At 48.5% G+C, this 70016-nt stretch overlaps 2 protein-coding genes across 7 annotated transcripts; one reads left to right on the top strand and one right to left on the bottom strand.

The window, feature by feature from the left end:
• Positions 1 to 9875: 9875 nt before the first annotated feature.
• Positions 9876 to 33675, top strand: Nsmce1 (NSE1 homolog, SMC5-SMC6 complex component). 5 transcript variants are annotated; one of them, NM_001360659.2, is made up of 8 exons: positions 9876 to 9906; positions 14835 to 14981; positions 29090 to 29211; positions 29367 to 29444; positions 30060 to 30167; positions 32174 to 32290; positions 32920 to 33040; positions 33476 to 33675. In NM_001360659.2, the coding sequence occupies exons 2-8, from the start codon at positions 14846 to 14848 to the stop codon at positions 33553 to 33555; spliced, it is 762 nt and encodes a 253-aa protein (NP_001347588.2). In that variant the 5' UTR covers positions 9876 to 9906; positions 14835 to 14845; the 3' UTR covers positions 33556 to 33675. The 5 variants fall into 5 exon arrangements, with proteins under 5 accessions (NP_001347588.2, NP_080606.3, NP_001363940.1 ...); NM_026330.4 differs by having other exon boundaries at positions 30060 to 30206; NM_001377011.1 differs by having other exon boundaries at positions 9876 to 9910; positions 30060 to 30206.
• Positions 33676 to 37667: 3992 nt separating this feature from the next.
• Positions 37668 to 56699, bottom strand: Kdm8 (lysine (K)-specific demethylase 8). Of its 2 annotated transcripts, NM_029842.5 has the most exons (8): positions 56527 to 56699; positions 48591 to 49091; positions 46062 to 46228; positions 44754 to 44886; positions 44311 to 44355; positions 41295 to 41444; positions 40312 to 40404; positions 39050 to 40232 (listed from the first exon to the last, which is right to left on the bottom strand). In NM_029842.5, the coding sequence occupies exons 2-8, from the start codon at positions 49080 to 49082 to the stop codon at positions 40068 to 40070; spliced, it is 1245 nt and encodes a 414-aa protein (NP_084118.1). In that variant the 5' UTR covers positions 49083 to 49091; positions 56527 to 56699; the 3' UTR covers positions 39050 to 40067. The 2 variants fall into 2 exon arrangements, with proteins under 2 accessions (XP_017167873.1, NP_084118.1); XM_017312384.2 differs by lacking the exon at positions 48591 to 49091 and having other exon boundaries at positions 37668 to 40232; positions 56527 to 56694.
• Positions 56700 to 70016: the final 13317 nt, after the last annotated feature.

Below are 70016 nucleotides of genomic sequence, written 5' to 3'. Positions count from 1 at the left end.
TGGCAGCAAGCTCTTTTTTCTGTTGGCTCTCTTGAAGACTATAAAAGCTCTCTGCAGGGATAAGCATGCGCTTGCTGTAGGGTGCTTGTTGAGTATGTACAAAGTCTAGAGTTTGACCTCCAACACTCCAGTTGCTGTCTTCATGTGGAGCTCTTGATGAATTCTAGAAGGAGTGCCAAAAGCGAATGAAAATGAAAACTTCAGTGAGTCAACTTGATACTTTCTTTTCAGCTGTGGTTTCCTTATCCATTTGCAAGTGAGTTCTAAGTAAATGAGAATGAAAAACCCGGCTTAACTTCCATCTTTGGGAAGATGACCGCCACAGGTGCAATGTGTTTGAAGCATGTCATCGTGACATGGCAGTGAAGCCCTGGTTTACAAGGATAGCGGTATGTGTCTTTGTGCTGTCAACCATATTATAATCGTTCATACCTCTGCTATGGGGAGCCTACCAGAGATGACCTCTCAGAAGCAGTTTATATTGCATTCTCCCTCCCAGCAATTGCAAGCAAACTGAAAGTCTTTATCCCAGTCAGCTGGGACTACACTCAAGTATTTGGGTTCTAAGCGTAGCACAGAGTGTCCAGAGCACAGGGGTTTTGAAGGCAGAAACCCAAGTCCTGGCATCTGTGGTGGGAACTTCTCATAAGCGATTTGACAGAGGCTGAGGCAAGTGGTTGGCTGGAGGGGTTTCTGCACATGCGAGCAGTTTAACAGAAGCTAAGATAAGTTAGCTGGGGCAACTTGACCTTGGCTTCCTAGAATAGGATTGGGTAATTTTCTATGGGATTCTCCATCAAGGAGATCAAATTCTAGATAAACCCAAAATCTCTGTACTTGCTTGCCCTGTCACACCTCAAAAAAAAAAAAAAAAATGCTGTTAGGTCCCAAAGAGTAAAGACCTTTGAAATATTCAAACAGTGTTGCTCACCTGCTCCTAACCTTTGACAAACACCATGCATTCAGTCCTCATGCCCCGTCCCACCCCAACCCTGGATGCTTTCCAACATATTACTGGAGAGAAAAGAACGAGGAATTATTTGGAAATTTGGAATGAATTGTCTGCTGTTCCCAGAGGAGTGAATCAACTTCAAGTCAGACAAAAGGGCCCCTGGAGGCTGCTGTAGACTGAGGAGTGTTGGGGAGGAGCCCACTCCTCCTCACTTCTGTTCATTCTAAAAGCAATGAGATCATCTCCCATGAGAGACTAAGCACAAGAAGAGAGTGAGCATAAGGCACGGCGTGAAGGCGTTAACACAGGACCCGGGTGGATCACACTGTCTCAGTGCGCCTCTTGCAGATATCGTAATATAGGGTGGAGACTCCAGCCTCCGGGCTAGGTAGTCTCCCAGCCCCCAGGTAGCCGTCTGTCTGACTATGCATGGAAGGGCAACTGTAGATAAGAGAAGCCGTGTTAGAGCCTCCTTGGGGGGTGATCTGAGGCTTTGATTAGCTTGCTCTGAATTCAGCTTTTCATCAGTGTTGGCTGAGATGTTGGAAAAATCATTATCACCTGGCATCTTCCCTGGAAATAATTTCTCTAGTAACTTCATTACCTTTCAGAAATAGTCAAGAATGCCAGGGCAGGCCAGACTGAGGGCGAGAAGAGCAAACAGGTGGGACGCGTTCTTACACCCAGGCAGCCTTTCTGTTTGATCACACAGGCTATATGGCTTTTAAAGGATGTAATTAGCCAGACATCTATAGTCCCAGGTGCTTCAGAGGGTTCTATTCCATTAATTTATTGTATGTGTATGTGTGGGTGTGTGCATGTACCCAGGGGCCCAGATGTGGATGTCAGAGGACAATTTGCAGGAGTTGGCTCTCTTCTTCCACCATATGGGTTCCAGGAGCTGAGTTCAGATTGTTAGGCACCTTTACCTGCTGGGCCATCTTGCCAAATAATTTTTTATTTTGAGATAGAGTCTCACTAAGGTGCCTGGGCTGGCTTAGAATGCACTCTGTAGTCCTGATTTTTTTTTTTTTCTGACAGTCTCAATATGCCTGGCTAGGGTTTTTTTTTCCAAGGCTATAAGCCAGCACCATTGGACAGTAGTGAAGAAGCCACTGTAGCAGACCTACTGGAGGGAACTCCACCACTGGCCACTCAGGCCCTCCTAAATTAGGTACCAAACAGACTTCAGTCATACACAATGCCACAGCCAAAGGATCCTCTGGAGCAGTCAGCTTAACATCTTAGAGGGGGGTGATGCCTCCCACCCTCAACTTTTCCTAAGGTTCTGGTCTAAAGTCAGCCAAGAGTCAGACCTGGAGTGACAGGCATTAGAGGGAGTGTAAATGATTCATCTCTGTTTACCAAGAGCCCAGATGTAAGTGCATTCTTCAACCCCATAATCCTACTTCTGGGAACCTGAGCAAGCTGGGATGTCTTCAGCAGTTAACATGCAGACAATGCATCTTAGTCTTCACTGTGTCAGGGAAGTTCCACTTGTCAGCAAAGTGCTTGAAGAGAATGCTGGTAGCACATGCTAATTCCAGGAATGCTAGGTTGCCTAAAGACCATGACATCAGCAAGTATTCAGTGCCAGAAAAAAACACCATAGTGCAGCATATATAAAAAGGGGGCAGAGATTAGTGCTGGGATTAGGGGCCTGTGCCTGTAATTCCAGCTACTCAGAAGTCTAAAGCAAAATCAAGGCCTAGTAAGATCTGGGGACACATGCCTATAATACTAGTACTTGGAACATCGGCAGGTAGATTTCTGAATTTGAGGCCAGTCTGGACTACAGAGCAAGTTCCAGGACAGCAGGACTAAACAGAGAGAGCCTGTCTCCAAACCAAACCTTACCAACTAATCAACCAACCAACCAAAACAACAGCAACAAATCAACTAACATCTTTAGGACTAGAGCCCTGGATTGTAGAGATATCACACACACACACACACACACACACACACACACACACACCTCGTCTTTTTCTTCCATCTCACCAATTTTTCATAGATAGTAACCCTGATGCATGCATTCTTTTCTCTTGAGGTTTTATGTTTCCATTTGTGTGTTTGTGTGTGTGTGTGTGTGTGTGTGTGTGTGTGCATATTTTACTGACTACATGTGTATGCAAAGGTCAAGGATAGTTTGCCGGAGTCATTTCTCTCCTTCCACCATGTGGGTCCCGGGGATGAAAATCAGGTCTCACCACTCCTTCTTTCTTCCTTCTTCATTCTATGCTTTTAGGAATCACATATATAGGAACTGATGAGTATGGGTTAGCTCATTCCTTTTAAGGTCACACATGATACAAGTATATTTTTCGTTTTCATTTCCTTGACAGTGGAAGTGTAGACTGTTCCCATCTTTCCTTTGTTGTGTCAACCTTCTTGGCACGCAAGTGGGATTCTCCAGTGGCTTTCAGACAAGCTCAATTCCTGAATGAGCTCTTGCAACATCAGAGACACCAACTGTCCCCCACAGTAGCTAGGATGCTTCTACCCCAGCACATAACCATAAGTGCTGGTCTCTTCTTAACTCTTGGCAACAGTTCATCACTTTTGTGGGTGAAATTTTATATTTTTTTCTTGTTTTTATTTTCAGTGAGTATTAAGGTTAAATTTTTCTCTTTTCCTATTCCTTTTTTTTTAAAATATTTATTTATGTATTTTATGTGTATGGGTGTTTTGTCTGCATATACATTTGCATATCAGAAGAGGGCATTGGATCCCATAGGAATACAGTTATAGATGTCATGAGCCACTATGAGGATGCTAAGAATTGAATTCAGGACTTCTGGAAGAACAGCCAGTTCTTTCAACCATGGAGGTCTCCAGACCTCTCCATATCTTTTGTTATATCAGTGTATTAGTCAGGGTTATCTAAAGGAACAAAACTGATAGAATGAACATATATGAATATTCATGTATACAGGATATATATTCACATATATGGGAATATTCATATATATGGGATATTTATTAGAGTTCTTTACAGGCTGTGGTCCAGCTAGTCCAATGATGGCTGTCTCCCTACAGAAAATCCAATAGTTGTCCAGCCCATGATGCTGGATCTCTTGTTTGGTCTTCAGTATACATTGAAATCCTGTAATTTAATTTGTTCTAATGCCGGTAAATTGTGATCAAGGGCAAACAGGCAAAGAGCAAAGTGTCTTTCTTCCATGTCCTTTATATAGACTGCCACAGAAGGTGTGGCCCAGATTAAAGTTGGATCTTCCCAACTCAAAAAAAAAATCTGGATTAAAGGTGGGTCTTCCTACTTCAAATAATTTAATTAAAAAAAAGCCCCTCATAGGTGTATCCAGCTACTCGGGGTTTAGTTAATTCCAGATACAGTCAAGTTGGCAACAGGAATAGCCATCACAACCAGTAAGTTGACCTTGTGCATCTGTTTGTGATAGAGCTGTGCTGTAGCTGGAGAGACGCTCAGGGGTTAAGAGCACATTCAAGCTCTTGCAGAAGGACCTACATTTGCTACCCAGAATCCACCTTGGATGGTTTACAGCCAACTGCAACTCCAGTTCCAGGACACACATACTCAGACACACATATACAAAAAAATGAAGAACAAATCTTTTCACAAATAGTTATACTTGGTGTTTTCTCTAATTTTGTTCTTGTTCTTTTGGTGCCAAGGTCATTGCCCTCATAGAACGTATCATACAGCTTCTCTATCTTCATATTCTTGTGAAACTTGCTTAATATGATCCCTACCTCTCCCCCCATCTACTTTCTTTCCCTCCCATATCCTCTCCCCTTCCCTACTCTCTCCTCTTCTCCCTGCCCACTTCAGTTCTCCTCTGCTCCTTCCTTCTGGCTGAGTTCTTGGACCTTGGCCTGTGCATTCTGGGGGCTGGAGCAAAGCCATCCTTATTATTTCAACTCATTGATACTTACTGCTCTGCCTTTCTTCTTCAGCCAAGTTTCAGAATTTGCATCCTTATCAAGAAAATATCTCTTTAACTTAACCTAACTTTCCAAACACTTTCACCACAAGTTGTTTACACTGAGTCAAGTTTGATGGTGCAAACCTATACCCCTGGAGATGGAGGGCAGAAAGATCCCCAGCAGCCTGTGTGATTGTGGCAAGTCCTGGGCCAGGCTCAGCTAAGCACTGAAAGTCTGCCCTCCCCCCCCGCCCCCCATCAAATTACCCATCAGCTTCTTAGGCTTCCTCCGAGTGTCACTGTGTTTGCTGTGTCCCCTTTGCCATTTATAATATTGTTTGTGCCATTTTCTTGAAGTTTATTTCACGGGTCTGTAACAGAGCACCAGCTTTTGGTTTCCATAACTTCATTTTGTACCCATTTCTGCTTTTCTATTATTATGCCCTTCCTTCTGCTTTCTCTGTTTAGCTGACATTTTCCTGCCGATTAACTGTGTAACTTAGCCCATGATAATGTCCGTTGGCTTGAATTCCTGGTCTGCTGGAACCCAGGCTGCCCGGCCACCCCAGCTCTGACCCTCATTTCCCTTCTAATTTCTGTGTCTTGGGTCCGCAGACTGCTCTGCCAGTGTCACACACTCCCTCCTGAGTGTTCAGTAATTTCCATACTGCTTTTCTTGTTAACCTGCATGTATTTCCCAGTTACCAGATAGGCTATTTTTCTGTTTTTTAAAGACAGTACGACAAAAACACTTTTCCAGAAGGGCCACAAAGATGGACACAGCAAGCACCTGCGTGCACATTGCCTCATGCATCACTTAGCTTCAGAAAGGAAACTCAAATGAATACTTAGAATTTTAAATTTTATTTTTTTGCAAATAGGTGCGTACAGTAAAAGAGAAAAAAGAAAAAAAAATCGCCTGACTTCCTGGCCCCTTCCTCGGAAGCAGCTGCCCTGACTGACTTTAGGTGCAGTTTGCACAAGGGCTTCTGGCCTGGCCTATTGTTGACTTCCAGTCTCACTGTGCTGTGGCTCGCAGAGTGTGATCTGAAGATTCTCTGGAAGTGGTCAAAGCTCTGAGGCCCGGTACACAGTCAGCTTCTGTACCTATTCCAGGAATATCTGAGAAGAGCAGATGCCATCAAAGCCCTTTCTCAACACTCCAAACTTAAAATCACCTCCTCTCTGACCCCTTCCATTGTCTTCTGGCAAATGACCCACCTGCTCAGTGTGACCTTCCTCTTCAGCTCAGGCCTTGACCACCTACCTCAGCCTCTTCTCTCCTCCTACTTCAACCTCCTCTGGTGTCTCACCAGCACTTTTTTATTTTTATATGTGAGTGAAGTTTTCTGACTTTCCTTGGGAGCATTTGAGCTGAAATGTTGTCGTGAGTGGATAGTCAGTGCTTGGCATATCAAAGTGGTAAACACAGAGCCAAAAGGAGACTTCATGTCTTCACTACTGGAGTGACATGTGTCCTGTGGGGAACCTGTTCTCCCTAGTGGACCCTAGTCATTTCTCATGTTTGTTCCTATTGCAAGGTGTTGGATGTGGGCTGAAGAGAGCCACTGAGGCAAACTGTTGAGAGTATGTAGCTTATTAGAAGAGTTATTAATGCCATGGACAGACAGACATACAGCATGGAAGGGCTCTGAAGTGAGGCGTTAAGAGCCCACACAGCAGCAGCAGTAATTCTTTTCTGAGGACGGGCGTGGTTTTACAGTACAAGCCTGCAGCTTTGATCTCTGATTCCAACTCCAATGCTCTCTTTAAGGTAAATTCATGTCCCTGGGTGAGAAATCCTGGCAGCTGGAAGTGTGTTACACTCAAAAGGCCATGTCTCAGGAGGTGCCTGTGCTAGGTAGGGGAAGGACTGCTGCCAGGTGACTGGATTTCAACACTGCCTTCTCAGGCCCACTGAGCCAGTTCATCTCACTGAACCCTCCGACTGACTTAGCCTCTTCATTCTCTATTGCCAGAACTTTCCTGTGGCCTGGGTTGAAGAGAAATATCCCCTGTCCTCTGCTTTCTGTCATAGCCACAGAGCATCACTTCAAGGCAGCGCCCTGCAGGGGCTTTACAGGGAGTGAGCTGCACAGGCCCCAAAGGGCACTTTAAGGTGACTCCAGATTAGCTTTGCCTCTGGGCTCAGCTAGCCTTTGCTTCTGCGGTCATGGTGCCAAACCTTGCCTCTCTTCTGCACTTATCCCGATGTTCCCGATGTGTGTTCTAAATCTTCTAGCTCTGTCCTCTCACCCTCCTCCCTGGCATTTCCTCAGCATCACTAGACAGCATCAGACTCCTTTATAGAGAAAATAGAAAGCATCATGGCAGAGGAAATAGAAGACATTGAGGCCCCAATGTCTCTATTCCAGCTGGCTACTGAGTTTTCAAGGCTTCCCTTTCTACACCGCACTTCCTAAGAGAACGCTCAGCTGCCCCTGCTTCGATGCCTCACTCCTTTTGGAGTCTGTTCTAGATTCCTGGCTGCCCTATGGAAATGGCTGTCCTGTACATTGTTGTCTTTGGGGCCTCTACTTCTTTCCTTGGGCCTTGGCCCCTGGGATTGCTGCTGTTCCCGGGTTCTATCTTTGCTCCTCACTTTTTCCATCTTAGACAAGAGGAAAACACATTGTCATGACAACAGAGGTGAGGCTCTCCCCAACTCCAAACAGACTCTGCCAAGGCAAAATGCTGGATATGCCAGTCTTCTGTGAGGTACCCTTACTTTGATAACATTTATTTGTGTGTGTCTGTGTGCACATGAGGACAACTTTTGGGAGTCAGTATTTCTACCATATGGGTCTAGTTGAAAAATGAGTATTTTGGTGTCACAAAACAAATATACCACCAGACGAAAGTTAGCAGCAAGGCAGTGCTTTTCTGTTAAAACGTGTGCCATGCTTGGTCAACAGATCACACGTAGCCAAACCGTCCTGTCTCATCTTCAGTTCAAGGCTGTTCCTCAAGGCTGAGGTTCAACCCCACAATCTATTCCTGATTGGCTAAGCCAAAAAGCAGTCTGAGAAGGGGCAGAGAGTTGAGGGAGAATGTAGACTCTCTTACAGGTTTAAGCAGTTCAGGGAAATCAGGTAGCAGATTACACCTGGTTCAACAAGTGTATTGGATGAACAAGGAACAAAAAGGCTTTTCAGGAGCTGGGAGCATTAGGGAAAGTGGGCTTTCAGCTTCTAAACCTGTCTGTAAGGAAAGAAACGACTGCGTCTCTCAGTTCAGGCTTGCGTGGCAAGTGTCTTCACCCACTGAGACATCCCCTTGACTTTGAATACTGACAATGGTTTGAAAGGCTTTTTAAGACTTCAGGGCAAACCAACTGTTCGAGCTTCCCATGAGGGCTGTTTTCAGAGTTTATACAAAGTTTTTTGTCATTGATAGTTCAGTTACCAAGAATTTATTATTCACCCCACCCCCAGTGGCTCACAGTTCATCTTCATAACCCTGTCCTCAGTTTGATACTATGGTTCTTTATAAATGGCCAGGATAAGGCTAGGGCTGGCGGAGTGCTTTGTCCTAGAGATGAGAGAGTTTGGGTTCAAGAACCAGGATTTGACCTTGGCCTTCCACCTCCAGAGATGAAGCTTTTAATGACCTCTGTATTGTTAGTCTCCCTACTCAGTTGAAGAGCTCTCCAGAAGATAAGAAGCTGTCCAAGACTCCAGGGGTGGTGAGAGGCCATGTATGTTTTCAGAGATTGGACTGTGCACTTCGTACGGTTGTATAATTAGTCACTTTTCCTGGGCGAGGCTGCATTTCCAGCTCTGAGACGTGCATCTGGAATTCTCGGAAAGGAAAAGCCTTGAGCAGGCAGAAGTGATTTCTTTGAAGTTACCCTTGTGGCAATTTCATCAGGCCTCACAATTCTTAGATGAGAGTGGCTAAGGCAGTACCACACCACACTTCTCGGCGGCCGTCCTAGTTTTCCCTGCACATTAGTAAAAAGTTTCTGCCCCAGGTAGTAAATGTCTCCGCTGACGTAATAAGCCAGATCATGCTGAATTAAAAATATAAAAGCAGGTTTACCGGGAGCAACTCTCGGGCAGTTTCAACGGTCTCAGAGAACGAGGCCAAAGAAGTCGCCATGAGACCCGGAGAAAAAGAGCCTAGCAAAAGAGAAACAGAAGGCAGAGCGACAGAGAAGAGAGTCCTAGGATGGCTGGGGTGGAGGCCTTTTCTCCACAACACGCACCTGGGTGAAGACTTAAGCAGCCGCTAGGTCCCTGAGAGCAGGCCAGAGGGGTCACCTGCATAGGAACAATTAGTTCTTTTAAATCTCTTATTCAGGACTGGTGTGTGTGTGTGATCGTCTCTTATGCTTTTTCCTCTGTGTGTGTGTGTGATCGTCTCTTATGCTTTTTCCTCTGTGTGTGTGTGCTGCATAGGAACAATTAGTTCTTTTAAATCTCGTATTCAGGACTGGTGTGTGTGTGTGTGTGAGATCGTCTCTTATGCTTTTTCCTCTGTGTGTGTGTGCCAGAGGTCTACGCAAGATGTGGTTCCTCGGAAGGCCTCCACTTTGTTTTTTGATACAAGGTCTCTCTTTGCCTGGGCAGCAAGCACTTTACAGATTACGCTCGCGGACCCCAGAACCGGCTGTTTTAACTCCACTTAGTAGCTCCATGAAAGGTCACCGCTCAACCAGTAGCGGCAGAGCCAAGTTTCTAGCTCAGGCCACAGGAAAACAAAAGCCATTCTTCGTCTCCAGTCTAAAGCCTGCAGTAGTTTTACTACGACACAGGCCGTGGGCCGTGGATCGTCCCGCCGTGGGTTCTCCTCCAGCGAGCGAGAGGCGGGGGCGGCGGAAGCCGTTCCGGGAAGTACGAAAACCGCGCGGGAAACCGCGTAGCTCAGAAGGCGGCTCACAGGTGCCAAGGCGCCATAGCAACAGAGCGGGCGGGGAAAACGGAAGTACTCCGCTGGTGAGCGGGAGAATGCGCGTAGCCCACCAGTAGGAGCTCCAGTCTGGCGATCTCTCCGCCCTGGAGGCGGGCTCCGATATGGCTTCCGGCGTGATCTCGCTGGTTTGCGGTACGTATGAAGGCTTTGGGGTGCTGCGGGGACCAGAGCGGGCATCTGTGGGCAACGGGATCGACCATGGGGTCGGCGCGGGCTTTGGCGCTGACGAGATATTGAAGCCCGCAAAAGGCAGGGGTTGGAACAGCTCTATAACAACATAAGTTGTTTATTTGTTAATTTAAATTTTAAAAAATTGTCTTTTCGAGACATGCTCTCACCATGTAGCCTAGGCTGACCTGGAACTCCTGTAGCTCCTGACTCCCGATCGCCTGATGGGTCAGGCGGAGAAAGTGTGCCTTGTCACTGACACTGTTTGGTGACAGCCACTTGTACCCTTCTGTTCAAAACGACCACACCCTCCCCTTGCGTGCCCCGCCTCCCCACTCCCCCCCCCCCTTTTTGTTTTGTTTGTGGAGCCAGCATTTGAAAGCCTGAGGCTAAATGTGTTCAGAATCATCCGTTTGTCCGATTTTGGAAAAGTATAGGATTCCTGTGCTCTGTGTTTTGTTGCATTTCGTACTGATAACCATAAATAACACCTCTAACCCAGACCAAGACTGGAGAAGTCTAGAGAAGGAACCTAGATCATGGTTTGTTCTGTCTGTCTGCCTATCATCTACCTACCTATCTAAGCAATCTATCTAATCATCTGTGGTTATGTTTTCTAGACAGGTTTTCTCTTTATTGCCGTGGTTGTCCTGGAATTCACTCTGTAAATTAGGTTGGCCTTGAACTCAGATCTGCCTGCCTCTATCTCCCATGTGATGAGATTAAAGGTGTACACCACCACTGCCCAGCAACCACGGTTGGGACTGGCAGTGCCTTAAAAGAAACTGCTTTTGCAGTACTGTCCGTCACTATCGCCATCACTTGTGTACCTTTGTAGCCCCAGCTCCCTCCTGGGGAACACTGTTCCTCATGAGGTTCTGGTGCGTTTCAAACCAGGCTGTGCCATCAGCGGATTAACACTGCCTAGCACAGGCCACCCATGCTGTACCCAAGCATTGCTTATTCTGTAAACGCCTTGGTTTTAAAGTCCTTTGAGTGGGCTGCACCTATCTATGGTTAATCCTCTCTGCAGAGTCCCTCATTGCAGATAGTTGCCATCCTAGCCACAAACAAGCATGGCTCCTGTGATCGGTTCCACACCCATTTTCTGACCCCTTTCCCCACATCACACCATTTGAACTTTTTCTGTACCACTCTTCTCTAATTAATATTTAAGTTGTCTTTAAGTATTTTTGTTTTGTAACATACTTATGAAGATAAAATGAACACCTCAGGTGTAGCACCACCAGATTAAGAAACGTATTATTCCATACCCCCAGCCCCCCATTGAATCTCCTCTACAAAGTTTCCCACTACTCTGAATTCTGTTTTCCTTGCTGTTGATAGGCCTCACTGAGTTGCTATGGCCCTGCCATGATCGCTGTGTACAGTTCTTTCTGTGTTTGGCATCCTTGTGAATGTGTGATTTGCTTTTTGCATATGGTGTGGTTTTGTGTGTTTGTGGTTTGTTTTGTGACAGTTTCTCTTTCCCTGGCTGACCTGGAACTGGCAATGGAGACCAGGCTACCCTTGAACTCAGATCTACTTGCCTCTGCCTCAGGGTGCTGGGATGAAAGGCAGCCACAGTGCCCAGCTTGCATGCAGTGTGTTCTGAGCAGTACCCATGTGGATGTGAGCAGCCTTGCTTTCTTTGTCACTGTCCTGGATTCCACGGTGTGATTTGAATCCCTTTATATGACTGTTACTTGGTTGATAAGGCATTTATAGTATTGCCAGACTTCCATTACATGATGTTTCTATGGACACATCTCCTGGGGCCAGTGTGGACACTTTTGTAAGGAATGTACATAATATGTTTCTGGGGTCATGCAAGTTTGCTGGAATCTGTTTCCCCCAGAAGAGGATGAAAGTCACAGGCCAGGGAGTCCACCACTGTTACCTGCTGAAGATTCTTCACTTTCTCTCCGCTCCTCTCCCCTTCCCTTCTTCTGTGTTCTCTCTCCCAGATTTATTTTATGCATGGATATGTGTGTCTGAGTATGGGTATGTGTGTGAAGCCCTCGGAGACCTTGGATCCCCCGAGCTGAACTTAACAGGTAGTTCTTAACATGCTCTTAACCCCTGAGCAAGAGTCTTTCTATAGCCCACACTGGCCTGCAACTCACTCTGTACAGAGTCCAGACTGACTTCAGACTCATTCTTTCTCCTGCCAAAGCCTTTTGAGTCCTGGGAATGCTGGTATGTGTTATTGTGACCATGTCAGTGTGTCTTTGATTCTCTTGTGTGATCACATGTAGACCAGCTTTTAATGTGTTTTGTTTAGCCATCACCTCTCATGCTGCTTCCACATCCGCTCTTCTCTTTATTTTTCTCTTCTTCTTGATCCACAGGGGTTCTTTGTGCGTTCTGAAGAAGGCTCTGTGGTTAGTGTATTTTAAACACCTTCCAGCATGTTGCCTCCTCCCCTTCCTTCCCCTCCTTTGGTATTTTTGGTGAGGTTCTATAATGAAGTCAGCCAGTACTGTGTTCTTTTATGCTTTGTCCTTTGTGGCTTTTGTGTCTTCTAAGGACATCCTTTCCTACTCTAGATCTTGGTTACATGTAACGTGATCACGTTATCAACATGTTTTCTGTGTGTACTGACTCAATACTTGCTTTCCCCCCTTTCTTCTGACTTCCGCTGCATTGATTGACGGATGCCAATCCTGGAACCGATGGATGACTTATGGCTCGTCCTTTCTTTCCTTCTCCCCTGCTTCAACCCTTCCTCGGGCTGGGTTCATGAGGCCCTGCACACCAGACCCGGCTAGAAGGGATTCTTTATAACTGCATTCCTTAAATTTGAGCAAATGGGCTTGCCTTACTCACCTCTTGGATATTGGCTTCTGACTTCATTGTCTCATAGTCAGTCCAGCCTGTAGCCTGGCTCTGGCTGCCTTGAGTCCTGTTCTGCAGCCAGCAGGGCAGACCTGACCCTCCCCTTCAGCTTTTGCTGTCCTGCTGATCACCTCTCCCTGTGTTCTTAGTGTCCTATGCACTTAGCATTTCCCGTGTTTTCATCTCGTGATCCAGAGGGCTGCAAGCTTCCCCACCCCACAGTGGATTTATGTGTGCTGCAACCCTGATAAACTAACATGAATGTTTGTGAGACCTCCTCATAAAGGCCTAAACATTTGAAGAAGTTGTGTGTGCGCGCTTGTGTGACCGTTTGCCACTTTGTGATGATCTTTATTTCTGCTAATCCTTTTTTTAAAAAAAACCATAAAGTACATTTTGACTCATTAATAAAACCACACTAGCTCAGTTTGCAGGATAGATTGTTTTTTAATCCTTAAATTGGGTTTCTTCTTTCTTTTCTCTTCCCCTCTCCTTTTCTCCCTCCCTTATCCCAGGGTTGAACCTAGGGCCTGGTGCATTCTAGGTAAGCTCTCTGCTACTGAGCTCTTTCTCTTCATTATTATCATTAATCTAATTGTGGAGCCAGAATTCATGTTGCCTGTCACGCAGAGGCAGAAATTGAATCCTTAAGCCATGCTTATTCATTGAGCTGGCAATCTTGGAAGACAGAACTAAAATTTAAAAAAAGAAACATCTGAGACAGGCATGGTAGGTAGTTCATGCCTTTCATCTCAGCATGCTCAGGAAACAGAGGCAGGCAGAGACAGGAGTATTTATTTCTATGAGTTTGAGGCTAGTCTAGTCTTCATGGTGAGTTTTAAGCCAACCCGGACTATATAGTGTGACTCTTTCTCAAAAAAACAAAAACAAAAAACAAAAAACAAACAAACAAACAAAAACACCCAAAGATCTGCTTTCCTCTTCTCATCTTCAGAAAGCTAATTTTTAGGGATTGGGAAACAGAGGCTGTCAGTCACTCCAAAGCATACTCTTGGACCTCTGGTCACGTGGTCAGCCTAGCCTCCAAGATCCCGGATGCTTTTCTGGATATCCTCTGCAGAGTTTTTCTTGTGTTTGGAGAGAAGGGGACCAGAGTGTGATCTCAGTTGTGTGGCTGCGTGGCCTGCACCATCCACCCAGCCCCGCCCTAGCCCCGCCCAAGCCCCGCCTGCCTGGCAGGAGCAGGTGTGTGTTTATCAGCTCTGATCTTTGTGGTTTGCAGAAAGATAAGTTTTTATTACATTTATTTTTGTGTCTCTGTGTGGGTGTGGCTCACCTACATCAGAGCATTCATGTAGAGGTCCGAGGAGAACTTGCAAGAATCGGTTCTCTTCCACCATGTCGGCCGTGGAGATTGAATTCAAGATTGAACTTTGTGGCACTTGTCTTTACCTGCTAGGCCATGCTGGACCCAAAAGATAGCTTTCTGTGAGAGAGCAGGGGACTGTAGAAATGGCCCATAGTCCTGATACATGTTTTATTGGCAGCTGGGGAGAGGGGAAGCTAGAGTCTGTTAAGGTCGTCTTGCCAGAGGGTACCTTACTTTTGTAGAAAGAACACAAGGCCTTGGCTTAGTTTCTCCAGGGCTGTTGAGCTGGTAAGTGGTCCAGACTCAGGGCACAGGGTACAGACTGAGAATTACCCTGTGGTGATTGGCACAGCTTTGCTGCTTTCCTCGGCACTATAATGTCACCTGTGTTAACTCACTGACTTACAGGAGTTCTTGGGAGAACATTTCTGTCACCATTCCCACTTTTTAGGTTAGAAACTGAATAAGATGGAGACTTGAGTGGTCCGGGTCACCACTTTGCAAGTAGTTAGTTAGGAGGGCTGAGAACCTGTGCTTATGGCTCCAGAACCTCCAGAACCAGTGGGATGGACTCGAGCCGACCCAGTTCTTTTTACTTCTGGAGTCATCAGCACAAGCTGAACTTTGGCAGCCACATGCAGTGCGTGTTTCTGAACATGATGGAGTACAGACCCCCACCATTGCTCTTGTGTGCACGGAGGTGACGGTGCCACCTGTTTTTCAGCTCCCTCCAACATGCAGGGCAGCACGAGGAGAGCAGGAGCCATGACGGATGTGCACCGGCGCTTCCTCCAGCTGCTCATGACCCACGGTGTGCTGGAGGAGTGGGAGGTTCGGCGTCTGCAGAACCACTGCTACCAGGTCCATGACCGTAAGTGCTGTGTCCCTGCTCCCACAGCCCCTGCTGATGATGATCAGAGAGTAGCGATGCTGGGATAGCAACAAGAGAAGAATGATCTGGTAGCCCTGACCGGACCATTCAAGACTCTGATCTCGTCTTTCTCTACCTCCCCAAAGTGACTGCCATTTAGTCTGAGAAGCAGAAGCCCGGATTCTGAATGTGTGAAGTTACAGTTCACAGCAGGGCTCCAGCGTGCACTTCTGTACTGGTGTCCATGTCTTCAGAGTCGGAAGCGTGACTGTAACTCACGGGATCCTGAGAGTTGAGGAGTGACTAGGCTAGCGCAGGAAGAGTGCTTGGGTGCCTGTTGTTAGAAAGAGGGCTGTTTAGCACATGGGCAGGGCACAGCCTTAGATCCAGCCAGCCTGGTACGAGTGCCGGCTGTGTGCCCTGTGGCCTCCAGTCATTGGAAGGGCAGTAGAAGCAATGGGGTCAGTAAGGAAAGCTCCTTAGACTCACAGGAAGCCGACTGTGTCCAGCGTCCGAATGGGAGAGTTTGTAAATGAGAAGAAAAGTTGACCCTACTCTACGATGTTACTGTTAGGTTCTGGGAAAGTGCAAAATTACTTTCCTTTCTTAGGAAAGTACCAGAGGGGACTGGAAGGTTGTGCTGTGAGCTGCAGTGCTGCTGGCTTTTGCATGGGAGGGTGTAGAAGAGGATGGCCAGTGGGAATCAGACACTTCATCTTGTGCTGTGTTCCTTTCTAAAGAAGAAAGCTGGACTGAGCACATTGTAGTATTAGTCTTTTCTTTCTTTTTCTTTTCTTTTCCCTCTGTGTAGCCCTGACTGTCCTAGGACTCTCTGTAGACCAGGCTGGCCTCAAACCTAGAGATGTATGTGCCTCTGCCTCCGGAGTGCCAGGATTAAAGGTGTACATCCACTGCCTGGCTGTGTTAGTATATTCTTGACTACAGGTGTTCGCTTTTGTTCTGCAGTTCTGTTTCCCTTTCTGTATTTCTAATTTTAACAACGAGAACAATAACATGGCATTTAAAAAAGTGAACCAAGGCAGGAGTGAGGAGAGGGGTATGGGTCGAGAACTTGGAGGAGTGGAGAAGAGGGAAGCGTTCAGTTAGAGCTCTATAGAGGTAAGGGAGGGCCCATAGATATAGGGGTACACGGACTGAGGGGGGTGGGAAGAACATAGAAACGGGGTTCCTCCAAGACATGCAGTGGGGAGAGAATGTAAGAAGGCAACCTGGAGCCTGTTCTCCAGAGCAGAGGGCATGAGACACTCTAGCACATCCCGGGAGGGAACTAATTCGCAGAAGCAATCAGAGGCTGAAGGCCTTGAGCAGGGCGGCCTACTGAAGCTTGCCAGTGCTTGCTGGCGCTGTTTCCAGATGAGAAGAGCCCAGCGCACAGTGCAGACCTCTGGGAGGATTTGAAGCAGGGAACTGTGATCAGTGTCTGCTTGGGGATTGTCCTCTAGGAAGCCTGTGAGCTGTCTTTGCCTGAACAGCAGTGGAAGAGGAACTTGGTTGAGAGACTCTTTTTTTGTTTTTGATTTTTGTTTTTTGTTTTGTTTTGTTTTTTGAGACAGGGTTTCTCTGTATAGCCCTGGCTGTCCTGGAACTCACGCTGTAGACTGGGCTGGCCTTGAACTCAGAAATCCGCCTGCCTCTGCCTCCCGAGATTAAAGGCATGCACCACCACGCCCAGTGGTTGAGAGACTCTTTACTGAGCAGGAGGGCCACACCTATCCTCCCTGCTTCAAGCCCCATAGAACTTCATGTCTACCACTCAGCATCCTTCAGAGATGGCCTGGTGGCTGTGAGATTGTCTCTTATGCTTTTTCCTGTGTGTGTGTGAGAGAGAAAGAGATGTGTGTGTGAGAGAGAGAGAGCGAGAAGGGGGAGGGGGGAATATGAATGCAGGTGTACATGTGAGAGTCAGAGGACACCCCTGGATGTTGCACCTCTCCTTCCTTCCACCTTGTTTAAGATGGGGTCTCCTGCCTAAGGTTCCTGGAGTTCTCTTGTCTCTGCCCCACTTCCCCATATGTGTAATCCAGTGGGATTACAGATGTGTACTCCCTTCCCTGGCTCTACTTGGTTGCTGGGGATTTGAACCCAGTCTTCATGGCTTGCACAGCTAACATTTTCCCAGCCAAGACCATCTCTTAGCTATAGGGCAGGTTTTGTTCTTCCCTCTTCCTTTTGGTTTCTTGTTGACAGCACAGTTTTGTGGTGCTGTCCTGGAGCCGTATGATGCCTTACTGCTCAGAATGAAAGAAGTTTGGCCTTTCTTTAATCTCTAAGTTGCTATGACCTAATCTAGGAAAGTCCTGTAGAATTTGTCTAGGAAGTGATTTATAGCAGTAGCTCCTTGTCTGCTGGGATATGTTGTGAGACTCCCCGTGCATACCTGAAACTAGGGCTAGTACTAAACCCCGAGTGTCCTGCGCTTTCTCCTGTCCATGCATGCCCACAGTGAAGTCTAGTGTGTGAAGGAAGCACAACGGGAGACTCGGAGACTGGGCAGGAGACTTAGCAGCCATTGGTCAAGTGAGTGTGCACTTGTCTTCATGCCGCCATACTGCCTGCCCTGTTCTAACGTGACGGCCACTGACTGTGTGCACCCTGTCTGTCTGTCTATCTGTCTGTCTGTCTCTCCCCCCGCCCCCCTTCTTCTTTCTGGGTTGTTTGAGACTGGGTTTCTTTACGCAGTCCTGGAGCTCACTGTGTCGACAAGGCTGGCCTTGACCTCACAGGGCTTCACCTGCTTCTGCCTCCAGAGTGGTGGGATTAAGTTTTGCACCACCACACCTGGCCATGTGCACTATTTTTTGTGCTTGCATGTGCTAAGGTAAGCAGGGTTATCAAGGCTGTCGTGTCCTATCTGCCATCCAAGAATTCTTGTTACTAGAGAGATTTTAAAACAACAAATGATGGAGCTAAATGATACAAAAATCAGAAATGCTTACAAGACCCAGTCTTATTTCTCTTATATTCCGAAGTACTGCCCAGAATAATCCCTTGCACAGTGGGACCAACACTGTAGGAGACGTGTTGTACAAAGTAGCAACTGATCTGCAGGCCATGCCCTGCCTGCCACGGGTGTAGTCATGCTCATTAGAAGCACTGTTTGTCCTGGTGTATCCTTGGGGCCCCTGGGGAATGTTTATTCCCCATTGTCCTTGACCCAGAGGAGTTAGATTTTGACCTGAACTCCTGGTGCAGAGCCGCCTGGCTCCTCAGAGAGAATCTGGAGACTTGTGTATTTTGCTAAATACCTTGGATTCTCTGCAGGGCTTATATCCCTGTGCATGTACCTTGTTCAGTGTTACTGCCTGAGACTGCTCTGTGCTAGGGACTGGTGGCCTTGAGTCATGAGTCACATCATGTCTGTAGAATTCCCTTGCTGGTCACAGATACAGGCAGTTTAGAAAACAGAGGTTAGGAGCTAAGTGGAGGATTTCCACATTGGGTCTAGGTGGAGTAATGGGGACATTTCCTTCTCCAAACAGTCCAGAGAGGGACAGAATGTCAGCACAGGCCAGTGAACTCCTGAGAGACTGACTGGGATCCCCACCACACACTAGACATGTTGCCTTTTCCATTCTCCAGGGCAGGTGTCCAGCAGTTCACTTAAGTTTGACCCTGTCTTTATGAGAGAAGCATCAGATTCCACAAGCCAAAGGGTGACAGTCCCACACACTGTCCCAATTCAGGTGCTAGCTGTGAGTCTCAGGTCACATGCACTTTTGACTGTAAGTCAAGGGCTTCTGTGACCCCATCTTCCTCTTAGCTAATTCGCTGGACTGACTCAGCGCTCAGGAAAGTACTTTGTATACATTTGTTAGGAAGTGGGGTCTCTGACCTTTTGACGTTGTGATATGACAACTTCATCATCTGTGGCTGTCCTGAGATGCATGTTGGCTGTGGGCTGGACATGTCTGCCACAATTGTGTAACTCATACATAGGCAGATAGAGAAAATGTGAAGGGTGGGATTTGGGAGGTGAGATGGTGTGGTACTTTTGAGCTTTTTAAGTATACCACCCTCCTAGAACTTGGAGTGTTTTTCTGGGGTCCCAGTTTTGTTCAGGGGGTTTATGTCAGCATCCTGTCTGTGATTAACTCAGGCCTTAGTCCTTCCTTTCCCTAGTGTTTGGGGGATTCTGATGCTGACACTGTCTTTCTGGTGACCAGCTCCTACCTTGAAACTACCTAGAGCTTCCCCATTAGAACAAAAGGTGCCCTCACCCTGGAAATTCCAGGGCTTTTAGGAACCAGGGGCAGTAAACTAACCAGTGTTGGGTTAGGTTACTATTTGGGTGGTTCTTGTATGATAGGCAGCAGTGGGGTGAGACTTCAGCTGTCCTAGCTCAGCTGGGCAGGGTTTCAGCCATGGCAGACTGACCAGGTTGAGCTGGAGGCACATCTAGAAGACTTCAGAGGTACCCAGTATATCAGGAGAGTCTATGTCACCAGAGAAATAAGCACTTGAAGGCCAGAGGGTCAGGCAGCTTCTGGGGAGACTGGGAAGAGCTGCCCCTTCTAAGCTTAACCCTCTGCCATAATTTTAAATAAGAAACATAAGTTGACAGCGGGCTGTTGAGATAACTCAGTGGATAAAGGTGTTTTCCACTAAGACTGACGACCTGAGTTCAGTTCCCAGGACTTACATAGTGGAAGGAGAGAACCAACTCTGACTGCTGCAAAAATAAACGAATGTGAACGGAAAATAAAATTTAAAATACAGATGAAGCGCTCCTAAACCAAATGCTGCACAGCCTGGAATCTGCTGAGCACCGGCCTGACACAGTGGAAGGTCCCACACTCAGTCTCTCACATACAACATTCTTTAAGCTGTTACGTAAAATTATCTTTAGCCTGTCATTAAGTGTATAGGAATCCTGAGTAAATTTCATATTTAGACTAGGGTCTCGTCCCAAGATGTCGTGTTATATAAAGTCAGGTATTCCAGAGTCTGAGAAAGTTCCACATTCTCGTCTGTTATACCGATTCTGCCCTGACTGAGCGAACTGTGATGAGAAGGGAGTGCCTATGCCCTTAGTTTATGAGGCCTGCATCACTGTGATGTCAAAGGCGTTGTGAGGACAGAGATCACAGACCATGGTTTACCTCGGGCATTCTCAAGCTGATATGCTGATTCTAACCCAAAGATGATACAGGGGGATCAAGTGGGCTTATTTGAAGAGTGTTGGGTTAGTTTAGCATTTGTCTTATTTTGGTTTTATTGCCATGAAGAGACACCATGACCTCGACAACTCTTATAAAGGAAAACATTTAATTTGTGTCTGGCTTACAGACTCAGAGGTATAGTCCATTATTGTCCTGGGAAACACAGCAACATGCAGGGAGACATGGTGCTAGGGAAGGATCTCAAAGTTCTACATCTTGATCCAAAAGCAGCAGCAGGAGATTGTGTCTCAAACGGGGTGTAGCTTGACTATATAAGACCTCAAAGCCTGTCTTCCTCCAACAAGGCCACACCTCCCTATGGCCATGCATTCAAACACATGAATGTATGGGGGCCATTCCTATTCATACCACCATAGCATTTGAAGTCAGCCAGTGAGGTCATGCAGCTCAGTTGATAGTGTGCTTATCTAGTACACATGAAGCCTGGATTCTCGCCCTGGACCACATGAGCTGGGTGCGGTGTGCACGCTTGTAATCTCAGCATTTAGGAGGTGGATGCTGGAAGATCAGAAGTTCATTCTTGGCTACAGAGACAGTTCATGGCCAGCCTGGGATACATGATAGAGGCAAAGAAAGTTAACTCATAAAATTATGTAATTCAGCCCATTAACAAATTGGGTTCCAGGCCAACACCACACACTCATATAAGGTTACTTTAACACTTTAAATATTTAAAAATGTCGTAGCTGTGGAATTCAGTGTGCATTTTTACATAGAGTGTATCAGTTTGGAGTAGCCACAGCTGAAGTGCACAGTAGCTGCATGAGGTAGCTGTAGAGAGTTCCTCAGCTTCTCGCGTATGGAGCCTCCTCCTCCTTAGATCCAGGCCACTTTCAGGAGTGTGTGGAGGCCTGCAAAACTGGTGTTGGGTCTTCCCCACTCAGATGAGGTCAGATGAGGTGTCAGGAGGAGATGATGTCGGATAGGCTTTTCCTCACTAATGTGACCAGTGTGTGTCTTATGCTTTAGACACATTTTCTTTTTATAAAGATTTGTTTATTTATTTTATGCATATGAGTACACTATTGCTCTTTTCAGACACACCGGAAGAGGGCATCAGATCCCATTACAGATGGTTATGAGCCACCATGTGGTTGCTGGGAATTGAACTCAGGACCCCTGGAAGAGCAGTCAGTGCTCTTAACCACTGAGCCATCTCTCCAGCCCCCTAGAAACATTTTCTAGTATGTGTGTATTGATGAGTGTAGGTTGTCCTGGAGGGTGTGCTTGTGGAGGTAGAGGGCAACATCTGTGAGGTCTGTTGTGTCCTTCTACCTTTCTCTGAGTTCCGGGGATTGAACTCGAGTCCTCCCGCTTCCATGGAGAGTGATTCACCAACTGAGCATCTCCAAATGGGAGCCATCTGGAGGCAAGGTCAATGTCCATTTGGCTCTCTGGCTCATAGTTCACTAGCATTTCTCCCTAAATTCTTTAAGGGCTGCTAGTGCCATTGACATTTTGTAACTGATTTTGCTTTATGTTAATTATTAGTAAAGTGTAAAAGTTATTTTCTGAAGATAAAATATTTAAAATTTAGATATAAAAAAATTAAGGGTTGGGCTTAGTGGTGCATACCTTTAATCTTAGCACTTGGGAGGCAGAGGCAGAGCCAGAGAGGCAGAGAGGCAGAGAGGCAGAGACAGAGACAGAGGCAGGTAGATCTCTGAGTTTGAGGCCAGCACGGTCTATAGAGTGAGTTCCAGGGCAGCCAGGGCTACATAGAGAAACCCTGTCTTGAAAAAGCAAGCAAACAGACAGACAGACAAACAGATTGGTGGCTAAAGAGATGGCTCAAGGGTTAAGAGGTCAGGGATGGCTGTTCTTTTTTTTTTTTTTTTTTTTTTTTTCTTTCTAAGATAGGGTCTATATAACCCAGGTTGTTTTGGAACTGACTCTGTAGACCAGGCTGGCCTCAAACAGAGATCCACCTGCTTCTGCCTCCCAAGTGTTGGGATTAAAGGCGTGCGCCACCACTCCTAGCATATGGGGTGGCTACTCTCGCAGAGGACATAGGTGTTCGGTTCCCATATTGTGGCTCAAACCAGTAACTCCAGTCTAGGAGATCCAGTACCCTTTTCTGACCTCTAGCACATGTGATGCACAGCCATACATACAGACCAAAGACCCCTAGATACTAAATAAATAAATACATCTAAAAAAAATTAAGATTGGAAAGCATTCCCGTAAGCCCAGCAAACAAGTACCGGAACTGTGCTGTGTAAACAGTTTGGTGAACATGGAGTCTCCCCAGTGTTCGCAGACGTTTCCCTGCTTTGGCCAGATTTGATGGCAGCAAGCTGCTGACACACTTGCACCTCTTTCCTTTTTCTCATGCTGAGTCACATGTGATGCTGGCATTCTAGCAGTGTCATGTTGTGTAAACACATCTTCCCAGAGAGGTCTTAGTAGCAATTAGCAACTTGGTAGCTCCAAGTAAAGTACTCTTGTATTTTTAGTGAATTTACTGTACGCCTGTCCTCCTTGGCTGTGATGAGCAGTTTATAAGCTCACCCGAGCCTGGGGGTGCTTCCCCTGGAAGGAATGTTAGATGGGGTGGAGCTCTGGGCACGAGCCACAGAAGGTCACTGTAGTGGAGTTCATCAAGAAAACTGCAGAGGGAAGAGGAAAGAGATCACCCTGAAGGTGGAACACATGGAGTCTGAAAACTGGTAGAGCCCTGTGGTATGTGGTGCCCTATAGTGGTCTAAGTCAGTTAACATGCTAAAAAGACACCCCCCCCCCCCCCCGGTTTGTATATGCTTGTTTGTTTTTAGTAAAAACCTGCTGAGTGTGTAGCTGCTGTGGCCCGTCCTTTTGGTGGGAGACTGCGCTTACAGTGGTATCTCCTGCTGTCAGCTGGTGTGTCAGCCAGCATTGCTCTCATGAAACCTGAGAAGAAATTCCATGTTACAGATCCAGCAAGGTGAGGCGCTCTGGTTTCAGCTGGGCCTCTCCTGCTGCGCTGGTGGCACAGAGCTGTCACCCTTGCTGCTTCTGTAAAGGGTAGATGGACACCCGCTTTAAGCAAGAGCAGTTGCAGTGGGATCCATACTGACAAGGTCAACAGTAAAATTCTGAGAAAGTGGTTTGCATGTGACGATTCATGTTGACATTCAGAACTCAACCAGGATGGGAAAATGGCAGTGTGGAGCAGTGCTGCACAGCAGACCTCTGGCCAGAAGAGTGTCCTTGCATGGATATACTGTGCCCATGGCGTGGCAGTGCTCAGGGACATTCAGCGCACAGGCAGGACCGTTAGGTGCTCTGTAGTGAACACATCATCTTGTCTTGTTTTGGTGCAGCTGAGTAGACCTGCTCACTAGAATGTCTTCGTTTGTTAAGTAGTGGTTGTGGCATGCTTGAAAATGGGCCCCTGAACAAAGAAAGCATCTAAAACCCAAGCTAGCACGCTGGATCTGGTGGCCCATGCAGACTGAGTGAGGACCATGAGCAATCCACGAGGAGCAAGCCAGTAAGCAGCACCCCTCCATGGCCCCTATAGTAGCCTCTGCTTCCAGGTTCCTGCCTGAATCCTGCCCTGACTTCCTCAGTGATGGACTGTGATATGGAAGTGTAAGATGACACCCCCCGCCCCCCGCCCCAGTTGCTTTGGTCATGGTGTTTTATCACAGCAATAGAAAGCCCAACTAAGCCAGTTCATCTGCTTATTGCACCCTTGAGTCTTATCTACCACGTGCCAGGTCGGCTACTTTTCTCTTTCTTGACTTGACTCCTGAAGATGTCATTAGGCAGTTGTGAGCCCAAGGATTTTTTTTGAAACATTGATACAAGGAAGAACAACCATAGAAGGTGGAGGCCAGTGCAGGCGGCCCCCATCATTCATGCCGAACCAAAAGGATGGCCCCTGTGTGATTTTGATTCTCTCGGATGCACCCCTACATGTCCATCCTGGGTGGTGCTTCCTGGGGGTCTGCTGAGAAAAACGAGCAGTGCTGCGGTGGTCTGACGTGCTGCTGTTGAGAACTGTCAGGCGTGTTCTGTGCTTCATGTAAAATGCTTCTTTCTCCTCTCGCTGCCCCGTGCAGGGCACACAGCTGCACTGTGGTCTTCTCATTTTTGCACCCGCATATCCAAAGGTCAAGATAGTCTTTTCTCTAAGGACTGATGAGTGATATGCTCTGAAGGGGGAATCCCCAGGGTCCCCATGTACCTCTGTGTCCTTCCTGCCAGCTTTTCCTTTGTTCCAGCTCAGTAGTTCTCAGCCTGTGGGTCTCAACGTCTTTGGAGATCAAATGACCATTTTACAGGATTGCATATCAGATATTTACATTGCGATTCTGTAGTTGTGAAGTAGCAATGAAATAAGTTTATGGTTGGGGTCACCACAACATGAGGAACTGTATATAAAGGGTGCAGTGTTAGGAGGCTTGAGAAGCACTGGTGTTAAAGGGTTGCAGCACGAGGCTGAGAACCACTGCTCCAGCTGAGGTCAGCTCTGCCCAGCACTTGAGTCTGTAGCAGGGCTCTACCTTGTTAGTAAACTCAGCAGGTGGCCTTCTTGCTGTCACAGGACAAGTCGGCTCACAAAGGTTTGGACCCCTAGGGCTGATTTTTACTCTTTATTTTCTCTGTCTAAAAATAGCATTTCCTATCTTTGGTGACTTGTTTAGAACAAAAATACTTGTTGGCCAGAGGTTAGGGCAGCAGACTTCCTGACTGTCTGCTGTTGGGGTCCAGTGTGTAGTGAACTGTGAGCCCCACAGCCTATAGAAGCAGGCTCTGATTTATTTAGCAGGAGGCTCTTTAGTAAAAGCACACTAGATTCAGTTACAAAAGGGAGAAAATACGTCTAAGCCACAGAAAAGCGGACTCAGTGGGCTAAGCTTTGAGTCTGAGAGGCCTGTTTTGTTTAGTGGGATAGCGCCGTGTGAAGCCGGGCTCCAGGCGCTAACTGGTTCTCTGTCAGACATGTCCTGATGGAAAAGCAGCAGAGCTTCTTCCCGCCCTTACGGGTCTTTCCCTTTCTGCAGCCCATCTTGGGGTAGGACCAGGCGATGACTGAACTGATGTCGTGCATGCCAATGTCAGCCACTTGGCTTCCAGCAAACCATCTCCAATTTCAGCAGCCCCTCTGGTGACCTCATCCAGGGTGCTACAGTTCCTGTGCTCCCCTCCCGTCCCCTGGCAGAGCCCCTTTTTTGTGACTGAAGTACTGTGACAGCTCTGGGTTGTGCTGGGGGAAGGCTGTCAGCTTTTCTCTGCTGAGGGTGGATGGCTTCTTGCCTGCGCTGAGGATCTGGAGTTTGGCAGCCCAGCTCCATGTCCAAGTTAGGGAAACTCTGAGACTTGTTTACTCTCTTTAGGCAGCCAGTGTAGGAGGGGGACATTAGGAATGCACCTGGCAGGGTGGTTGCAATGACAAATGCATCACACCAGTACCCAGTGTGTCCAGCAGGCTGCACGATGCATTAATTACAGTCTCATGATCACAGCCTGGAAGAAAAGCAGGTGCCTGCATGACAAGGAGACAGCCCCGGGGTCAGCCCAGAGCCTGCTCACCTTGTGGCTGAGCAGACCACACTTCATACTGCCAGCTGCAGGCTGCTGCTGTTGGGGAAAGCAGTCTCTGATGGGCTTGCATGACCCTCGATGTTGGAAGTGTGTGCCATTTTCTCAGTAGGTTCAGGATTCTGAAGAGAGGTTGGCGTGAGTAATGGTAATTAACTCTTAAATCTTTCACAGTAGGATTTCATGCCTGGAAATACTTGCCTTTGAGTCACATGGCACAGTTCGGGGCATGTGTAGCTCTGCAGGTTTGCAAACTGTCGCTTTTTGGCCAAGACCTCCTGGAGCAATAAAGGCAGAACAATGACCTTGATGCTGAGTGGTAGCACAAGAGAGACCCCAGAGCTGGCCAGCTTAGCATGGAGTGGGCTGGGAAGCTTCTGGAAGGACATGGGGCTGCTTGGCACCTGGAGCCAGGCTTGGGATTCCTGGGTGGGTGTCCAGACATGGCAATTGGTGACCACCATGAGGTTACTGCTTGAGAACTCTGGAGGGCAGTACTGGAAACTCTGGCTGGCTTGTCAGGGCCAAGCCTGGCCAGGAGGCTGTGAAGATTAGAGGGCACCACGGAGAGCTGTGCAGGCCATCTGGAGTGACTAAGAGAGGCTTTGAGGTCAAAAGTTACGTTGGCTCTCAGGGATGAAAGGGAAGACGAGCTCACAGAGAAGCGGGTCTTTGCTGCTGGCCCTGTTGCTACCAAATAGCAAAGCAAATCGGAGATAGTGAAGGTGTGGGGACCTGTTGAGCACGAGGTCATTGGTGGAGGCAGCCACATGAATGTGGCCTTCCTGGGGGATTGTGTGAAAAGAGGGTTGCTCGCATCCCACCCCCAGAGGACTCGGAAAGTACAGTATAAAAGAGAGTGCCTTTGATCTGCCCACAGAGAGCAGTTTTCTGAATGATACTTTGAGGTACCTCTTTGGTGGAAAATATGAATTGTCCCTTTCAGAGGGAGGTGAGACTGGTTTGAACCTGTTCACAAAGGATCTTGTCATTTACCCAGTGAGAGGTAGTGATACTGAAGAAATTCAAAGTATTAAAACTAGTGTTATAAATGACTCAATAATAGATTTGCTTTGGAGAACTCAAGTCACACAAGTGGAATTTAGCTAAAGGAACACTGCCTCCAAAATATTCCAGAGATAAGTGGTCTGCTAAACAGGCCCGCTGCAATAGGGGCAGTTGAGAATCCTAGGATGTAAATGTTTGCTTCGCAGGAGTGACCAGCCTTTAGGTTCCAGTCCCATAACAAAGGAGACATTACTGACTTAGAACCAGCCTTTAGGCCCATTCCCAAAGACATACCTCTAACGGCAGCTCAAAGAGGGCAGTGCAGGATCACAACCATCAGTAGTCCTGCCTGCCAGGTGGGCAAGTGGACCTAGGTAACAACTATTCGAAAAGACCAGCACTGATGTACATAAGAGAGAGTTTTGGCAGTGTCTTTGCTGTGTAAGTCTCCCATCTGCCCAAGAGGACAGACTTGTAGTCTCTACCTGTCTCTCTATAAATTGTTCTAAGTATGACTTGGGGCTGGGACCTAAAAGTGATTTTATTAAAGAGGTCAGCTATGTAAAGTGCACAAGCCTGGGGTATAGAAGTTCATCTGTTCAGGGCCAGTTCCTCCTTGGGCATTAGCCAGCGCCGGACACATCCTCCTTCCTTCCTGAGTGTGTAAAGTGATTCCTCCCTGGGAAGCCATGTTGTTTCTATTACAGTGGCTCTTGAGCACCTGAGTCCCTTGTCAGAATTAGTATCAGTCTTTCAAAGTTGGTACCTGGGACGAGAAGGGGTCCTCACCGTGTGTCAGCCATCTTACATGCCCAGCAGAGTGTGTCATGGGAAAGGCCCCTTTGCATCGGCTCTGGTGTCAGGGGGCCGCAGTGGGAGGTGCGAATGTCAGCTCTGAGTCCTGGCTTCCTCCTCCCGCATCATTGTTTTCCACTTAATAGCTGATACTGATTTTTCATTTAACTTGGATTTATTAAACAAAGGGACAAAGAGCCACTGCAGCACATGTATGTTGCTATTACTGTGAACCCATGAGTCTGGGTCTTTGTTTGCCCTTAATGTTGCATGTCTTCCCCTGCTACCAATATTACCTTTTGTCTTTTAAGCTGGCTTTATTTTTGTTACACAGTGTTAGAAATGCCCACTTTCTGTAGGAAGTGAGACTGACCCTTTAGATGAGTCTTCTTTCTAGTGCAAGCCTTAGTAAGCTTAGTAACATAAATGGTGGCATGGTGTCTGTTTCTGTTTTTGTTTTTCCTGCAGTTTTTTTCTCAGTGGTTCTGTTTTTTGTTTTTTTTTCTTTATTTAAAATTTTTTTTTGCTTGTTTTTTTTTTGTTTTGTTTTGTTTTTTTTCATGACAGGGTTTCTCTGTGTCGCCCTGGCTGTCCCTAAACTCAGTCTGCAGACCAGGCTGCCTGTTAAACTCTGAGGCCTACCTGTGCCTCCCGAGTGCTGGCGTTAAAAGGCGTGAGCTACCACTGCTGGGCTTCCCAAAGTAACTCTAAAGTATAAATCCTTTGACATTATTTTAATAAGTGAAAACAGGTATACTCTGGTCTTGAAAGTATCACACTGCAGATCGGTAATTCTAGTGTATGAAGCTGGCCGTATGCCTTCACTGTGTTAGAGCAGGTTCTGTAGCCGACAGAGGGGCTGACTCTCCAAGCTGGGATGTGTAACACATGCCCTCTCCCTTTGCATCCTTTCCTGGTCTTTCTCACCAGCTGTTAGTATCTGTTCACCCAAGCCCCCTGCTTCTGGACCTTTTCCCCTCCTCAGACTCATGGCTCTCAAAAAGGTCCCTGTTGGTGGCCTCCTGATGGCTGGTGGCCTCCTGATGGTGGCATAGCAGGAGCTTCCGCTAGAGCCAGGCTCCCACAGTTCACACCGTCTCTGCCTGTGCTCAGAGCTGCCAGGGCCCGAGAAGGGCCAGTGGGAGGACACTTGGGCAATAGCTGCTTGGATTATGCTTAGAACAGGGCCTCTTCTGCTGTGAGTGCCTCACTTACCCTGTTGTGGCTCAGGCCTGGGCTGGCCCAAGGCCTTCAGATGTGTCCTGGCTAGCTTTCTAGGAGGAGGGAGCTGTGGAGGGCCACTGGTGCAGCATGAAGCCTTGGGGAAGAGGAAGGAAGGCTACTGTCTCAGTGGTCTGAGATAACAATCTTGTCCGCCTTTCTGCCTCACTACACCATCTGTCTCAGCTTATCTTTGAGCACTCCGGGAAGAAAGAAACCACAATATTGGCATTGGCCCAAGAAAGCCAAAACATTTCTGTTGGGGCTGCTAGTGTGGTCAGGGGCCAGAGATTGAAACAGGCTGTGTGTGCTTTTTCGACGAATCCACTCCCATCCCTGCCTGCTTATTTCCAGGAAATGCGACTGTAGATAAGCTGGAGGACTTCATCAACAACATCAACAGTGTCCTGGAGTCTCTGTATATTGAGATAAAGAAAGGAGTCACGGAAGATGATGGGAGACCCATTTATGCACTGGTATGCGAGGCAGCGCCCTCTAGTGGCATTTTGAGAAACTGGCTCAGAGGGCTCTGCAGTGGCTCGTGCGGGACCCATGCTTCTGAGAGAGGGGTGAGAAAGTGATCAGCTTTGTGGTGGACACGTGGCCTGATCCTTATGTGGTTTATTTTTAGGTGAATCTTGCTACAACTTCAGTTTCCAAAATGGCTACGGATTTTGCAGAGAACGAGCTGGATCTGTTTAGAAAGGCTGTGAGTACAGTACTCATTGCTACCATATGCAGCGTTTCTAACGGGAGGAAATAGAAACGGCAATTGTGGAGGCCACTGTCATGCTTCCCAGCTTCCTGGGTCTCACAGGGAGTGACAGGCCTTAAGCTACCTGTCAAACAGAGCACCTGAGAACTCGTGGGAGTGCATGGGTCCCAGTCCCTGGCCCAGAATGCTCCAAACCCAGCCCTGCACTTTAATGAGGCGCTCACTGGACGGTTTGTCCAAGCTTTGTAGCAGTGTGCTCAGCCCATGTGCCACACACCTGGCTAAGACGTTCTGAGTCCTGGGAGCACATAGCAGCTCTGGGGAAGGTGGGAAAGGAGCGCCCCTCTCCAGTTTCAGCTTGACTGGGCCCATCGAGGCAGGTAGACTTTCTAGTTTAACCATTTTGTGGTGCTCCTAGGCTGTCTACAGTGTGTGGAGAATAAAGCTAGGACAAGGGCCACAACCTGTGTGCACATTGGATACCTAGCACCTGTCGTAGGGATGTGCCTGGTGTGGGTCCATGCAGCTTCTCCTACCAGGGCTGGCTGGAGGCTTAGGTGTCGAGTTTGTTATTCAAATAGATGAATAAGGCACCTCTTTCTCTTGCAGCTGGAACTGATCGTTGACTCAGAAACTGGCTTTGCTTCTTCTACAAACATTTTGAACCTAGTTGATCAACTCAAAGGGAAAAAGATGAGGAAGAAGGAGGCCGAGCAGGTGCTGCAGAAGTTTGTGCAGAGCAAGTGGTTGATTGAGGTACCCTGGGGCCTCCCCGTTCACTCAGGAGTGCACAGTCTGTGTGCTAGCAGTTGAGCCCGGCCTGTCTGTGGGCCCTTCTCTATTGTAAGCTTTCCATGACCTCTGAGAGGAGAGCCTGTGTTCCCTGACTTTCACATGGTCTGTCTTAAGTGCTGCAGCCACAAGTGGAAGAGGCTGGAATCAATGGAAGGCTTATCAGATGCCTTTCAGAATGAAGTTGCTGGCTGTCCCTTCTGTAGACAGCTTGGAGCTGCTGCAAGCGTTTTCTTTTTTGTTGTTTGTTTGTTTTGTTTTGTTTTTTTTTCAAGGCAGGGTTTCTCTGTGTAGCCCTGGCTGTTCTGGAACTTACTCTGTAGACCGGGCTGGCCTCGAACTAAGAATTCTGCCTGCCTCTGCCTCCCAAAGAATGCTGGGATTAAAGGTGTGTGCCACCACTGCTCAGCTTTTTTTTTTTTTTTTTTTGGCTGCAAGGGTTTAATGGGAGTCCTGAAAAAAATCTGTGAGCTGTTGTGGAGGGGAGCATGGAGGCCCTCCACCTTGCCACCCATCAGCCCCTCAATCTTCTCAGTCCTGTCACTGGGTATCCCTTGAGTTCTCGTTCACCATGTATCTGGTGAAGGAAGGCACAGGCTCAGGCAGTAGGGGTCGCGGTTGGGAGAGCACCTCTGGGCTCCTCCACTTTCTGGGCAGGGCTGCTGTGAGTTCTGTAGGGGCCCCACTGAAGGATTGTTGACCGGGTTGCTGGCTGGTCCCTGCCAAGCCTTCCTAGGCATCTGGTTCCTTGATCCGAGGGACTCGGTTTTAGAGGCATCTTTGGCCTCAGAAATGCAGCCTCCCTTTGCTAAGGCTTCCCACAAGGTTTCATTGCTCAAGGGCTTAGGTATTATGCAGCTGGATGGTCCACTAGGAGGCTCTGGACTGGAGGGTGGTAAGTCAGGCATCAGAGCTTGGCCCACCTTTCCTCGTAGTTCAGGTTGGCTCCCTCTAGTGGCATGCAGCCTCAAGAGCAGGAGAAGGAGGTTCAGGAAGCTGGCCACTAGTATGGACCCGGGATCTTTGACAGGTTCCCACAGAACTGAGACTAGCTTGCAAGTTAGCCATGCTCCTGCCACATCTGAGGAGGCCCCACGTCCCTGTCTGCCTAGCAATAACCACTGCTCAGGATTCTTGTGCTCTGTGTACAACAGCCTTTCTATTTCTGAACTCCTTGCCCACTGCCCACTCTTGCTCCTGGAACTAATTTCACTCACTTCTTTAGTCACCAGGCCGCCTCATAAATGCTCTGTTTCCACCCTGCCACTTCTGCCTTGGAAAGGAAGCCTGTCTTCCACAAGCATCCTTCCCCACTGGTGGGTGGGGAGGGAACTCCAGTGTGGAAGACAACAGTATCAGGGGGACTATCTTGTTGGACTGTCTCCTCAGCCTCCTTCTATTACAGGGCCACCTTTGTGTGTGGCCGTCCTGTCAGCTTCCCTCTGTCCACGTCACATGCCCAGGATCACTGAGCCTCCACGCTGGCTCTTCCAGCTTCATTTGTAAAGTGGCAGGCAGGGCTGGCAGTGATGGGGCAACACTGGTGGTAAAGGGCTGGGAAGTGGGCACCCGGCTGGGGTTATCTTGGGTTACCCATTGGGATATTGCTCTCCTCCCTGGCCTCTGTCTTCTCTTGCTGACGACACCAACTGTGACTAGCTTGTAGGGTGGCTGTGAAGATGGGGTCATCATATCTGTGAAGGCAGGGGAGGTTCTGAGATCTGGAGGGTAAGAAGACCTTCGCCTCCATTGTCTGACATTTAGTTTCCCTTTCTGGAGATTTGGCTAAGGGGACTTTGCTGACATTGGTTGGCTGGGATTGGTGACAGTGTGCAGTGACTAGAGTATCTAGACCTAGTCCTCCTGCACTCTGGGCTGTGGGACCCGGAGAGTCAGCACTGAGCTAGCGTGAGTGTGTTGTATCTCTGCAGAAGGAGGGAGAGTTCACCTTGCATGGCCGGGCTATCTTGGAGATGGAGCAGTTCATCCGAGAGAGCTACCCAGATTCTGTGAAGATGTGCAACATCTGCCACGGCCTCCTCATCCAGGTACTGCAGGCAGCAGTGGGAGTGGGGTCCTGATGCTCAGCCCACTGGACCTCTACTGTTACTATATACTTCAGGATATAGCAGCTTTAGGACAGGCCATGCTATACTCCTGCTGCTGCACTCCCTAGCTCTCTCCCTGGCCACTCAGCCGTATCCCAGGGTACTGTTAGGTGCTGGCTGATACCTTAAGCCTTGGTAGCTCTGTGGCAGGTTTTTCTGTCCCCACCATTCTGCTGTTCTGCTTTGCAGGGTCCCCTACGACTCAGTCTGGCTGGATGCCTGAGTTTGCTTCTTTTTGATTATCTTGGACAACCAGGCTCCATACTGATCTTCTATATGTGTATCCATGGGGCCCATGGTATTTCTATGTTCAGATTCTCTGGCTTATAACATGCTTCTCTTGATCGTAAAGTGTGCGATACATGTTGCTACTTGGCCTACTACAAAACTGTATGCCTCTATCTCCCACCAGGGACTCTCTGGTCAGGGGCTTGGGTTTATTGCCAGCATTAAGTTGGGGCCTAGAAGGTTAAACCCTCCAGCCTGCTAGCCATTTTCTTGCAGCTTTCTGAAGGTTTGTGAAGTTGAGAGATGTGCTTGTCCATGGTCATCAGGCTTTCTTGTTTCAGGGTCAAAGTTGTGAGACGTGTGGAATTAGGATGCATTTGCCTTGTGTGGCCAAATACTTCCAGTCCATCCCTGAACCACACTGCCCCCACTGTAATGACTACTGGCCCCACGATATACCAGGTACGTGGCCTCCAGAGTGCTTATGGGATGGGGTGACCTTGTGATGGGCTGTCTGTGGGACCTCTGTTCTAAGTCTGGGCCCCAAGAGCACCCGAGGCATGAGGAGGTCTCTGAGCATGAAGATCATCGTTAGTGACCTGCTGAAGCACAGGTGAACACTGCCTTATCCTACAGGGCTCTAAAATCCAATAGACCCCAAGGTTTGTGAGAGCCAAACAAGGCTGTCCTTATAGCCACCCAGGGACAGGGATGGGAAAGCCACTCCCCAGCTCCCTCAGTGAGCCATGCTGCCTGGCTCACGGTGCTGTGGGAGGAGGGTTAACAGTGACATGTCCTCATGGGAAACAGCTGTAGATGTAGCTGCTGTACTGTACTGTGTGATCAGGCCATTGGTCCTGCTGCTCATTGTGTGTCTCTGTGCTGTTCTATACACAGAAGTCTACAACCCTGAGAAGGAGAGGGAAGCTGGCATCTCCAAGTCGAGCAGAAAGTCCTTACGGACCCGGCAGCACTAGCTGTGTCCTGCATCGTTCTGGGCTGACCCTCACAGTCCATTTAGGACTGCCGTGCCTCCTTTGTTATTTGTTCTTAACACGTTTTTAGTAAATGTTTCCTGATGGCGCTGTGCTCTGTAATCCAGGGCTTGTGTGAGGTTGGGTTCCCCTTGCTGAGTTGAGTGGACTGGCCTGAACGGCAGCCCTGGGCAGATGTCTCTTTGGCTGGCTCTGGGTGCCATTGCTTCGTTGCAGTTTTGGCCCATGATATTAACCTTAGTGTCCACAGCTACAATAGGCCCTTACTCTGGCCCCAAGTGCAGTAGACCCCTGCAGGCTGGGCTGGACTAGATCAGGCTGTCCTCAAACCCTGTCCATTTGGCCTCACGACTGCTGGCCAGACTGGATCCCACCTCTCATTCCCAGCTGCCGCAGCTGCTCTGCTCCTGGCCTCAGTCCCCTGGACAGTCAAATGCCGTACCCTGCCGCCGAGACCTTGGTTTGATTTCAGATGGTTGCATTGAGTTAGGACTCATGGTGAGGGTTCTCACCTGCTCACCTCAGCCTTCCTTCCTTCCTCAGCTCCTCCTCTTTGGTCCCTGGGCTCACAACCACAGTGCCCGTTGAACTTCCTTGATCACTACTTGCTGCACTGTGGTTCCCTGCCTGCTTCTACTCACCCCAATATGTCAGGACTCATACTGGCTCAAATGAGGAGGGACATGCTAGCATTCCTTCTGGAGGCTTAGGCTGGTGGTTCCGATGATGTCACCAGGTCACCCCACTTTTTAACCTCTGTTGAACTCCGGCAGGAAAGCAGAACAGGTCTAGAATAGCCAGGGCTTGGAGTTGGGGGCTCTGGGTTGGGAGTGTTTGAGTCCCTGGTCCCAGGATCCTCTGCATCCTCACAGCCTTCAAGGTGAAGCTCAGGGGCAGTCTCTCAAGCCCTGCCCTCAGGACTACACTGGGCAAGGTGGCTCTGCAGTCCCTGCTTTGGGATGGCTAGCTGCCTGCTTATCCTGTGTCACAGTGGTACAGCTCAGGCCATCCCTGAGGGTGACCAAGGAGCTCTGGAGATAGCAGCCTTCCTGCCACCTGTCTCCATGCCTCTACCCATTCTCTTATCATGGTACCAACTAGTCAGTGTAAGCATCCCACAGGACTGACACTCCCCACCCAAGGTCCTCACCTTTCCAGATCTTAGTTTGATGTTCATCAACTACACTCTGTCCTTTACAGTCTGTCTTGCCTTCTGGTCCCTCTGGTGCCACTGGGTGGGAATCATTGACTGGACCAGGCCCCTTCTGCCTCTCCGGCTCACAACCTTCCCACTTGCAGGCCTTTGTCTACCTGTGGCATCTGAGACTACTTGGCTGGCTTCACTGACAGCCAGTACCGCTCCAGCTGCACTGTTCTTCCTTTCCTGGGCCTGGTTGTCCCTCTTGGGCCTTGTCCTACTTCACTCCTATTGATGTGGTAAATACCGTGATCAAAGGGGGTCTGGGAAGGAGAGACTTCCTTCTTATTACAGCTTTCAGCCCATCCGAAGTGCAGGAACTCAAAGGTAGGAGAGAACTGGAGGCAGACACTGAAGCAGAGGCCATGGAGGAGTGCTGCTAACTGGCTTGCTCAGCCTGCTTTCCTATACAACCCAGGAGCACCTGCCCAGGGTTGGGACAATGGGCTGGGCCTTCCTACATCAATCAGTAATCAAAAACCGGCCCCACAGACTTGCCTCTAGGGCAGTCTGATGGAGACATTTTTCTCAGCTGAGGTTGTTCTTCCCAGATGACTAGCTTGTGTCAAGTTGACACCATAAAAGTCCAACCAAACAAGAACCCAACCAGGACAGGCTGCTGTCTCTGCTGTTGTGAGTGGGTCCTAATGCCAGTCTGAAGTCCTGTTCTGTCCCTCATCATTTTATCCTTCATGTCTGCTACCCAGGATGTCCCCAGCCCTCCTTGTTGCCCTGTCCTGTCACCGTGCATGTTGCATGCACACCTGGTCTTATTTGTCATATTTTGGTCTTGCTGATACCTACTCCACGGTGTGTCCAACACCAGGAGAACAAGAAGCCCATGCAGCTGGGTGCCCTGTCTCCAGTGTCTGGCCCAGGGCCACAGTGTGAGCAGCCCTGTGTGCTGAGTGACGGGCTGGTGGATCTTCACACTTGCTCTTTTCTTGGCTTTGAAGGGCCTGTTGGCACTGTGTTTCCAAGCCAGCTTGAGAATTCACACTCCAGAGTAAGAGGGGAGTCCTGCAGGCAGGTTCCAGCCACCTTGGGACCTGCCCATAGGTAGAGACCTTTCATCCTCCTGCCTCCCCCTGATGATGGCCTTCTGCTGCTCAGCAGTGACCCAGGAGAGCATGGACCTGTCGGTTGTCACAGGTGATGCTGTAAAGTGTCCAGGCCACTGCAGGAAGCCGGAGCCACATAGCTGATACACCTAGCAGAGTGTGCCAGTGCTCGAGGCCCTGGGGATGTGTGGCTCCTCCTCAGCTTACACAAGCTGCCATGCTAGCTTTCCTACTCTGTGCCTCACCCAGCAGCACCGGGTGAGATTAACTGTTAACTGTACCAGACAGGATGCCAGTCTCTAAACCTACTCTCCGGGCCTTCTGGCTCCTCAGCCTGCTGTACATCCCCTCCTGCCAAAGCTAGCTGTCTATAAAAGGGTGCATTCTGATGGTTTGCCCTCCCAGACCCTCTCTGTGTGACCAAGTTCAGATTCCTTGGCCTGGTCACCTTCTTGTCATGTGGGGTGAGGCAGGGCTGTGAGCTAGGCCTGTCAATCATCAGTGGTCCCTGAGACCTGATTCTTAGTTTGAACTGAAAGGACCAGCAGCTGATATTGGGGGTCAAGATATGGGGAGGGAGATAGAGTCAGAGCTGTTCTCCCCCCACCCCTTCCAGAAAAGGGTAAACTATGAAACCAAGTAGGGGCCAGAGGTGAAGGGAGGCAGGGAACAGGGGCCTAGTGCTGTAAAAACCCCAGGTTTTACATAAGCCAGCTGAAAATGGGTTTTTTTTTTTTTTCATTTTTTTTTCCATTTTTTATTAGGTATTTAACTCATTTACATTTCCAATGCTATACCAAAAGTCCCCCATATCCACCCACCCCCACTCCCCTGCCCACCCACTCCCCCTTTTTGGCCCTGGTATTCCCCTGTACTGGGGCATATAAAGTTTGCAAGTCCAATGGGCCTCTCTTTCCAGTGATGGCCGACTAGGCCATCTTTTGATATATATGCAGCTAGAGTCAAGAGCTCCGGGGTACTAACTTCTGGCGGAATCACCATGCCAGACCTAAAGCTTTACTACAGAGCAATTGTGATAAAAACTGCATGGTACTGGTATAGAGACAGACAAGTAGACCAATGGAATAGAATTGAAGATCCAGAAATGAACCCACACACCTATGGTCACTTGATCTTCGACAAGGGAGCTAAAACCATCCAGTGGAAGAAAGACAGCATTTTCAACAATTGGTGCTGGCACAACTGGTTGTTATCGTGTAGAAGAATGCGAATCGATCCATACTTATCTCCTTGTACTAAGGTCAAATCTAAGTGGATCAAGGAACTTCACATAAAACCAGAGACACTGAAACTTATAGAGGAGAAAGTGGGGAAAAGCCTTGAAGATATGGGCACAGGGGAAAAATTCCTGAAAATGGGTTTTTATCCCTACAAAGGCAGGCTCATTCATCAGAAACTGAACTTGCACTCTGATAAACACCTTTAGTTACAGCAGCCTCCTGCTCACTGTGCTAGTTACAGCAGCCTCCCGCTCACTGTGCTAGTTACAGCCAGCCCCCTGCTCACTGTGCTAGTTACAGCCAGCCCCCTGCTCACTGTGCTAGTTACAGCCAGCCCCCTGCTCACTGTGCTAGTTACAGCAGCCTCCTGCTCACTGTGCTAGTTACAGCCAGCCTCCTGCTCACTGTGCTAGTTACAGCAGCCTCCTGCTCACTGTGCTAGTTACAGCCAGCCTCCCGCTCACTGTGCTAGTTACAGCCAGCCTCCTGCTCACTGTGCTAGTTACAGCCAGCCCCCTGCTCACTGTGCTAGTTACAGCAGCCTCCTGCTCACTGTGCTAGTTACAGCCAGCCTCCTGCTCACTGTGCTAGTTACAGCAGCCTCCTGCTCACTGTGCTAGTTACAGCCAGCCCCCTGGTCACTGTGCTAGTTACAGCCAGCCTCCTGCTCACTGTGCTAGTTACAGCAGCCTCCTGCTCACTGTGCTAGTTACAGCCAGCCTCCTGCTCACTGTGCTAGTTACAGCCAGCCCCCTGCTCACTGTGCTAGTTACAGCCAGCCCCCTGGTCACTGTGCTAGTTACAGCCAGCCTCCTGCTCACTGTGCTAGTTACAGCAGCCTCCTGCTCACTGTGCTAGTTACAGCCAGCCTCCTGCTCACTGTGCTAGTTACAGCCAGCCTCCCGCTCACTGTGCTAGTTACAGCCAGCCCCCTGGTCACTGTGCTAGTTACAGCCAGCCTCCTGCTCACTGTGCTAGTTACAGCAGCCTCCTGCTCACTGTGCTAGTTACAGCCAGCCTCCTGCTCACTGTGCTAGTTACAGCCAGCCTCCCGCTCACTGTGCTAGTTACAGCCAGCCTCCTGCTCACTGTGCTAGTTACAGCCAGCCCCCTGCTCACTGTGCTAGTTACAGCAGCCTCCTGCTCACTGTGCTAGTTACAGCCAGCCTCCTGCTCACTGTGCTAGTTACAGCAGCCTCCTGCTCACTGTGCTAGTTACAGCCAGCCCCCTGGTCACTGTGCTAGTTACAGCCAGCCTCCTGCTCACTGTGCTAGTTACAGCAGCCTCCTGCTCACTGTGCTAGTTACAGCCAGCCTCCTGCTCACTGTGCTAGTTACAGCCAGCCCCCTGCTCACTGTGCTAGTTACAGCAGCCTCCCGCTCACTGTGCTAGTTACAGCCAGCCTCCCGCTCACTGTGCTAGTTACAGCCAGCCCCCTGCTCACTGTGCTAGTTACAGCCAGCCCCCTGCTCACTGTGCTAGTTACAGCCAGCCCCCTGCTCACTGTGCTAGTTACAGCAGCCTCCTGCTCACTGTGCTAGTTACAGCCAGCCTCCTGCTCACTGTGCTAGTTACAGCCAGCTTCCTGCTCACTGTGCTAGTTACAGCCAGCCCCCTGCTCACTGTGCTAGTTACAGCCAGCCTCCTGCTCACTGTGCTAGTTACAGCCAGCCTCCTGTTCACTGAGCTAGTTACAGCCAGCCTCCTTTTCACTGTGCAGGCCCCTAGGCCGTAAGACTCAGATCCTGCCTGGCTACCAGTTCATCAATGGTCCTGACAGACTGACCTCTGATTCTCTGAGCCAGCCTCTTGTGTGACATGTGGCTCGGCCTCCTTCAGCACTTCCCACAGAGTCCACAGATGTGGGTGTCTCCTTTCCAGGGTCCAGGCTTCTCTTCCTTTCCCAATGCCTCTTTTGTTGCCTGCCCCACCCACAGACAGCAGGGGAGTCTGGTTAAAGAAATGTTTCTTTTTGTTTGTTTTTTAATTAATAAAATATATTTTATTGTTATTGAAAATATTTAAGTTACATATGGGGCAAGTGGACCGGGCCACCAGACAGAAGAACTGGTAAGGTTGAGCAGGCTCAGACTGGGGAAATCTCAGAATTGAGAACAGCTGGAGTAGAGCCAGCTCCCTGCCAAACTACCTGATCTGGAACATGACACCCCACTGAGAGGACGGTGACAGTCAGTCTTGTAACATAAAAACCTGGAGTTCTCCATGGTAATGTGGTATCTAAGTGGGCCCCGAGTGTTCAGCCAATGAGCTTCCCTTCCTGGGCAGTCCTTCCCACAAGAGGTATTTACTCCTTGATTCACCCTGAGTAAGGTGTGTGCATGCACATCCGCCATCAACTAAAACAGTTTGAACGTAAGAACCATCTCTTCATCAAGGAGGCTTGGGGGCAGGGGCTTCCTTGTAAAAGGCCGCTCCTATATATTCTGGGAAGACCTCGCTCTTCTCTGTATTCCCCACATTCACAACAAAGTAGTTCCGCTGCCCTCCTCTTCCAGCCTGGTGCATAAGTGCCCCGAGGGGAAGTATGGAGCCAAGGACCTCTGTTTCCAACTCCTAGTAGTAAGCTGGCAGTGAGGCCTGGGTACACAGAAGACTGGGACCACAGCAGCTGTCCCAGACCCGGCTATATTCCACCCAAGAAAACCCCTATTACAGGTTGTGTTCTGTCTCTGAGCAGCTTGCCAGCTGCCCTTGGGCACCTAGCAGCAAGGGATACTCAGCCCAGCAGTTACAAAGGAAAAAAAGCACCCATAATCTGGATAGCTTAGGTACATGTAGCAGCTCTGCCCTACACACGCGGGCACACACAGCAGGTGGGCCACACGTGGGTACATAGCAGCTCTGTCACACAACAGACATTGGCTGGGGGCAGGGCTGCTGGAGTCTAGCGGCATGCAGGGCCCACACTGACACTTGGTTTACTGCCTTTGGGTAAGGTGTCTGCCCAGAGGTCCTTTCCAGTCTGGTCCTAGCTATGACCACCAGAAGCTGACAGAGAAGCTCAGGTCCAGGGAGCGCACATAATGCCAGTACTTAGCAGGTATAAAGAGGGTGTCTCCTGGGGACAGAATGCAGGACAGGAATGGGGCCTCAGTGAACTTGGGAAACTTCTCAAGGTCGGGGTTTTCCACATCAACCTGCAGAAAGCAACAGAAGTCATCTGTGGATCTGTAAAGGCAGAAGGCGCCATGTCACCCTGATTTCCCGTGAGCCTACCTGGCTGGTGTTATGAAGAATGTGCGTCTCGTGAGGGTACACTGCCTCAGACTCTTGCGGCGAATACAATCGGATGTACTTCCTTCCTAGCACCTGGGAGAGAAGGCCCATTAGCTTCAGGTGATGAGCTGTGGTGCCCACTGACTACAGGTCTGTGGACCTGTCTTCCAGGCCTTTCTGTGGTCTGTCTGCTATTGCCTTGCCCTATCACAAGCTCTGACGTTCTGAGAGTGCTCACCTTCAGGTACTTTAAAGATCAGTGTTCTATGTGTAGCTAAGCTCAGGCCAGCATTGAGTGTTGACCTGGTTTAATCTCAGGGGTTTCCTCTTCACCCTGGCTTTGAGGATTTATGGCACAGAGGTAAAGTGAATTGCCCAAGCTGACTAAGGTGACAGCTGGTGCTATGCCAGGCAGTGGACTGTCCAGACCTGGCTCTTAGCTGCTACTGAGCTGCACAGCAGGGCTGGTCCAGTGCTCTTCAAGAACGCCCTCATTTACTAAGTTTCTAGCGGTTGGGCCCATGACAAGGCTTTACAGCAGTGAGTGTGTGCTGATTCCCTTGTGACAAACCTGCCTGAGTCTCTGGAAACATCTGTCAGTGGCTGAGAGGCCTGTCCGTCAGCCCTTACCCATAGGTGCAAGCTGGCAGTAGGAATAGGGGAGGTTGGCAGGCACTAGAACGTGCTAGGCCTCCACCCAAGAGCTCTCCTATCTAGCCCAGCGAAATCCCACTTGGATGCAGCCTTGACCTGGGAGCAGCCCTATCCCAGGGTCACAGGACTGTTTTGTTTTTCTGTCTATATCCCTTCCACTCCCTTTCCTTCTCCCACTCCCTCCTTTTTGTGACTAGGAGTCATGTAGCCCAGGCTTGCCTTGAACTGGCTATGTGCTGAGGATGGCCTTGAACCACCCAAGTGCTACGATTTTGAGTATTTACCATCACAAGCTCCTCACTCAGCCCCTGTCTGGCAGCAGCTCCTACCTGGACCAGGAAGTTCTGCTGGGGGTCCTGATGCAGTGGGGAGATGGTGCCTTGTGGACCAAACCAGGCATTGATAGTGATCTCTTCCTCTTCTCCATTGCCCAGGCAACAGTAATCAGGGATGCTGATGTCCCGCTTCAACTCTGGGATCTGAGGGTAGCGGCAGAAAGCAGAGGCCAGGGCTAGGTATGCCAGCCAGGGCCCAGCTGACATCTGACTGCTTGAAAGCCAAATATACGCACTTCCAGACGCACTTTTTATTTAGTTTCTCTTTCTCATCCTCTGCCTTCAGCCTCCCAAGTGCAGATATAGCACACATGTGCCATCCTACCCAGCTCAGGTTCATAGTCAAATAAATACAAATCTTAAGATAGAAATAATAGAGATGAATTATAATCTGGCTTCATATTTGTTCCTACATCATATGGTTATTTTCTTTTTAGAAACCTGATACTGTTGCTTTGTACTTTTTTTTTTAAAGCATAATAGTGTCATTTACTAATGAACAATATTTTCTTTTGTTTTGAGATGGGCTTACTTTGTAGCTCTGGCTGGTCTGGATCTCACCAAGTAGATTAGGGTGGCTTTGAACTTACAGAACCCCATCTTCCTCTGCTGGCATTAAGGCATGAGTCACCACACCAGGCAAGAGTTAAGTCACCACCACCACCACCACCAAAAACCATGACAAAACAAACCCAGAAGACAAAACAAAAAACCTCACAGGTATTGAGCTAGTTGGTGCACACCTGCAATTTCAGCACCTGGAAAGCTGAGACGGGAGCGTGAAAAACATGGCGCAGGAGGTAAGCGTGGGTGTCACCATGGGATCTTATTTCAAAAACAAACAACCCCCCAAAGTCCAATGTACTGGATATTTATCAGATCTCTGGAGGATAATTTTCAAAAAGTTACTACCATTGAGGAAGTCACAACTGGTATATTTTAAATAAATTACTACAAAGACTGGCAAAGTAGGCTTTGTACTATACTTACTCTGAGAAGAAAGGAGTTTATTGAAGAGTGTTCAGAAGCCAGAAAAGCGAGCCTTAGGAGTATAGCTGAGTACATCTCCCAGCCACCAGGGGACTAAAGCAGGCACTCAGAAGCAAATTAGTGCTGTGGAAGGGTTTGGGTCTTACTAGCAAGTAGCAGAAATGGATAGTCCACAATCTCCAACCCCAGGCTCCTAGCATACCAATATTACTGTTTTGATTGAATGGGATCAAACCTTGCCCCTGGACACTGAGCATAACTCTGATTGGTTCCTGATGATGTCATCAGGAATTCTGAAGGGTGACTGGTTGGGTGGATATCAAAATCATTGGCCAAGGATTCAGAGACCCTCAGAAAACACATGCTCCAGAGATGTGACTATTGACAAGCCCAAGGCAGTGGCCAGAGGCTTCCAAGACACCACACTGGGAGAAAAGTCAGAGCAAGGTTCCTGGCAAGCACTAGTCAGTAGCCTAAGCTTCCTACAGACACAGAGGTCCTAGAACATAGCCTGTGTCCTGTCCCCAAGATACATGGCTACTCAAACTCCTCCGTGAGGTGCTCTGAACAGCAGATAAAAACGAGTGCTGAGGGAGCAGACAGCATGATCTACCTGAAATAGCCTTACACTATTCTGACTCACCCTAAAGATAATGGCAGCTTTGCCTTTTAGCCCTGGTCAAGGCTCCAGACGAGCAGGTAATGCCATCCCCAGGATGAGCCCTCTGCCACTGTTTCAGTGCCTTAACCAGACAGCTCAGAAGGATTCCTTATGCAGCTCAGCCTCTCAAGTGCTTCGATTCAAGGTGTGTGCACCACACCCAGGTACAGACCACTCAAAATGGAAAGGCAGTCTAGCTGCTGATGCAGAGTCTGTTTTCCCACAGTGATGGTCATACAGTCAGATGATGGGCTGGGTGGCAGTGGGCTAACACCAGAAGGGGCAGGCCTCGTAATCTGCTCTTAAGGGCCTACTCTGGGAGAGGAGGCAGCAGTAGCTGCTCCATTCAGAAAACGTGCATTTCTTTTCTTTTCTTTTCTTTTCTTTTCTTCTCTTCTCTTCTCTTCTCTTCTCTTCTCTTCTCTTTCTCCCTCCCTCCCTCTCTCTCTCCCTCTCTCTCTCTCCTTCCCTCCCTCCCTCCCTTCTTTCTTTCTTTCTTCCTTTCTTTCTTTCTTTCTTTCTTTCTTTCTTTCTTTCTTTCTTTCTTTCTTTCTTTCTTTCTTTCTTTCTTTCTTTCTTTCTTTCTTTCTTTTGGTTTTTTGAGACAGGGTTTCTCTGTATAGCCCTGGCTGTCCTGGAACTCACTTTGTAAACCAGGCTGGCCTCGAACTCAGAAATCCACCTGCCTCTGCCTCCCCGAGTGCTGGGATTAAAGGTGTGCACCACCACGCCCGGCTTGTGCATTTATTTCTTACCCTGCCAGGGATCTCCAGGGAGCCTTCTTGCTCATCAGGGGACTTACAGGACTCATCATTTCCAGATTGAATCTAGAGACCTGGCTGGCCTTCCAGGCCTCTACTGCCTGGCTCTCCCATTCTTGTGTATAACCTCCTGGCTGGTGATCCTCACACTTTCCTAAAGCTTTAGTGCTGGGCTGTTTCTTTTTTGTTTTGTTTTGATTTGTTTTTCGAGACAGGGTTTCTCTCTGTAGCCCTGGCTGTCCTAGAACTCACTCTGTGGATCAGGCTGGCCTCGAACTCAGAAATCCTCCTGCCTCTGCCTCCCAAGTGCTGGGATTAAAGGCGTGCGCCACCACTGCCCAGCTGGGGTGTTTCAAAATAAGAATATTATCCCACCCAATCCTACTCCAGCTCAGCCAAGCTGCACCTTTAGGTCATCCGGTTCCAAACTGGGCCCCCAGTCTCAGCATACTCAGTCTCTTAAGCTGGCAGTTCCATTTGCCTCACTGCTGCCTATGGTAATCAGGAAGACTCTTTGCTCCAAAGGGTAGCCCCAGGATAGCCATGTGTGCTTCCTGGGAGCGGAGGAGCAGGGCAGGAAATGTGGTCTCAGACTCACCTGGTCGAAGAGCTGGTGCTGAGCAAGGTACCCGACATCCTTTGCCTGACCCAGAGGAGGAAAGCAGAGGTGACCGTCGGTTAGTTTGTGTCAAGCATCTCTTGATGGCCCTGTTGCTTAGTTGGATGCTGAGTCCTGGCCCTGGCCTCACCCACCACTGTCCCGTGTGGTCCCTTCCCCAGCCTGGGGTCTGATGTCAGTGATCTCCCAGGCAGGACAGAGCTGAAGGGCAGGAGACTTAGGGCCCGGGATGCAGCTCTGCTCTGTCTGAGTGAGCCACCAGCCCCTGCAGTGTCTCCTTTAAGAAAACAGTGCAGGTGTAGCACATAGTCAAGCGCTGCTGCGTTTCCCTGGGAGCTGTGCCGCGATGCTGCGATGCTGAGATGCACTGCCTGCCCGTTAGACAGCCACTGTAGAGCTGTTAAGTAGTAACCTGCTCACACCTCGCTCAGGATGAACTTCTGGATGAACTCATCGACTGTCATGAGAGTCTGGGACCAGTCTTCATCTGTGTACCTTGAGCCCACTTCCACGGGGACGGTGCGGCAGCCAGCAATCTCCTGGATGTACTGCAGACTACGAGAAGGTCACCACAGTGTCAGCACGCATTGTCGCTACTGACATCTAGGAATGGTTTCTCGAGGAGGAGACTGTTGCCCTTACTCCCCTGACAGCATTCTCTCGATAGAAAGGCCAGGCTGTGTGCCTGAGACCATGCAGCTGAGGTGGCTTTGCATATGGCTCTGGAAGGCCGCCCTCGCCTGCCCAACCCTTAGGCTCGGCCTGTCACACAGACTGTCCTGACCACCTCTGCATCCACAATCCTGCTGACTCCTCACTTCCTGCTGTCACTGCTGAGACACCTTGGGACAAGTGGAAGGCAGTATAGGGGTGATGAGTGCAGGCTCTGAACTCTTACAGCCTGAGGTAAGTCAGGATCGCTGAGTGAGTTAACCTTCCTGAGTCCCCGCTCCCCATCTGTTAAAGGAGGTGATGCCAAACCTGCCCCCACTTGGAACATGACTGCTCTGCTGTGACTCCCACAGAATTCTTCCTCACTGGAGTCTCAGGGGCTACTTCTTCCACAAACTCACAACAGGCCAACCTGACTCAACCTACTCCCGTGAGCTACAGTTGTCTCACAGAGCGCCCAGGGTACTTTGACATGACCCCTGTGGATGCTGAAATGTCAGGGTTTTCCAGTCCTTACAGGATACATTGGTGTGGCCTCTCTGAATCCATCTCTTGGGTGAGTGCAGTCATGGCCTCAGGGCACAGGGAAGGAGAGCTGTGGGGTCTTTAAGGTCTTGCATGAACACCTAACGGCTCTCTGAGCTTGTTATTCAGGCACTTGCAAGGCTATGCTCAGGGTGAGTGTGTGTTGGTGACAGCTGAGACTCCTGTACACACTCAGGATGGCCCATTAAACATTAATTTAAAAAAATATTATTCCATGGACAGGGTGGTTGATGTGCCACTGTGTCATATGTGGAGGTCAGAAGACAGCTCTGTGGTTCTCTCCTTCTACCTGTGTGGGTCCTGGGGTTTGAACTCAGGCCACCAGGCTTTTGCAGCCATCTTGCCAGCCCCAGGGTACCCCATTTTAAAGTCTTCATTAATCCTCTGTAATCAATCAAGGGATTCTGAAGGTTGGTCTGGGGCAGTGACTTACAAGTGGCCAAGAGAGACCTTTGCGGAGTCCTGGGGACACTCACTGGGAAGGGCCTCGGTTCCCCACAGTAGCTACTCACCTCCACTTCTTCATGCACGGCCAGTGGTCGGCCACACCTTCCAAGATCACAGGCCTCCCAGGAACTAGAAAATGCTGCTTGAAGTACTGCAGAGGTGGGCAGCGGAGCCTGGGTACCATCCGCTCTAACATGACATCAGGAGCTGGGCTGGCGTCACACTTTGCCTTCTGTTCAGAATCCAAACAAAGCAAGATGGCAACTGTGTCAGGAATCTGCGTTAGTGGCAGGATGTCTGGGCAGTGTTAACAGCAGAGGGCAGTTATTTGTGTGCGCATGTGTGTGGCAGAGGATAACCTTGGCTGTTACTTCCGTATCATGCACATCCATCCACCTTACTGAGACGGGGTTTTCTCCCAGGCCTGGGGCTCACTGACTGCAGCAAGGCTGGCTGACTAGCAAGGCCCTGGGATCCACCTGAGTCTACTTGCCTGGCTATGGGATGACAAGAACATGCCATCATGACAAGTTTTTACATGGTCCCAGGGATCAGACTCCAGTGCTCCAGAGCCATCTCCTCAGTCCCGAGCTTTGTTTTGTTTTTGAGACAGGGTCTCAACATGTCCAGCAGGCCTAGCAGGCCTCAAACTCACAGACATCATCTGCCTCTGTCTCCGGAGTGCAAAGGGTGAGGGTGTTCACCACTACATGGAGCTATGTTTTGTGTTTTTGAGACATGGTCTCAGTAGGAAAGCCTGGAATGACCATGAACCCAGAATCCCCCTGCCTCAAATTCCAGAGTACCCACCACACCCACACCCATCAGTAGATGACATTTCTACACTGATTGCTTTCATGAACTCAAGGTCCCCTTTTCCTTAGCCATCTCACAATTTTAGAGCACTGCAGGTGACAGCAGTCCTGAAGCACCGTGTCCTAGGCAGTTTCCACACGGCCACTCAGTCCTTGCACTGTCACACAAATGGCTGCACTGCACTTCCCTTATCCAGTTCCCTTGGGTAAGCTGAGCAGGCAGGTCCCTTACCATGCCTGAGCCTCCATTTCGTCTGTGAACTGGCGGTGACAACAGCACCCATATGTGGTACCCAGGAACTCTGGCTGGCCTCTACTGTCCCTGCTTCCTTTACACTGTCTCCACTCAACATAGGCCTTGTACATACAGCCCTCCCAGAAGCCTCCGCCTCTCCTTTAGCAACAGAGAATTCTTCTCCAGCCTCCTAGGAGCATAAGCTGTGGGGTGGAAGTGGGGATTCTTGGTACACATGCTCAGCCAGTTCATTCAGGGCACTGCAGATGCCCAGTGAAGTTGTTAAATCAATTCCCTCTCCCAGTGGGTACCGCGGGACAGAGAAGGGCCCTGTCAGATCAGATAGGGTGTAGCATGGGAACTGAGCTCAGGCAGGCTGCCAGAACAGCCTGTGCTCTCATCTTTGGCTATGCATCCTGCCCCCTACTCCAATGAGGACCACTTTGGGCAGGAGTCCACTGTTATGTCCCCTTGGGATACACTGATGGGAAGATGGAGGTCTGTACCCTTAGATCGAAGGGGACATGCGTGTCTCTTGAACTGTAGACTATCCTGTTCTCTAAAGAGTGAAGCAGCACACTACCCTGCAGCCACACAGATCTTCCTGGCACCAAGCATCACATTAGCAATAGCTGCTGGCAGTCTCCAAGGCATTCTGCTTCTCTCTTGTAACTTATTGTTGTTATATTTATTCACTTTGTAACCCCAGATGAAATCTCACTACAGACCTGGCTGGCCTCAAACTCCCCATCCTGTGCCTCTGCCTCCAAGTGCTGGGATTACAGATGTGTGTGCCATCATGCCTAGCTTCTCTTTATTTGGTGAAGCTGAGGCCAGGCACATTTCATTAATGGCTCTATGCCGTCAGGAGAGATTGGCTATCCAGGCTTCATTTCCCTGCTGACCCCTCCAACTCCGCCTTTCTTCCTGGCTTGTGGATCTCTTCCCACTGTGGTCACACTTATGTGGTAATGACATCCATCTTAGTTGTAGGTCACACTCAACAGGACATTCTAAAACTGCAAAAAAGCACTGAAAATACATGCAAAACAGTCCAGAATTCCATGGCTGGCATCTGACACAGCCCCAGCCCTTCCTCTCTGAAGCTCAGGACCTTTCTGACAATCTACAGATGAGGACACTGAGGCCCAAGGAGATGGTGTCTGGCTCACCCAGTGGAAGCTGGGTGAGGACTGTGCATCAGCAGCCTTTGCTCTGGGACATTTAAATACCACAGCCAACGTCCATGAGGACTGGAGGGGCAGGACACACTGCCCCCTGAACCTCAGTCAGCTGAGGTAGCTGGTGGTGAGAAGGCATGCTGGATTTCCTTCAGAGCTGCCTCCTTAGATGAAGGAAGCTGCCACCCCCCTGACCCCCACCCCTAGAAAGGGCACTCCCTTTGCAGCTGCTAATTCCCCAAATCTACAAGATGCTCTTTTCACCAGAGAGGCTGCCTGTGCGGGACGACCCTGGGTGAGGACTGGATTCTTCTAGAAGATGGGTTGGGCTGCTGGGTGGTTCAGCTTTCAGTGGTGACCCACCTTGGTGGCAGGCTGATCCTGGTGGGGGCCGCGGGCAGGCTGCTTTCCTGGGAGCTGGTGTGTCTGGAGGACTGCGACAACTTTGAGAAGAATGTCCTCGAGGATGGCTGCCCCCATCAACAGGCCCATGTCACACACCCGCAGTGCTTCCACCACAGTAGTGGCCTTCTGTGGTGCCTGGCACAGGCACAGGGCCTTCAGGAGGCAGCCGAAGGAATATACCCGGCGCCACTCCTTGTCTACATCTCTCCAGGGACCAGTGTTGAGCTTTTCCCAGGAGTAGTCTAGGACGGCCTCACTGGCCTGCAGGCACCCCTGCCAATGGCCCGCGTAGAATAGACCCACAGCCTGCCGCAAAAGCGCAGCCACGCTCCTGTCCACCTTCTCACCGAGGTCCAGCTTCAGCTCCTCCTCTTTGTCAGGCAGGAGCGTCCTGAGCTCCTTCCAGAGGGTGCTGGACCCCACCAGGGGCTCTGTGGTGTCCTCTGACATGATCAGCACCTGAGAGGAACAAGACAGGAATCACACAGAATCACACACACACACACACACACACACACACACACACACACACACACACCTGTACTTCACACCAGTGTGTTTCAACAAGGTCTTTGCTCCTGGCTGCCTCGCTGGTACAGGCCCTTCCTTTGGGGTCACTACTTTGTTTTCAGGGCCTTGTACAATGCCCGGCACTAAGTGGACTCTGGATAGATATCTTTTCAGAGAGATGTGTGCTGATCTCATCCGCAACGACTCCAACATGGCTCCTCTGCCTGGCAAACTCCTATTCAACCTTTCAGGCCCATCCTGAATGATCTATGTGAAGTCAGGGTTTGTGTGTCCACAGACAGCCCTTGGGCTCTTCTTATAGCACTTGTCACAAAATACATCTACAAGCACATGTGCGTGATCTGCCTCTCCAAGGCTGGGTTATGCCATTCCATGTTGGTTTCCCTAGAGCCTAAAGCTACAGGTGCAGAAGGAAGTGCTCTGTTTTAGTGTCCCCAAAGGCCGCTGTGTCGAAGGCTGTCTCCAGCCTATCCCAGTACTTGGGGAAGGTGTAGCCTTATAAGAGTTGGAGCCTAGGGGAAGAAACTAAGGTCATGGAGCTGTGGCCTCACAGTTAGACAAGTTATGACCCCAGCCTTGTGTTTCTTAGTCACCGTAAGGTAGAGAGGAATCCTCTGGCTTGTGCTCCCACAGTGATGTACCGAGCTGTCACAGGTCCAGAGCAACAGGGCCATGCCACCTGCTGATATTCTAAAATCATGAGCCACCCACTCTTCCTTCCTTTCATCCTTCCTTCTTTCCTTGGTGTCTTGGCCTGAGTGTCGTGTGTGGACAATGTCGCTATACTAACACTAACAGATCTGCAGCTTGCAGACCACCATGGCTTCCTGCCCTGCTCTATGTTCTCAGCTCTATCCTGACAGCTGTGGCATTTGCTATGTTGGGTGTGATTTATCCCTAGAGGTTCACAGGCTGGGAGTTTGGGCCTCAGGAGGGGCATTCAAGAGATGGGGCCAGGGAGGTGATTAGGTCATTAAAGGCACTGCTATGGGAGGGGTTAATGCCTGCCTTACAAGAGTGGGCTAGTTCCTACAAGGCTGCTTGTTATAAAGTGAGGTTCACCCTCATGTTGGGTCCTTGCATGTGTCTGTGCTCCCCCCGCCTCCCACACTTCTCTACCATGTGGTGACACAGCTGGGTAGCCCTCACTGGATGTCTGTACCAAGCTGTTGGGACTCTGCAGCCATCAGAATTGTGAGCCAAGGAATGCCCTTTCTTTATTTATCCTCCAGTATGTGTCAGATAGTCTTACAGCAACACCTCCTGACACATCCTCTGTGAGACACATCCTCTGACTGCTGTGCTGTTGAGTGATGGGACCATCCTGTTTTGGGCAGGGAATGCAGATGGCCAAATATGAAACACTTGGCTTTGTTGGCCACACAGTCTCAGTTGCACCACTCTGCCAGTCATGCATCAGAATAAACAAATAGGGGTGTCTGTGTTCCATTAAAGCTTTATTTATAAAACAGAGTGGGTACCAGATGTAGCCTGCCATCTCCTGTTCTGTGTTCTGGAGTTTTACCCCTGGGTTTCATCCCTGGCTTGGGGTAAAAGAAAAGAATAAAAAGGAAAAAAATACCCTTTATATATTTTTCTTTGACTCAGGGTATCTCTGTGCATTCCCAGCCATCCTGATATTCACTGTGTAGACCAGGCTGGCCTCAAACTCAGAGATCTGGTAGCCTCTGCCTCACGGGTACTGGTATCAAAAGTGTGTGTCACCACCAGCAGGCAGAAAAGACAGCCTTTACCTTTTCCTGGCCCAGTCATACAAGCTTGCCATGTACTGGGACAGGAGCAAGTGCTACAGAGATGAATGCAGTGACTAATGTCTGGCCATAGACACCTCCCACAGGTCCCCTAAAGGTGGAAGTGGGGGGCTCTCAGGCTCCAGGGAATTAAAGTTCCAGGTGGCAGGAAGCTGCCACATGGAAAGGGGAATTGTGGGAAGGCCACTGAGCCTGGAAGAGCCACATGGGAATGGCCTGAGCCAAAAATTAAGCACACTTAGCCAGTTAGCAGACTATAGCTGGTGCTTCTTACAGCAGTTAGTCTGTGCGGCCGGACAGATGACAGCCCCTACAGGTGGCCATATCCCAACTTTGAATGGTAAGTATGTCGCCTAGTGTGACTGAGAATGGGAGCTAAGATGGAAGATTATCCTGGATTATCAAGGTAGGCTCAGGATCACGTTGAAAGGATTGCTTTGGACTAACATCAGATTTGGAAGGACTTGTGACTTCAGAAGAATGGTCACAGAAAGGCAGAGTGGCTGGCTTTGATGACTAGAAGCTGAGAGAATTCAGGGCAACTTACAGGAGCTGAGAAAAATCAAAGAAATAGATTCTTTCCTGGGGCCTTTGTTGATCCCTCCATTTCAGCCCAGCAAGACTGGTCAGATCCCAGCCCACAGATCTGTGAGTTGGCAAGCCTGCAGTTTACAGCCACCATGCTCATGATAAAATAAGATACACAAAATAAAAAGAAAGCAGTGGTAGTAGGAAGTGACAGGACTCTGCTTCTGTAGTCAGGCCACATGAGCCTGGGGCTAGCACCATTACTGACTCTCTACTAACCAGTCAGCTAGTAAGTGTTAGCTCATGCTACCGTGTCGGAAAGGCTACATGGCAATATAGATAAAGAGAGCCTGTAGCTAACAGAGAGCAAAGAGTCGAGGTTCCATGTCTGTAAGCTGCCCACACCCACATGGAGTACTGCTGCCAACAGAACCTGGCACAGGGGCGTAGGTCTGTTAAAGCAGCCACTTCACCTCTTCTTCCCCTGTGCAGCTGAGTCTTTGTGTGAGAGCTCAGCCCAGACCATAGCCGTGTAAGGGATCTGAACACAGAGGACCTGGCTAACCATGCACATATACACCGTGCTCAGAAAACCAGGTCCTGAAGGACTCTGGCCACCTTGGGCGTGGTGAGCATGGCTCTGACAGAGCTTGCTTGCTCTTCTTTCCAATTCCATCTACCTTGCTAAAAATTGTCACATCACGTTACATTCCTAAAGCTAGCCACCAGAAGCTAGCTACTCCATTTTTTGGCCACTTCCTCCTCCCGAGGCTGACTACCAAAATCCAGCTTCCAAAGTACTGAAGTCTGGCAATCAAAAGACCCCTTTGGCTCACCTAATTAATACCCCAATCAAAATATACCACCACATGCTAGCCCATTCTAACACAGGCCTCCCCTTTTCTCTTGTTAAAAATTACACCTGCAAGGTCGTTTGCTGCTGTTTTTCTGCCTGAGTCAGAAAGTGGCCACTAAAGCTTTTCTTTCTTGCTTAATAAAGGATCTCTCTGTGAAAACAAGTATTTGGGTATGGTTTGTGCCTAATGCTAACCCAAAATTCTTTTATTGATACTTCATAATTGTAACTTTCTGTTATTATAAATAATAATGTAAATATTTGGTATGTGACATCTGTAAAAGGACCATTTGATCCCCAAAGGGGTCATGACTCACAGGTTGAGAACTGTTGCTCTAGAGGAAAAGAACTGATAAAATAATTTGTGTGTGTGTATGTATACTAGAGAAGGGGGAAGGGAGGAAGAGAGAGGGAAAGGGAGAGATTGATTGATTGATTAAAGTATGTTACAGGCTGTGGTCCAGCTAGTCCAACAATGGCTGTCTACCAACAGAAAGTCTAAGAATCCAGTAGTTGTTCAGTATACTAGGCTGGATGTCTCAGCTGGTCTCCAGTATATGGCCAAATCCTGAACAAATAAACTCTAATGCCAGTGAAGGAGTGAACTTGCCATCAAGAGTGAGGACAAGCAGGCAAAGAGCCAGTTTCCTGCTTCCACGTCCTTTATATAGGCTGCTAACCAGAAGGTGTGGCCCAGATTAAAGGCCTGTCTTCCAAGATGCTCTGTCCTGCCTGAGACCTAGAATTCCAGCAAGAGGGACTGCAGGCCCACATGGAGTTCTCTACAGCCGCAACAAGTTCCTCATCCTTAAGTGAAGCACCCCGCCTCTAGGAAGGGGTCCAACCCGCCTTTTCTCTTACAGGTACTCCTTTCCCCACAGGAGAGTGTCTGTCCTCCACTGTTTGAAATAAAGTCCCATCTATTGATATCAGATTCTGTCTCTTCCTGCCGTTTGTCTCTTTATATTGCCCCAGAAACCCAACATTTATTATTATTATTATTTTAATATTTGTTTGTTTGTTTGTTTATTTAGGTTTTTCGAGACAGGGTTTCTCTGTGTAGCCCTGGCTGTCCTGGAACTCACTCTGTAGACCAGGCTGGCCTTGAACTCAGAAATCCGCCTGCCTCTGCCTCCTGAGTGCTGGGATTAAAGGCGTGTGCCACCACGCCCAGCTGAAACCCAACATTTATAAGCTGCTACTTCCAATGGCCTTGAAGAGAATGACCTCCAGTTGTAGACTGCATGAAAGAGCCTTCTGGGAGAGTGCCTCACACTGGCTATTAGTAAATCGTCTTCTCTCAGCCACATGAGCTAGCTGTAGTAATTATAAGCAATTTAAATTACAGTTAATTGCTGAGGGCCAAGTTTTGGTGGGGCAATATTATATAAACATCTCATATTCTAAATGACTGGAATTTTGACCTCACAGCCAAAGTTAATAATACACCCTGTATTAAGGCTGTCATGCTACTGTGTACTCAAGCTGTTTAACCTGCCTTTAAGAGAAGACTATATTAATCAACTTTACTTGTATAGGGTTTCCCGTGAATTCAACTTTTACAACCTAGGCTAATGCAGAGCTATCATATTAAGTCATGTACTCCTTCATGCCTCTGAATCGGATGATGCCACTGAATCATTTGCTGAAAGTTCAAAGTAACCTCCTCCAATCTACCGTAAGAGCTGAAAGCAGCATTTGTGGATACGGGTTGAAACACAGTGACTGTTACTGTCTAGGTCAATGGGAGCCGGTGTCCATTAAAGATGCCTATAAAGTATCCTATTCCTTGCCCTTGTGATGCTTTCTGTACTGTTCAAGAAATACAGAGTGAAGCCCTTTGTGAGGGATGGATAGTCACACAACACACCCAGAGACAGAGGCAGTCACATACAAGACAGACAGGCACGCATAGAACAGTCAGACACAGGGCTAAAACAATTCAATAGACGGCCTTCAGGACGGCACTGATCCAGACTAGTGCAACAGACAGACAGAGGACAAGACACAGGGAGCATGACAGAGAACTCAGATCTGGACTCACTCTTGGTTAAGTGACTGGAAGGGGAAGTTCTTTTCCTTCCTTGACACTGACATATTTTTGGTAACTCAGGTGTAATAGCTGTGGTGGTTTGAAAATGCTTGGCCCAGGGAGTGGCACTATTAGGAGGTGTGGCCTTGTTGGAGAAAGTGTGTCACTGTGGGGGTGGGTTTTGAGACCTTCCTCCCAGCCATGTGGGAGACAGTTTGTTCCTGGCTTCCTTTCGATGAAGATGTAGAACTCTTGTCTCCTCCAGCACCATGTATGTCTGTATTCGACCATGCTTCCGGCCATGATGATAATGGACTGAACCTCTGAACCTGTAAACCAGCCCCAAGTAAAACCAGCCCCAAGTGCTGTCCTTTATAAAAGTTGCCTTGGTCATGGTCTCTTCACAGCAATGGAAACCCTAACTAAGACAGTAGCTAACAGGTACAATCCATGCGCCAGGTGAAGGCACATTTTGCCTTGGCTTTACAGCCAATGTGTCAAGGTTTCTTTATAAGAGCTCCAGGATTCAGCAGTTGTCCACTGTAGGATCCTAGGCTCCATGAATGTTTCCAGAGGAGCTGGTCTGATGTGGGCCCAAAGCAACAGTCTTCACACAACCAGAAGCTTGAACAGGCCTTCCAGTGTATACTGCCTGGACTGCCTTTCTCTATGGCCTCAAGCCCAGGTTTCAAGTCAACCCCCCAGTGCTCCCACACAACCCGGTCTGACACAGATAGGACCAGACTAAGTGGCCCTGTAACCTGGCTATAAGTATGGCCTGGCTTCCTATACCCTCTCCCCGAATTGCCTCTTAGAAAAGGCAGTATTAACCAAAAGGCCTGCCACAGAAGGGAGCAACTGTTGGTTTATAAACCAGTCTTTAACAGTGTACCCACACTAGCCTCTAAATTGGCTTCCCAGAGTACCATATAAAAGTTTATTGTGAGATGTATAAATAGGCTTCCAATAGTCAGGTATAGATGGCCTAACTGTGGAATTCACCACCTAAACCAGGAGACTATAAATTTAAGAGCCTAGACAAACAAAACCGGGGGTTATTGTTGGTAAAATGACACCCACAATCACCCAAACACAGGCCACATGTACCAGCCTCAATGGCCTCATATGTTCCAGTATAAGTTTCTCTCCCACAGTGCAACAGTTAATAGGCCTTAAAGACATCTTGCCGGCCATTGCTTTGCTTTTGAAGTTGGTAGGGGCTGTGTCTTTGCTTGCAAGGTGGCCTTCTGGTATTCTACATTCACGTGTCAGGCAAAAGGCACTGCTTTCAAGTAATGGCCAGGTGCGGGTTGCACAAAACGTTTCTCTGTAGCCTTAATTCTAAAAGGTCTTTAAATAAAGGCCCATTTGTTGGTGTACAAAACGACGCTTTTTGCGAAAGGATGTCACCCAAAGGGTGCAGGATCTAATCTGTGTGGTTCTATCTGGGCTTCCTAAGTGAACTAAGCTGCTCACACCAAAACCAAAGGAGCCAAAAACGGGGCCGAACGGAATCAAGCCTCGCTTCCTAAGTGCACTTTTTGGGGATGCATTACAGAAACCGGTTTTGGTTGCTAAGCGGGATGCTGGATGCCTTAGCATGAACAACAGTCTAGGGAAAGCACGTGCAGTCCTTCTCTCAAAGTACCCGGCTGCTCACGCCCTTCTGGACAGTCTGGATTGGAGGGCTGGCTAAGTGGCCTAAGAGAAGACGCCCCGACTCCCAGGAAGTCTTTGGTTGTTGCTGTGGACCTCTGTCCGCTTACGGGGGACAGGCGGACTTGGGCGAACGGGTTCGAGGATGGAGATTGGAAACAGGTAGCAGTGGCCGCAGCCATGCCTTCCGGACAGACGGCGCAGGCGTGGTTATGTGGGCCGGTCTCGCCACTAAACCTATCCTCACACTTGAACCACTAACCGAAGCCTAAAAGGGAAGGGCACGACAGTTGCACGCATGCGCTATTTGACATCCCTAGCAGCTCCTTCAACTGTTTGTGGGGAGCAGATAGCTACTACGCACGCGGCTTTTCAAGCAGCTCCCAGGCCTCCCAAGGCGCCTGCGTGAAACCGTCCCGGCTCGCCCGCGCCGGGCTTTAGCATGGCGCCTGCGCAATCCGTCCTTCACGGCCAGGCTGCAAGTCTAAGCAACTGCAGCTGCCTGGAGCTCCAACTAACCTCTCTGGCGCTTGGACTTGTTTGTGTCTCTCGTTGCTGGCGACGACTGGTTCCGTCCGGGCGAAGATTCTTCGGCTGGCTTTATCACCGACTACACCGAGAGCATCGATCACTTCTGACTCGGCTGATCGCGACGGGTGCCTAGAGGAACGCGGAGCAATCGATGCCAGGCCCCGCCCTCCTCCGGTTCAAAGACTTGGGAGGCTTGAGCTTTCTTTTCCGGGTCATACCTTGCAGAGCAGTTTGTCACTTGCGACTACCCAATCCTTCCAACTCAGATAATGAGTTCTCCCTATTTTACAGAGTAGGAAGCCGAGGTGGAAGAAAAATAGCCACATGATTTTAGAAGTCACGTATATAATTTGAGCCCACAAGTACTGCTTGCAGGACTGGTTTCCGTGAGTTGGCCTATGGTTTCTTTGCAGAGACAGACTATGTGGAGTGGTGTGGCAGTCAGTTCGAGTTTTGAGTTTCGAGCATTCTCTCCCGGTTGACTCCAGAGGTGCCTGGAGCAGCAGCAGCAAACGATTCCCTGCAGCGATCTGCTAGCCTTGGATTTGGAGTGTGACTTCTACTGGTCAGCAGGGATTGAGTCGGGATGTGGCACTCCTCAGTTTTCGTTTTCTCAGGAACACTGAATCGGTTGCTGCCACACCACTCCACACAGCCTGTCTCTGCAAGGAAAACATCCTTCCAATAGGACTTAGACAGAACTCCAGGATATCCCTTCATTCTCTGTGACAGGCCAGCATTCCAAAGTTCCATGCTTGGTCTTTTGTTTGTTTGTTTGTTTGTTTTTAGGGTGTGTGTGTGTGTGTGTGTGTGTGTGTGTGAGACAGGGTTTCTCTGTATAGCCCAGGCTGTCTTGGAACTCACTTTATAGACCAGGCTGGCCTCGAACTCAGAAATCCGTCTGCCTCTGCCTCCAGAGTGCTGGGATTGAAGGCATGCGCCACCACACCTAACTCATGCTTGGTTTAATAAGTGATTAATCGAACTACTTGTCCCCACTTATCAACAAAATGCTGGACAGCCAAATTAGGTGCCTGCATGTTGGTCCCCATGCAGCTGTGCACAGGCTGACACCCGGGGTGTAGTAGCTCTGACCTGCTATATTAGCAGGCCACCCTTCTATTTTATTTCCTGAATTTTCTAGCTTTGGATTTCTTTCCTGTGAAAGAAAAGCTCTAACTGGGAAGATGAGCAGTCGTTTAAGTGCTTGCTTTGCAAGTGTGAGGGCCTGGCTGTAAATTCTCAGTAAAAAGTCAAGTGCAGGGGCAAGCACCTGCAGTTCCAGAACTGGGGAGGCAGAGACAGGAGGGTCCCCAGGGTTTCTGTCCTGTCAGCCCAGCAGAGTCAGTGAGATCAAGGTTCAGTGAGAGATGCTTGTTTGGTTTTGAACCCCAGGACAAGGGACTCGGGTGCATATTTTACACACCAAAGCAGACCTGGCCTCCAGGTTCTCCCAGAATCCCTCAGTCCCTACCTGGCATACCCTGCTCCCAACCCTGAACTTTCTAGCGTGGGGGCTGGACTGCCCTTCCCCCCAGAAGCTCTTCTTCCCTATATAATCCAGACATTTTGGTCTCTCTCTTCACTCTGTGTGTGGGGCCCCTTTCTCTCTTTCTCCCTCCCTCCCTTCACTCTTCCCCTCCCTGTAACAACCCCCCGCCCACTACCCATGGCTCAACTTCCCTGGACTTGGGGCCAGTGAGCTTGCCCACCCAAGAACAGTTTTTCCAATAAACCTGCCTTTAATACAATCTAATCTGGCTTAAGTTGTCTCATTTCAGTGGTGGTGGCTTATCAACATTGTCTGAAAATGAGATGGAGAGCAATTTGGGAAGATACCCACCATTGACCTCTGACTTCCATATGTCCTTTCCCCCAGCCCCTTCTCTGTCAGCTCTTCTTGTTTAGTCTTCAGGGCACTTGCAGACTTTCTGACCACAAGCTCTCTACTACAATGATAAGCTATGGTCTTTTTTTTTTTCTCTTTTCGAATATATATATATATATATTTAAAGCTCTCTTTACTAAGTCAGAATTTGATCTTTATGTGACAGTGGAAGAGAGTTTGCTACAGAGATACTGTGGTAGGGTGGACGTTAGTTTCTGAGTTGTCCAAACAGATCCCGTAGCAATTGCCAAAGGAGACTTGAACCCAGAAACTGCAGTTACAAAAACCCTCTTGCACAGTGTTCGGGGATGGGATTTAGGCAGCAGTCTGTGGCCTGGAGTGCTGCCAGCCAGAGAGACAAACACTGCTTTGTCAGCTTGCTTATCTGTGTCTTTTGTTTAGTGCTGGGGATAGAACCCAGGGCCTTACACATATTAACACACTCTCCCACTGAACTACCGCCCCCAGCTTTGTTTGTGTATTCAAAACCAGCCTGTTATTATGAGTTATAGGCACAAAGGAAATGTTTCCTTAAAAGAAGTGTAATTTTTCATCACTGTAGGGGTTTTGCCTCCTGTCATCTCCTTGCCACCACCCGCTCTGATCCTAGTGGCTTTGGAAGTGGCCATTAAGCTGGCAGACCCATTTGAGAGCCATGAAAGGCACCAAGCAAACAAAAGGAATCATTTGTGCCCATATTTGTGATTTTTCTCCATTAGATCTGAAGCCTATAATTTAAATATCTCCAAGTGCTCTGGGAACATTTGTGGCTTAATTATGAAATTTATTTTAAATACACAAACAAGACTCTAAACTCAAAAACAACATTTAGTGTGACTGCGGGAGAGATGTTTAATGCACTTCAGTTGCTCAAAGAGGAGAGTGGAGACCTTCCGGTTTTTGTCTCTTGCCTTGTGTGTGATGGTCACTTATTATGCTGTGTTCTTGTTCCAGTTACATCACTGTCTCAGCAAAGAGCTGGTGAGTGAGCCTACAGTAGTAACCTCAGCAAGGCACAAAGATGTTAGGATGTCCAAACAGAAGTGGCTTTGGATGTAAGACCAACAGTAAAAGCTCAGACACAGGGCTAGGCTGGCTGAGGGCTTTACTGTCATCTTCCTCCTCCATGGAATGAACATAATATCTCCAAGAAAAGACAGCTGGGCATTCCAAGTAGGCCTGGGAACGCTCATGAGACAATATTTTTCTTAGTGAGCATAAGGGCCTGCATTCCATCCCCAGCACCACAAACAAGAACAAACACAAGTCAGAAAGTAAATTTTTATGAACCATGGCAGAAACCCCTGGGGGTTGTTTGGCATCTGGTAAGACTGGACCTATGTTTAAATGGTGTAGTCATATCTCAGCTACTCCCATAAAGTCTACTTGCCTCTGAACAGACTGTTTCCAGGCATATTCCTCTATGGTGGCCCTGGTGCTTCTGTTTGCTCAGCATTTCAAGGGAAAATAGAGGACCTGTTTCCCAAGAGTTCTAGCAAAAACACTTTGAGAAGAAATTGCTTTGACAAAAGTGACACACATCACAGTGGTTATGGTGCGGTGACTGGCTGAGACTGCACATACGGATATGCTTAACTGACAGCAAGGCTGGATAGGTCCACATGAAGGAATTGTGGGACTCCTGCTTAGAGCAAGGGAGCAGGTGTTAAGAAGGCTAAATTTACTGTTGAATTTATGTTACAATATATAGTGGGTTGAGTGCAAGTCCCCTAAGTCTTGGAGGCTATCTGTAGACCCAAGTGACTCTATGTAATCCTGCCCCCAAGTTATTTCTGATAACTTGGTAAATGAAGATACCAACAGCCAATAGCTAGGGTCGGAGAGGAAGGGAAGAAGGTGAAGGGGGGAGGAGAAGCTGCCATGGTTAGGTGAGTTCATGAAAATGTGGCCCTGAGGGTTGGCCAATTGGAGTTAAGAGCAGCCCAGATGAAACATTGTAAGTAATAACGTGGGGTTATCTACAGGAAAGTAGATTCTAATGGCACAGAGGGTAGAGAGATATCTGCCCAGCTCTTGTGCTGTTTAAGGCTTATTGTAAATAATAAAAGTCGTGTGTCTTTTATCTGGGAACTAAATGATCAAGGTGAGGTAGAAACCTCGGACTGGGATTAAAAATTTCTACAAGAACAATGTTGGAGTGATGTTTTTGTACCCTGAAGCTGTGTCTTTGTCCGTCTATGCCTGGCTAAGATACCTTCTGATTGGTCAAAATAAGAAGCCTATGGTCTTTAGCAGAAGGTAGACCAGAAGGTGGGACAACTGGCATAAAGAGTGGAACTCTGGGAAAGAGTGAGGTGTGGGAAGATTTCCCCACCCAGACTTGGAGGAAGTTACACTTAGGAAACTGAGGAGAGGAAACTAACTGGCCATGTGGTAGACAGAATAGAGTAAATGAGTTAGCATAAATTAAGAACTAGTTTGGGAGCGAGCAGAACCTAAGGCTATAAACTCTGTAAGTAAAATTAAGCCTTCCTGTCATTATTTGAGAACTGGGGCAGACATAGAAAAAGCTCAAATAGTTACATTACAACAATAAAATACCTAAGAAAGATCAACTTAGAAGAAGGTCAGGTTGATGAGAAGGCTGGGCTGGTAAGAGCGCCTGCCTTCAAGCCTGATGCCCTAGGTTTGAGTCTCAGGATTCACATGGAAGAAGTTGTTATAGGATAATTGATCACACTGTGAACCCTGAGATCATTTTATTTACTTAAAACCAAACAAACCCATTTCTAGTTGTGTTGTGGCTCAGTCTTAACACACACCTTTAATCTCTCTGGCGGAATACAGATATGCCCTTAGCACACACACTTAGTCTGGAGCAATGAAGGTAAAGTTAGTTTATAGAAGGAAGTACACGTGTTTATAAGTGATGTCTAATTAATTGAATGGCAGACAAAGTGATGAATCAGAGAAAGATTTGAGTCTAACCTCAATATTTCTCATTATACATATTCAAAATATTTCAAAATCCAAAAAAATATAGCCAATAGGAAACCCCACTGGTTCCAAGTTTCTTGAATAAGGGGTGCCCCTTGTTCTTACTGTCCTCCTCCAGGGCTGGGGCCTTCTAGCCCTTCTAGGACAGGAGCCACACGCTGGGAATATCAACTGCCCAGCACATGTTAGTGCACATGTGTAGCAGACGTCAATCAGTCGCTGGAGTCAGCCTTTCAAGCCAGCTGTGGTTTTGTACTGCTGTGGAATGAACATCCCTGGCAGCTGTGGTTGGAAGCACATTAGGTGTTTTTGAGAAGGTCCTGGTAGGGACAGGCTGTCTGTGTCTACTTGGGACCAGTAGAAACCTAGGGGCTGAAGACACGTGCAAAGCTTCCTCACACATTTAAGTGGAGATTTCTGGTTTCTTTTGAAAGTCAGTTGTGTCACCTGGTGTTTTTCCTGGGACAGACATGTGAAGGAGTGTTTTCTTGAAGCAGACACAAGTGAAAGGATGTTTTGCTAAAGCAAACATGTGGAAGGATGCATGCTTTGCTAACAATGCACGTGTATTAGTTCGCCTTACATTGTGTTGCTGAGCTCTGCTTGTCCTGACTTCATAGAAATTCACCAAAACACTTCAGGTGGTGCTCTGGCTGCTTCTTGATGCTTCCACAGACTTGGGCTGACTGGCAGAGTGATGTCAGCTGATACAGACTCATGTGGAGTTTTGCTAAGACAGACTCAGGAGGTAAGGCAAGACCTGTGGGGGACATGTGATGTTTGGAGGGACTATAAGTAGGATTCAACAGGTTAGGGTTAGGGTTAGGGTTAGGGCTAGGGCTAGGGCTAGGGCTAGGGCTAGGGCTAGGGCTAGGGCTAGGGCTAGGGCTAGGGCTAGGGCTAGGGCTAGGGCTAGTGTTAGGGCTAGGGCTAGGGCTAGGGCTAGGGCTAGGGCTAGGGCTAGGGCTAGGGCTAGGGCTAGGGCTAGGGCTAGTGTTAGGGCTTGGGATAGGGTTAGGGCTTGGGGGGTGGGGGGGGGCTTGCATATCTAACTTTGCAATGATTCTTGGTCTCCAGTCTTCGATAATCTTCACTTCGTTGAGAGAGGCTCAGCAGAGAACTTCTCCTGGCGTCCCTGCTGGTCTTGGTTACCCCTGCTAACTCATGCCAATTTGTCTGAGGCCTGGTTGTCTCTGCTAGGTCATACCATGGCTGCTGATTTGTGTTTGCTATACTGACACTACTGAACTGGACTGCTAATATATTCGTAAAGTGTTTATGGAAAGTGTTTGTGAGTGGATTGAGCTGCCGAGCTGCCACTGCTGATTCCTGTGAACTGAACTGCTGATTTCCTGACAACACAGATTAGATTTGCTCCAAAGAACAACTTCTGAGCAGGTTCACTTCCCTAATATCTTAATAACCTTTCTTTCCCCCTACCTCTTGTGGGTGGTGGACTAGAAGGGAGGTTAAAGCATTTAAGAACCCATATTTTAAAAGTAGAATTTGAAAAAAATCAAAGCACCTTTCTCTGATACCTGGGCTGAGAAACCGAAAGCAGATAAGGGCGGGGCCTGGATGTGGGCGGGGACTGGGAGCTGTCTGGCATCCCTGTCTCTAGGTGGTCTTTCTCCACCATCTTTTTGACATGTCAGCCTCAGAAAGCCGGACTTCTGCATTTTGTCTCAAAGCACATGAAATGGGTGTCCCAACAAAGACAGTATCCAACAGGAGCTGTGTGACTTTACGGACAGTTATACTTAAATTAGTGCTGGGATGACACGCAGGGCCTCATGCATGAAAAACACACTCCCTGCCACTGAACTACAAACTCATTCCAAAGTTAATTGTAGATTCAGAAAAAAAGTTGCAGAGATAGTCCAGAGTGTCTATACGACCCCTGACTCACTGTACAGTTGTCACAGTTACCAAACAAAATGGAGAGGTGCTTGTGATGAAAGCTCCTGCCTGTCCTCCGATGCCTGACATTCCTTTCTTCCCAGGACTCCCTGGCATCCAACAAACACTTATCCCCACATCTGCTCTTGGCTGTGGCAGTCTCAGATTCCCCTTGTTTTACCAACATTCCTGATTTTGAGGAGTACCACTTTGTACTCTGTGAAGGCATTTAGGAGACCATCCCATTACAGAAGTACTTCTGATGTTTTTCTTAGGATTAAACTAGGGTTATGTGTTCAGGGGAGAAGACCGTCCAGCCGCGTCCTCACCCCAACCCCCACGCTGGCAGAACCATGGTAGCCATCCTCGTTGATCCGGAGCACTTGGCTGAGGGATGCCTGTCAACATTCTCCAAAGCCAAGTTCCCCATCCCCTTTCTTCTTGTGTTCTTGGAGGCGGTCATTGCCACAGCTCAAGAGTGGAGGTCAGAGGACAACATGCAGGAGTTGGTTCTCTCCTTCCTACATGGTGGTGTAGGTTTCAGGGATTAAACCCAGGCTATCAAGTTTAGTGGCTGTCACCTTTACCCACCAAGCCATCTCAATGTCCCAGTGTTGAACTTCAGATTTGTGTGTGCACAAGTGTGTGTATCTGTGCTTGTGGAGGCCAGAGGGGTCAACCTCAGATGTTTATTCCCAGGAACCATTTACCTTTTTTGAGTTGAGATCTCTCATCTGGCCTGGAACTTGATTAGGCTAGGCTGGCTGGCCATTGAGTTCTGGGGACCTGTTTGCCTCTGTAGCACTGAGATTACAAGTTACAAGTATTACCACCAGACTTGATGATCTCTCTCTCTCTCTCTCTCTCTCTCTGTGTGTGTGTGTGTGTGTGTGTGTGTGTGTGTGATAGGGGCACACGTGTCTTGATACATACACATGATAAGGTCAGAGAACAACTTGCAAGTATTCAGTTCTAGGATTAAACTAGGGGCTTCTCAAGTCTTCCTGTCCATGGGGTACTCCTTACTGAGCAGTAAGTGAGATATGACACAGAATGAGAGGCCACCAGAACACACCCACCAAGAGGCAGGCGATGGACAGCCTAGGCACATGTTCATTAGCCAGTGTCTTAGTTAGGGTTTCTGTGGCTGCGATGAAACACCATGACCAAAAGCAAGTTGGAAGGAAAGGTTTATTTGGTCTACATTTCCACCTCATGGTCTACTGCTGAAAAAAGTCAGGGTAGGAACCCATGCAAGGTAGGAACCCTGAGGCTGGAGCTGATGTTGATGCTTTGGAGGGGGTGCTTTCTCTTCATGGCTTGCTCAGCCTGCTTTCTTATAGAACCCAGGACCCCTGGACTCAGCCCACCTGCCCCCCGCCCCATTAATCACCAATTAAGAAAATGCCCTATGGGCTTGCCCCCAGCTTTATCTTGTGAAGGCATCTTCTCAGTTGAAGATCCCTCCTCACTGATGACTTTCGCTTGTGTCAAGTTGACACAAAACTATCTAGCACAGCCAGTAACTGGGTCTTGTCACAGTGGTCTGCACATTGGAATGTGCTAAAACAGTCCTTGTCCTGAGTGCATCCCTTCCAATTAGGTGTCATAAATGAGAATTTGGGTGCCCATATGTTTTACTCTGATGTAATGAGTTTAACCTTCCCTGAATGTACGCGCGTAAGCCTGTGAATGTGTACGTATGTGTGTGGATATGTGTGAATGTGGGTGAACTTGACATTCTTGGCCTTTTCTCGCTCCTCTGCTCTCTTCTATTCCCCCTTTTTCTTATCCTTCCTCTCCTGAACCAGTATATCCATCCCTCCAAGCTTCTGTTTCCTTATCTGCAAGCCAAGGCTATTGTACCCAGTAGGCAAGGAACCTCCTGAGCGGGAAGCATCCAGCACTTCGCTTGGTACACAGCAAGTGCTCAGTAAGTAGTCATTATCAACATTTGCTTTACAACAGAGGACTTGGCCTTTCCTAACCTAAATCTCCTACCTGAAAAACAGCCCTGGAGGTTGATAGATGGCTCGGTGGATAAGAGCACTCGCTGATCTTCAAGGAGACCTTGGTTTGATTCCCATCAATCACTGGACAGCTTACAAGCCATCTCCAGTCCCAGATGATCTTATATCTTCCTCTGGCCTCTATGGTCACTATATGCATGTGGTCCACAGACACACATGAGGCAAAAACACCCAAACATGTAAAAAAAAGAAATTTTAAAAAGAAAGAAAAATAGGCCCATACCGTTCCTTCCATCTGGTTACTGAGATATCTGACGATTACTAGACATCCTTTCGCTGTGTATTCAGTGAGCAGGTGATGTGAAGTGAATTCTGGAACTTTCTGCATTCTAGAGTAGAGTCCCTTCAGTAACACATCACATTCTGATGTTGGCGGACAGGATCATTCAGGAACCCACACTTCTTCATAGGATGCCTACCTCCTGTAGAGAACTCAGTGTTCTTTTACTGGAAGATGCAGGCAGAGCCTGGCAGGCCCTCTGGGAAGATGTTATGGGCCAGGTCTGGTGATCATCAACTCTGTATCCATTCCCTCAGTCTCTCCGTGAATTGCTGAGCACAGGAGGACTGAGAGATTTGTCTAGCTGCACGCCCAGGACGGCATGGGAGAGCTGCATCTTCTCTGGATCCTAGTCCCTAGAAACCAGGAAGCCAATAAAACCTTAAATGCTTCTGAGACAGAGTCTGACTGGACACCATACACAGGGAGGAATGAGGGGGATTTGAGAAGAGAAAGGAGAGGGAGAGGGCCTAGGATGAGAACTTCTCTTCTATCCTGGGCTGGTGTCACAGTTGCCACCCAGTTGCAACCCCCTTCTTCTCTCCCTCTTCCTCTGTCACCTGCCCTCCAGAATCCATTCTCAAGCTCTGCCATTGTTTGCCCGATTTCATTAGAATGCCACTGAGACAGGGCTCCGCAGTCACCACTTCAGTCCTAAGTGGGGCATTTCTGCTGGATGGATCAATTTTTTAAATGACAGCATCTGTTTGCTTGTACACATTTATTTATAATTCTTCCCTTGGTGATTAGAGCGGGGGAGCTGGCAAGCAGGAAGCAGCTGTTTGCATTAGTGGGAAGGGAGGTGCTGATTTGCTCCGTGGAGTTTCAAAGCCCTGGCCAGAAGCAATCAGAAGGGAACAGATGCCCCCAAACACACAGCGCCCCAGAGGGACCCGTAACTCACAGGCTGCCAGCTCCAGGAAGAGGCTGGAGAGCTGGTGAGTGGGGGGAGGCTAAGAGAGCCCATCCCGGGCTTGTTTGACCTCCCTGGAGCCCAGGGAAGCCTGTGGTGGGAACATTTATAGAGCTCTTACTGTATGCGCCTCCTCTTAGCTCTTTCACTGGGCCTTCACCCTCAGATCTGTGTCCACAGGCTATTGCTTAAACTCCCTGTTTAACCTTGAGACCACATCCCTGCCATCTTGGCCCTCTCTCCTCCTCCCTGTCCTTTAGTTTTTTTTTCTCCAGTACTTGTAGTCTTTCTAGTATAGTCTCCCATTTTTGTAATGGGTTTTCATGGGGCCTGGGCCTGGTGTGTTGCCTTCACTGCTGACCCACCAATGGCATGAAAGAGACATTCAATGTGTGCAAAAGCACAGACCTTTCATGTTGGTGAACATGCTGTCGCTTTCTTCTACACCTCCCCTGAAATTTGTGTACACACACACACACACACACACACACACACACACAGCTGCCAGGTACTGGAGAACAGCAGGTGTTTAGTAAATGACCCAGGCTGCCACTTAACAGTGTTTAAGGTAAGAACCAGAGAACATTCTGTATTCTTTTCCTTTCCACACCAGGGGCAGGCAACAGCAGCTCTGAGTCATGCCTTCCCTGTGTACAACCCTGCCTCCAGCTCCTCTGTGGGAGCCAGCCACCATCATCTTTCTTCAGCTCCTTCAGGTCCTTCAGGTCTTTTGGAGATCTCTCTTGGGCCCCTGCACTTTGATCTCTGTACACAATAATATCATAAAACTATCAATCAGATAGTCTAAGTTAGGGTTTTATTGCAATGAAGAGATACCACGACCGTGGCAATTCTTAGAAAGGAGAACATTTAATTGGGGCTGGCTTACAGTTTCAGAGGTTCAGTCCATTCTTGTCACGGTGGGAAACATGGCAGCTCGAAGGCAGGTATGGTTCTGGAGAAGCTGAGAGAGCTCTATATCTTGATCCATGGGCAGCAAGACTGTGTGTCATGCTGGGTGCAGTTTGAGCATAGGAAACCTCCAAGCCTGCCCCCCACAGTGACACACTTCCTCCAACAAGGCCACACTTTCTCGTAGTGCCACTCCTCATGGGCCAAGCATTAAAATGTATGGGTCTATGGGAGCTCTACCTATTCAAAACAGCACATTCCACTACCTGATCCCAATAGACTTGTAGCCATAATGCAAAATGCATTTAGAGCAACTTCAAAAGCCCTCATAGTCTATAAAACAGTCTCAACAATGTTCAAAAGTCCAAAGTTCAAAGTCTCTTCTGAGATTCATGCCATCTCTTAACTGTAATCTACTATAATATAAACTTCAAAAACAGATTACATACTTCCAACATACAATGGCACAGAATATACATTACTGTTCCACAACGTAGGGAAGGGAACATAATAAAGAAATATTGGACTGAAGCAAGACTGAAATCCAGCTGGCCAAACTCTGCATCTCCATGTCTGATGTCAAAACACTCTTCATATTCTCCAACTCTTTTCAGCTTTGTTGACTGCAACACAGTTTTTTTCCTTGGGCTGATTCCATTTCCCTGCTAACAGCTTACCTTGGCAGGTAGTGCATGTCTCTGGCATCTTCAACCTCTTCAGTCTCCAAGACAATCCAGGCTTCACCTTAACAGCTTCACACAATGACTTTCTAGGCCTCCATGCAAGGACACACCTGCCACAGACCTGGTCTTAGCAACTTTCCTTAGTCATGGAGGGAGATTCTATAACCCCTTTCTTCAGTTCTTTACTTTAAAGCCAGAACCATGTGGACAAAGCTACCATGTTCTGCTATTTGCTGTGGCTGGAACATGTCTCCCTTTTTCAATGATATCTTCACCACCTTTCTGTTTTTGATGGTTTTCTTCACTGCCTAAGCTTGGCTCTCTTGAAACTTGCTCTGTAGACCAGGCTGGCCTTAAACTCAGAGATTTTTTTTTTTACCTCTGTTTCTGGAGTACTGGTATTAAAGGTGTGTGCCACCACCATAAACCTAAACTGTTCTTTAATTCCTTTTCACAAATTGGAAGCTTAGCTGGGTGGGGTCTTGCCTTGAGGTCACCACTGCCTTTATTTCATTTAACATCTGGCTTTCCTTTTATCTGTTTATCTTAACACCTGTGTTAAGGATTTAGCTCCATTCTTCCTGGTGTCCCTTTTCACTTTAGATCATTATATAGAGCCATTAATGACCACAGGACACAGTCCACACTATGCTGCTTTGAAATCTCGTCTGCAAATGCAGTTAATCCAAACCCCCAATTTAGCATCAGGCAGGATTTTTTGGAAAAGGGCAAAAGGTAGCTACATTCTTCACCAAAATATCATAACAAAGATCTCTAGGCAACATTCTATTTTTTTTCCTCCCAAGCTTCTTGAGCCAGGCCCCCACAGTTCAAATCACCCCAACTATCACTGTCTTCAATATTCCTATTAGCATGGCCCATTAAGCAGCACTTAAAACAGTTTGATGCTTTCCTAATCCAAAGTCCTCCAATCCACATTCCCTCAAACAAAATAATGGACAGGGCTATCACAGCAATACCCCACTCCTGGAACCAATTTCTGTCTTAGGATTTTATTGCTGTGAAGAGACATTATGACCACAGCAAAATTCTTATAAATGCAAATATTTAATTGAGTTGGCTTACAGTTTCAGAGGTTTAGTCCATTATTATCATGGCAGGAAATGTGGCAGCTTGCAAGCAAGACATGGTGCTGGAAAAGCCAAGAGTTCTGTATCTTGATCTGCAGGCAGCAGAAGGAGACTATGTGTCACACTGGGCATAGCTTGAGCATAGGAGACCTCAAAGCCCACCTCCACAGTGACACACTTCCTCCAACAATGTCACACCTACTCTAACAAAGCCATATTTCCTTATAGCGCCACTCCCTGTGGGCCAAGCATTCAAAAATAAATATATGGGGACCATATCTATTCAAACCACCACACAGATCAAGTTCATCCTCCAAATGGCTCTCAAGATGAATCCCTTCTCCTGACCACCATCCTCATCACAATCCTTCACCTAAACCAGCAACCCAAGGGGAAAGGAGTGGGAAGCAATGGATGGGCTCCATCCAGATGGAACCAGACCTCTCTGTGGCCTCCCTTCTGTCTTTGTGCACAAAGCAGCATGGTTTGACACATTCATTTATTTCTTTTGTTCAGTCTTCTCTGTTCTCTTTTTATTCTGATCAGAGCAGGTAGCTATTGCCTTGGAGGAAAGGCAAGAGCAGAAGGAAGGAAGGAAAGAAAGAGCCATGTAGTTTTCTGGTTCTTCTTTTTCAGGGGAACCCAGAGAGTCCTCCGAGAAGGAAGCAGGACAGGCGAAGTGTCACGGGGGACTTCAAGCAACACGAGGAGATCAGGACTCCCTTCTGCAGACTGAAAAGAGCCCTTCTTGTTTAGGGAAGGAGAGGAGGGAGCCATGGGCTTGGGCAGTGGGTTCTCCTTCCCTGTACCTCACTGGGACAGTT

Source organism: Mus musculus, chromosome 7 (genome assembly GCF_000001635.26).
Source record: "Mus musculus strain C57BL/6J chromosome 7, GRCm38.p6 C57BL/6J".
Lineage (NCBI taxonomy): Eukaryota > Metazoa > Chordata > Mammalia > Rodentia > Muridae > Mus > Mus musculus.
This window is presented reverse-complemented; position numbering and strand designations above follow the sequence as displayed.

What these genes read in the sequence shown, in the direction of transcription:
- Nsmce1 (NM_026330.4), top strand. Translation starts at nt 14,846, where the DNA reads ATGCAGGGCAGCACGAGGAGAGCAGGAGCCATGACGGATGTGCACCGG. An exon ending in CTGCTACCAGGTCCATGACC is followed by an intron (nt 14,982 to 29,089) that starts GTAAGTGCTGTG and finishes GCTTATTTCCAG; the next exon opens with GAAATGCGACTGTAGATAAG. An exon ending in GGAGACCCATTTATGCACTG is followed by an intron (nt 29,212 to 29,366) that starts GTATGCGAGGCA and finishes GTTTATTTTTAG; the next exon opens with GTGAATCTTGCTACAACTTC.
- Kdm8 (NM_029842.5), bottom strand. Translation starts at nt 49,082, where the DNA reads ATGTCAGAGGACACCACAGAGCCCCTGGTGGGGTCCAGCACCCTCTGG. An exon ending in CCGTGCATGAAGAAGTGGAG is followed by an intron (nt 44,887 to 46,061) that starts GTGAGTAGCTAC and finishes ACCTTCTCGTAG; the next exon opens with TCTGCAGTACATCCAGGAGA. An exon ending in AGCAGAACTTCCTGGTCCAG is followed by an intron (nt 40,405 to 41,294) that starts GTAGGAGCTGCT and finishes CTTCTCTCCCAG; the next exon opens with GTGCTAGGAAGGAAGTACAT.